The 72,089-nt window shown below is 39.4% G+C and overlaps 2 protein-coding genes across 5 annotated transcripts; one reads left to right on the top strand and one right to left on the bottom strand.

The window, feature by feature from the left end:
- Positions 1–12,484: 12,484 nt before the first annotated feature.
- Positions 12,485–37,429, bottom strand: si:dkeyp-97a10.3. Its single transcript, XM_041792574.1, has 9 exons — positions 37,338–37,429; positions 37,089–37,146; positions 24,620–24,967; positions 23,315–23,581; positions 18,751–19,038; positions 18,314–18,427; positions 18,041–18,096; positions 16,010–17,887; positions 12,485–15,623 (listed from the first exon to the last, which is right to left on the bottom strand). The coding sequence occupies exons 2-9, from the start codon at positions 37,126–37,128 to the stop codon at positions 15,600–15,602; spliced, it is 3,015 nt and encodes a 1,004-aa protein (XP_041648508.1). The 5' UTR covers positions 37,129–37,146; positions 37,338–37,429; the 3' UTR covers positions 12,485–15,599.
- Positions 37,430–43,759: 6,330 nt separating this feature from the next.
- Positions 43,760–58,533, top strand: si:dkeyp-97a10.2. Of its 4 annotated transcripts, XM_041793284.1 has the most exons (6): positions 43,760–44,042; positions 44,517–44,579; positions 46,610–46,975; positions 52,153–52,392; positions 55,778–55,874; positions 56,159–58,533. In XM_041793284.1, the coding sequence occupies exons 2-6, from the start codon at positions 44,528–44,530 to the stop codon at positions 56,217–56,219; spliced, it is 816 nt and encodes a 271-aa protein (XP_041649218.1). In that variant the 5' UTR covers positions 43,760–44,042; positions 44,517–44,527; the 3' UTR covers positions 56,220–58,533. The 4 variants fall into 4 exon arrangements, with proteins under 4 accessions (XP_041649218.1, XP_041649217.1, XP_041649216.1 ...); XM_041793283.1 differs by lacking the exon at positions 55,778–55,874 and having other exon boundaries at positions 44,520–44,579; XM_041793282.1 differs by lacking the exon at positions 55,778–55,874.
- Positions 58,534–72,089: the final 13,556 nt, after the last annotated feature.

Below are 72,089 nucleotides of genomic sequence, written 5' to 3'. Positions count from 1 at the left end.
CTCTTTAAATGGAAAACATTATTTTGTGCTTTTTTGTATAATAATTGGATCCTTGATAGTACTATTTAAGTTCTAAAACTAAACCTGTCTCAGTCAGCAAAGTCTTAAATGAAAACGTTTTTAGTGAGTTCTGAGCCAGTACAGAGAATTTAGCTTTCACTGTCAACCGCACATAAAGTGAGCTGATCTGACAGAAATTTTCACTGTTGTGACATTGCTGATCCTCAGACCATAAGCTCGGATCCTGGAGATAAAAAAATGTCTTGACAGATCAAAAAGCAAAGCACTTAAAATGCAACTCATTTAGGAGCAGAAGAGAGTTGAATCAATGCTTTTGTCAAACAGTGGGTGATTGTGAGATAAAAGAAGGCCCCGATTGGACCAGAATTACAAATGGTAGAGATTTCATTCTTGGAGGTCGATGAAACTTGAAAGTCAAACTCTTGATCGCAGGATAAAATTGCTTAATAAACACACAAATGACACAATTTTAACTTCATAGTTGCCAAATAGAAAGACAGCAGGGAATAAATTGATCTTTGATGTTCAGGTGAGATGATTTTTTAAAAATAATTTCTCAGAAATTCATTTAAGAGTGTTTTAAAGTCAGTTGCTTCTTGACTTTAGTCACATGACAGCCGTATTACTCTGATGTCAAAATTGGAAGCTTAAATGTTGCTAAAAATTTTGCTACTGGGGTCAACATCAAGTGAAAATTGCAAATTATAATCTTTTCGTACAATCACATTGATCAGCATCTGAATGGAACAATAAGGTACTGTCAGCTGATAATAACATTAACCATTCACTCACATTACCCTAGGAAAATAAAGCTCATGCTACAGCTAATGAGAAAAAAAGAGCAAAAACACACTAACATTTGTTGGTTGGTTGGTTGGTTGGTTGGTTGGTTAATTTGATACTTGGTTACTTGGCTGTTTGGTAGGCTGGTTGATTGGCTGCATGGTTTTGTTGTTTGGCTAGTTTCTTGGTTGGTTGTTTAATTGATTTGTTCAGTTGGCTGGTTGGCTGGTACTATGTTTGGTGGGTTGGTTGGTTCAGTTGCTTGGTGGCTGGTAATTCATTTGGTTGGTTGTTTGGTTGGTTGGTTGGTTGGTTCAGTTGCTTGGTGGCTGGTAATTCATTTGGTTGGTTGGTTGTTTGGTTGGTTGGTTGGTTGGTTGGTTGGTTGGTTCAGTTGCTTGGTGGCTGGTAATTCATTTGATTGGTTTTCCATTTGGTTGGTTGGTTGGTGGGTTGGTTGGTTCAGTTGCTTGGTGGCTGGTAATTCATTTGATTGGTTTTCCATTTGGTTGGTTGGTTGGTTGGTTGGTTGGATGGTTGGTTGGTTGGTTGGTTGGTTGGTTGGTGGGTTGGTTGGTTCAGTTGCTTGGTTGGCTGGTATTTCATTTGGTTAGTTTTCCATTTGGTTGGTTGGTTGGTTGGTTGGTTGGAAGGTTGGTTGGATGTTTAGTTAATTGATATTTCATTACTTGGCTGTTTTTAGGCTGGCTGATTGGCTGCATGGTTTTGATGTTTTGGCCAGTTGCTTGGTTGGTTTGTTCAGTTGGGTGGTTAGCTGTAACTCGTTTGGTTGGTTGTTTTTCGGTTTGTTGTTGTCGGTTGGTTGGTCAGTCATTTCTTTTGTTTGTCCGGTCCGTTGGTTGGTTAGTTTATGAAATAGTACCCCCAAAAATATGAGTCAAATCTGTTTTTCTCCACCATTGCTGTTGACAAAGCTGGGATCAGAAGTTGTGCTTCTTCCTGATTTTGATTGGTCAGTTAGTATTTTTTGTTTTTACAAGCAAGGCACTGATAAGAAGTTGATCTATTTCTATCCAACTAAGAGTGCAGTGAACTCAACAAAACAAAAACAGCTGAAAGGGTGTGTGCACTGAAGACACTAAGTGCTATAAATTCTGATTACATTGATTTGTGTAGAAAATTAGCACTTTCAGTTTAAAAGAAAAAAAACAGTAGCTGGACACAGGACCTTACTGTTCTAACAGACTTTTTCTGTTGGTTTTTCAAATTCTTTACCTTCCACAAGTTGCCCTTACTGCAAGTCTTACATATTCATTACACCTACACAACATGAAAAGCTATAAGTCTTATAGTGAACTGAACAAAACCAAGATATTCCTTTAAAGTTTCCTCTGTCAAATGTTTACTTCATAAGAAGTTTCTGAATGTGTACTTTAGGACTTTGCCTCATCCTCTGTAACAGTTTGGGCTGTTTGCCTTCATCTGAATGTCAAATGTCTTTGTTTCTTTGGATTTGCACTTGTATTTATCATCTGTGGTCGCCTGTCTTCCCTTTGTTTGTTGGCCATACTGTAGTCTGTTTACTCACAAACTTAGCAACAACCAAAAGTAAACTGAACATTGCTTCAGCTCACTTTCAATGGTTGGCCAACCACTATGATGCATTCAACCTGTGGCAACAACAAGGCCAAAGAAAAGTACAAAAATAAGGACTTTTCATCAGCTGGTGACACAAACAATGTTGTGATAAGTTTTTAGGTTAAAAAAGAGAATTATCCATCATTTTTTTGTAAAAATCTACACAGCAATAACTCTGTAGCCTCATGAAACTCTCAAATCTTATACATTTACTTTTTGCTTGAAACATAATGGAAAGGCTTTCACTGATACTTCATTTTCTTTCAATTCTGATTGATTCATTGAATGTTATTCAGTCCATTTCAATGAGCTCTTCAGGCTCATAAGAGTAGGAAGAGCACCAGTGCAAACACTAATAACAGTATGCTGCTTATTCATGCGGCATCCCTATGCTCAAATCAGCTGATTGAGAGAATGTGTTTAACATTTATCAGAGGATAAGTGCAGCTTTAAATCAATGATGAATCTAAAATGAAAAGTATTCGCATGGAAACATTAGTCCTGACAGTAAGAAAAAATGATCTGTGCTATAAATTTTACACTCAAGTGCCCAAAGATTCGGACAATTAATGAACTTAAATATACTGGAAATCTTTTCCACAGCAGAATATTGAAGCGCTGCTTACTGAGCTTTTTCCTGTAAACAGCTCCTTCTTATGTCAGCGAAAATGCCATTTCTTAAGGACCTTCAATGTCCCACAGTAAATATTTTGCTTATCAAAGCTGTTAGAAATAAATGGTGGTGTGCAATTGGATAAGGGAACCCTGCTTTAAAAAAAGAGTTGTAAATGTCACCCTTTACATCCCCTGAGGCAAGCTTAATGTTAGGTCACGATATACTGCAGTCATTCTCTTTAAGGCAGAAGTTTGTGAGGCTCTCTGGGACATTTTTTAGATAAGCTGGAACATGTTGGTGCACTAGACCGTAAACTGTACAATGAGATGGGCGGCACATGTGACATCAAAATATTTAGAGCTGCCCTACTGGTTGGGTGCAATACATGTCCTCCATGTTAAGAAGAGACACTAGTTGAACTGCATAACTGAGGCCTAGTCCACACATAGCTAGGTAAATTTGAGGTTTTCCTCCCATGATTTTTAAACAGTCCTCTCCACACATGTTACATCCTCAAATATCATTGTCTATATGAAAAACTAACCGCCTGTGGCATGTCTTTCCTTCATTGTGCAGGTGAAGCAGCTCACTCACAGACAAAAGCAATGTCCCTGCAATTACCTTTTTATTTTCAAAGTTGAACTGCCAACCTAACATTGCAAAGCACATCGATTGGTCCGATTCATGTCTGTCATCAGGGAAATCAATGTTACAAAGCTTGTGAGCATGACAATGTGAGATGGGAAATTAAAATCTTTTTTGTAAAAGTTTAACACAAATAATACTGGTTTGAATCAAATTTGTCTATTCTATACAATCATGTTCTGAATTTTGGAAATGATTACATCTATCTTATGTAAATAAACTTTTCACTCTGAAACTCATCGGCTCAGTAGGCATTCCTGTCTCCACCATCAGCTGTGCAGGTAAGTAGGGAACACTGCAATATAGAAGCTAATATATGAAAAATTCAAATATGAAGAAGCTGTGACAAAGATGGAGAGAGACTTACACGAGAGTATAATAATCAAATGGAACTAGTGATTAAATGCTCTTATGCACATACAGCCCTGTACATTGTACATACATTTTTAGAAGTGGGTATACTCTATGGCAGTGTTCCCAACCACTTTACTTGGAGCCTCCCCTCTATGTACCTTACAAAAGTGGACGTCCCCACCCCCACCCCCACCAGGACCCAAGAGAGAAGAAAACGTGACACACTGCCATCAAAAATCGAACTTAAATTTTAGTTATTTCACTGATAAAAACCTCATCAAAACACCTTTGTTTAAACTACTTAATGACTGCTTTATCGTGGTTTTAGTGAATATTTGCTAATCTAATTCTGGCACCTTCAGAGTAGACAAAGCCCCCCCCCCCCCCACACACACACACACACAATCTTGGGAACCAATGCTCTATGGTGCCAAAAAATTAAGTGGGGTACATGTTGCTCTGCACCACTGATACAGCTTAATCTTACACACAATTATCAAAGATACAAAGAAACACAAACTGAATGACAGATTGATAGTAACTGAAAAAAAGCACCCCAAAGTGAGTCACTCTGAGCGTTATGCTACAGAAACAGTACATCATCTCCTCCTGTTGTAGCAGCCTTAAATGACGAGTGTTGTAGAGCGACCCATGTCAGGTATTCCCAAGACTTTTCTTCTAACTTCCCTAGTTTGTCTGAGCTGGGCTTAACACAAGAGTCACATCAGCGTATAACTTAAATGTCACTCAAATCTGATCTTCTGTGGACGGAACCAACCTGAGAATAGGTCAGATAAATGCGGGTTCATGTAGTTAAAGTAAAGGGTGGAACATCAGTGCTGTAGTTCTATCAGTCAGCAACCTTTGATACATTATCTCTAGTCCAAATGAAGTCCTCACTTCAAAATGTCAGTGACTCTAGTGAGGCTATTTTGGCTTCTCTTTTGTACAAGGGAATCAGAGACAGAGACCAAGACATGCATCTCTGATATTATTCTGCAGTCTTTGCTTGATACTCAAGTAGATGTTTGTTTTCATCATCAACTGATTACAAGTTAGCAGAGCCTAAAGTTATGCTAATTTATGACCAAGGCTGGAAGTAAACCAAATGTAAATCAGCAAAGGCCTGGTAGTTTATATTCATGATTAAAAACTGAATATGTTTCCAAACTTAAGTGATAAACAAATTCTTTTTGGCAAAGATACACTCCACGCACCTCTCTCTCCTTTAACCAAAACTGCCTGTTTGATATTTTTGTGGCGATTTCAAAAGTAGCATGGGCCATCAAAGGTTTCTTTTATGAAATATTCTAGCTTTAATTTTTTTTATCTAGAATCTTATCTTCAGTAAAACTCCTTCTATTGCTTTTTGTAAGGGTTGGGTCATGTGGCAGACATCTTTCTCTGTACAGTGTGTCCTCAGCATATCCAAGGTGTGAGCTGAAGTATAAAGATGAAGCTGCACTTTCATAGAGAGGCTGATAATTAGCATTACATTCCATTTTAAAACTGATAGCATTTTGTTAAGAATAAAAAAAAGAGATCTTAAGAGACAACTTTGATATTTCACCTCTTCTGTAGGAGTGAAAATGTGACAGTTGGTGTCGTGACAGAAATGGCCAGACACAAGTGATGAAGGAAGGAAGTTTCTTAAGCCATTTGACGATCTTACAGATGTTACATAAAAGGAAGACTGGGAGGATCCGTCCCCCCCAATTATGAAACTGTAGAGAAGCAGTGTGAAGAATGTGAAGATTAAACTAGTAAACAATCTGAAGTAGATATACCTTACTGTAGCCACTACAAATAAGCAGCACAAGCATGCATGAGATGCAGCAACACAAAGGCAGCTTGCAGTTCTGAATTTCTCTGGTTTTGAAACATTTGAAAATAAAAGGCAGTTTACACCCCTAATTTGAAAAGTTAAGTTGATGCATAAAGTGTGAATGAAGACCGAATGCAATGTTCTGCACATCTCATAAACCCATATTTCAATTACAATATAACATAAACATATCAGATGTTAAAACAGGCATTTTACCATTTCATGAAAACCCCCCAAAAAAACACATCTCAAAAAAGTAGGGACAGGGCCATAAGTATCATTGTGTAGCAACCCCCACTTTCAAAGGGGACATATGCAAAAATCACTTTTTCAGGCTTTTCTAACAAAAAATATGTGTCCCTGGCCTGTCCGCAATCCCCTTAAGTACCAGAAAAATCCATTCCCTCCACCCCTCTCTTTCTCCACCATTCAGAAAATGTGTGCTAAAACAGGCCGTTCTCAGATTTCCCCCTCCTGATGTCATGTGGGGAGTTAGCACCGCCCCCAGGTTCAGTTTGCCCTCCCCGCTAAGTCCTCCCCTCCTCTCCTGATCTGGCAGCTGAAAGAGGGATCAGGGGAGCCATATCCATTAAGCCACATCCATTTCCTGAGAGAGGCGGAGTCACACAGTTCAGTAACATTTAAAGCCACAGACACAGAAACAGCTCGTTCTGAGCAGGGCAGAAACAGAGTTTTTAGGACATAAAAAAATCCAATACTGGAGTGTTTTTTCAGCAACAGATTTCACGGGCATGTTTTGGGGACCTCTGAGACCAATATTAACGTGTCTTTAAAGGGGAAAATATATGTCCCCTTTAACAATAGTCTGTTTTTAATTTTACACAGTTCCTCAACTTTTCTGGAATTAGGCTTGTAAGTGAAGTAAAGCATTTAAGACATAGGAGTGGTAATTTTTTAAGTAAATATAGACCTTTAAGTTCAAATTTTCTACATATTGTAGCTTTAGGGGTTCATGGGTTAAAATAACATGATGTTTTATGTACATATTACCAGAGATGTCTAATTCTTTAAACCCCTAAAGTCTTTTTATAGCAGATCTGTGACAATGCAGATAAATTTGACTTGACATCATTGTGCAACCACAAATATTTAACAAGTTTCTCCTGTTGACAAAACTGTCAATCAAATTCCCAATTCCTCCCGCGAGGTGTGAAAGATATATTTAGAATCTAAAAGTTTTCAGGCTGAGCTGCAGAGCCCCGAAAGTAGGGCAACACACTAATGTCAAATAACACGTACACAGGGCCATATATTGTAATAAGGATGTAAACAAAAGCCTGACCCTACAATCAGCTGATAACGGGTCACTGATATCTGAAATGTATACAACACATGGTGGAAAACGGACACGTGAGGTAGTTAAGAAACTGACTTCATTACTGGCAGGGTTTATAGGACTCTGCAGCATGTGAGCCAGCAGCTGTGTGGTTCCACAGTAGCTGTAAAACACCCGACACGCTCACCTTATCTATATCATATCTGTTTGATAACATTCAGTTATTGATCAGCTGGTTAGGCTTTAAAAACACCTAAAGAGAGGAAGTTTTTTCACATATAGTTTGAATCTAGCTCTGCTATTCATACAAAGAACCATTTTTAACGACTTTAAAGTCACAAAAATCTGTACAGGGGGATCAAATCAGCCAAGAAGTGAATGCTATCTCTATAATTGTGTCAAATATCAGGCTAGCTATTTGGAGACTTTAGTCTAGCAGGGCATTTAAAGTAACACTGACTGGCTTTGATGAAAGGTATGTGGGTCTTCTCTGCAGGCGCAGCATCCAGGACAGTAAAGCAGACGGCTCCTTTAATCATTGTCTTAATGCTGCATACAGCCACAGACCTCACACTGACACTGTCAAAGGAGAGCACACAGGCTGGACCAGACTCTTTTATTTCCTCCTGTAATCATCTGCACAACATATATCTTGTTTTTCATTTATATATAGCACTCATTTAAACCTTTTCCTGCACCTGCTGCTTGTTGCTACTGCACCTGCAGTCTCATCTGATCTCTGCCACCTCTGGTGTGTTCATATGGTGGACTTTTTGAATCTCTTGTCTACATTAAAGGCATATGAACCTTTGCATGGAGTGTGGATGTATAGGTTTTGAGGGAAGAAAAACCATTTGTCTTTTAACAAGTGAAAAGTTGTATTTTTAAGCAGCACAACGCAGGGGTTCCTCCACTGCAGCCTTTTTAAGTCTGCTGAAAGTACTAACTTATGGTAGAAAACTTAGTTCTGATCATGGACCATATATGGAGTTTATATAGCCTCTATGTCAGCTACTGGTTTGTTTGCAATGATTTCAAAGTCTGTGGTTTAACATTTCTGACTTTCAGTGTTGGCTTTTTAGTATATAGTGATCATGGTTGGGTGAGAGGGTGGAGCAAAAGAAGGGAGAGGGTCGACAAAAGCATGTAATCACAAATGTACTCCTTTTCACCAAAGACCAAATCAGAGCTGGTGTCTAAACCCTCTATTTGTTTTGGACTAAATGTAAGCTGTAAACCTTTTTGGAGCTTAATTGTATAAACTTAGGCTTTATATGTATAGTGCCTACAAAAAGTAGTCAAAGTGAAAACAGATTTCCTAAAAGTAATGTCAGTTGAATAGAAGTATGTAATGTGTAGTGATTGCATAAATATTCACCCCCTTCTTGGGGGAATTGTGGACAGGCCAGGGGCACATATTTTTGCTAGAAAAGTCTCAGAAGGTGTATGCTGCATAAAATGTAACCTTTAAGGGGGGAAAAGTGGAGGGATCATCCTCAATATACTGATAGATTTCTGATAGTAATTGCAGCGTGCTGGTCCTTTAAGAGGTTTAACATGTTTTTCACTTTGCATGTCATCACATGACTGCAATCTGTCCATGTATGCACAAACATCCTGAAAATGTCCTGAATTATCCTGAATGTGCTGCATGTTTGGACACAAACATCATCAGAGTTTACATCCTAACCCTCCCCTGAAATTCCCCTGCTAGCCCTCCGCAACCCCTCCACTGACTGACAGGCAAACTGTGGGAAGACTTCCTGCCGTGAGGGACAGGTGTGAACAAGCAAGTCAGGAAATTTCCAGATTATTTTAGGGATGCATGTGTGAAACAGCTTACTAGGGGTGCCCTCAGTTAAAATTCAGGGTGAAAAACTCTGTCATTTGCATTCACCTATGCAGCTCACCCATGTTAATTTAGTAAACTTTCATCATTTTTGTGCCAGTGCGAGAACGGCCAAAGAAAAAAGAAAAGAACTTAAGGGGCATGTACTTTACAACAAACAGAGAGCTTGTAAAACAAACCCATTTCTTCCACTTAACTTCTGTAGCGTCTAACTTTGATGTTCTCTTCTCTGTTCTTGGCTCACATTCTCGCTACTTTTAATGACTCGTACATCTGCTCTGTTTTGCACAACCATCTTTCTTTTTTTTCTGCTGAGTGAGGATTTTTGCTGTAGCATAATGCTTAATTATGAGAAGAACTATAAGCGCTGCAGTTTGGAGAAACTATGCTATGCTTTCTTTGAAGATCTAACAGAAGAAGTATGGGCCTTCTGTCTGTGGTTATAGTTTAAGTAACACCTCTGTTTAAGGCACATTGTAGGTGTGAAGTTTAATGCCAGCATAGGCAGGTGTGATGACTATTTATAATGTGCAGTCCACTGTGTACCTACAAAACAGCACGTAAGACTGTGTTTTTTACCACTGCCAAGAAAACCACTGATCCTTTTAGACGCTTTACAATGCAACATTTCTACAAAAAAACCTGGATTGTTAGATTTATTTGACTGAGAAAAGCAGTGAAAGAGCCTGTCTGAAATGAAAGAGAAAGCACGGTAACGATATGAAACACTACATGATACGCTCCATTGAAACAACAAAAGATTACAATAAAAAATGCAAACTCTTTGAAGTGATTGTGTTTGATTTGTATCCCTGAAGGCAGCAGTTCACCTTTAAGCATCTACAAAACAAGCTTGTGACAGCCAAGTGTTTCCTTGTTGTTGCGTACGACCGTATGAATTATTTTCCCTGTGTTTTTTTTTGTATCTGCTGGACTGCAGACAAAGAATAATGTTGCCTATGGCTCGTTCTTTAAAAGCCAGCACTCGCCATCATAGCTGCACAGATGGTTTAAGCCTGGAGGAGAAAAAAATGGTGGAAAGTGATCAATAGATAACCTCAGAAGGCCTCTCACATGGCTCCCCCTTGTGGGATGAGGAGGACCGTGGCTTGGTATGATTTGCATTTTATACACTCACATGTAGAGAGATTTACTGTTAGTGAACTGCTGGGGATTCACTGTCCTGCTCAAGGACATTTTTGACTGCAGAAATGGCTGGCACAGACCAGAGCTATAAACTCAGGGTCATGCTGTCAAAGTCTAAAATGTTTCTCTTTTTGCATCAGCCCTGGTGTGCAGAGTTTAATCATGAATTTGTTGCATTCAGACTCCACTGAGACTCCTGTGACATCTCTACAAAGGAGGTCAGAGCGTGTAGGAAGAGGTTTGATGTCCTAGTCAAGGACACTTTGACAGCGATGGACACACGTGTCTCAGTGGACTTAGCAGTTCATTACAATGATGATATGGACTTAAGAGGACTATCATGCCTGACCTCTTTCTTTTCCCTAGTGCTGGGGAGAAATAGCCACCACTGCAGTGGACAAAAGAAAGGCAGCATCATGAATTTTTATTCACTTGGTTAAGCAGTACTGTCTGGAGCCTCCTATGTTATTTCTGAGTGCAGACAAAATTAGGAAATATGCGAGCTCGGCTGAATTTATATTAAAATTGGATTAGGATTACATTGGCCATCTTGTGGTATTAACTTTTCCTGTGAAATCTACTGCAGCCTCCAGAGTAAAATCAACATCGGCTCCCTGCACACTTGAGTCAGGAAAGCTTTCCACTGCACTTTGACAAAACAAGCATTCATCAATGAAAAAAAAAATGCCTTGTTTGCACACAGCACACTTGAGTTATGTTTGAGTTTAATTTATGCCTCCAAAGGGATGCGTAAACAATTACAATTACTTGCGGCAGTCACAGTAAATCACGTTAAATCAGTATACTAAAACAACACCAGCAGATTTACATGCAAATTGGCCCAGAGAAGGTGGCCACATCAGCGCTTGAGGTTTACGCCGTTTCAGAAGGTGTTGCAATTTAAATGGTTTAGGCCGTAAACAAAACACTTCACTCCAAAGACAGCAGGAACAGTAAAGACTAAAAAAAAAAATAGTGCTGCTTTTATAAAACTGCTCCAAACTTTTCATAAATCACAGCTTTCATGTAACTGTGAGGCAATGCCACAACCTTTCCTAGCACCAGCTACTCAAACGCACTCCATCTCCACTCATTACAGTGCTAGACGAGCGTGAAGTGTCTCCAATAGTGAGCAGCAGGACTGTTCATCAGAGGTGACGTACAAGTGGGAGCAGGGGATTGGGAGACTGATGAAGCTGTGATCCAAACACACGCCGCCGCACCTCCACAACAAGCCCAAGGAACAGATTCATCTGACGCGAATCAACAACAGCGCCCGGTGTACACAGGCTCCATGCATAATTAGCACTATAGACACAGTGTGCAGGAATATGCTCAGACTGCAAACAGCTCTCTGATTCAGGGGAGCGGCAGAATAAATAGGTGCTTCTGTGGGTTTATTGTCAACAGGCATGAAGAGGAATTTAAATCTGAAACTCAAAGGATCCTCATGTTTGGAGGAATGTGTTTACTTTGTAGGAGCCAAACTTAGTCTGGATTGTGCCATCAGCTGTGAATACTCTATACAAGTGACTCATTTCTAACTAGACAATGTGCCAAATGTGAGACTTTAAGAGGAATTTTCAGCGGTAGACTTCATCCAGGTTACACACAGACACGGATATTTATATAAAATATTTTTATTGGTGATACAAGGAAGCATTGCAAAAATTCATAAAACCCAAACAATGTATAAATCCTTCCTGAGGAGCAAAAATAAAACTCTGAGCTTATACCATCTCACATGAATATTCAACAGCTGTACAAACTATTTACAGGCATTTATTTTCTAAAAAACAGAAGTAAAACTGATGCTGCAGATGTTTGGTGGGAGCTTGAATCTGTCATTTGCATTTGTTTGTGTTTGATTTAAATTTAGATGATGAGTTTTTTTATTACAGGTTCAAAAAGTTAAGACTGTCATTACTAAATTTGTTTTTGTGTCTTCTTATCCGTAACAAGAGCACCTAAACATGTTTTCACTTCATACCTGCTTGTAGAAAAGTAGCCAGTTCATCTGTTTCCATTGTCGAAACAGTTCTTAAAAAACTTTGCAAATGCACAGTTTTGATTTCAAAAGCCAAGTAAGTTTCTGCAAAACAATGACTCCAGCTGTGTCCCAATTCAGGGCTGCATCCTTCAAAGGGCTCATTTGAAAACCAGGCACATCAAGGCTCTTTTAAATGACAAATCCATCCTTCTTTTCCCAGACCATAAAGGATCCATTCAGTGTAACCTTGGTGGCCCAAGATTCAGTAAAGGCCAAATTATCAACTCTAAACCTGCGGTTCCAAACTGGTTCTTCAGGACCCCCTACCCCTACTTCCCCTTCCCAACCCCAGTGTGGCTTCAGCACGATGGCTGTCAACATGAGTCTGGATCTGCTCAAGAGTCCTGCCCCCTTAAAAGGCAGGTTTTACTCACCACTGTAACAGGGCTAAATACTGCTGGTGCTGGGCTCATGGTGATTAGCGCTGGTCTTTTAAATAATAGACCACAAAAGAGAATACAGTCTAGACCAGTGATTATCAGCTGGTGGGTCAGAACCCAAAAGTGGGTTGTGGAGCTGTTTACATTCGGTCGTGAATTTGTCTGAGAGTCTTTTAAGTGCTTTTGTTTCATTTATGTTTTTGACATGGTTTCATAAGAGATTTTCTCATTGATTTGTTTCAAGAAACATAAGGCAATTTTCCCAAAACTGTTAAGGATCATTATTATGTGGTTCCATCCGTTGTCACAGAGCTAAACAGTTACCACCCACTTTTTCCATTAACGTCAACTTCACCCATAGCAGCCAGCAGGCTCCACCAATCAGAGATATCCCTGTGACACTCTAGGGTTATGGGTAAATTAGCATACAAACTTCTACATCAGCGACCCCAAACCACTGAACCATGGACTGGTACCGGTCCACGGGTCATTGGTACTGGGCTACACAGAAAAAAATACGTTTTTAAATAAATTTCCATTTTCTTGACCATCAAGCGTCTGATGGATGTTTTATTTTTAAAAATGACCAGAATCTCTTCTGTTATGTCAACTATCTGTGCCTTTTGACCTCTTAACACATGTCCAGACACTTGTCTCTGTGACAATACCCAAAGTTTAAGCCCCCACTGATTCAACACTATGTTTTATCTGCACTTTGTTTTAATGTCATTTGTGCCATTATATTTCACTGTATTTATTCCCACACATTGATGTCTGTTCAAGGAAAAATTTGTCTTTCATTAAACGAGTCTGTGGTGCAAATAAGGTCAGGGACTGCTGTTCTACATGACTATGTATCATCGTTTCACACTCAGGTAGCTCATAGTAGGTCTGCCTTGAATGGTTATGTGGCAAAGAGGACAGCCCTCTCCATGACGTTTTAAAGGCATTTTGTGAAATTTCAGGGTAGATGCACCTCAGCTGAAACTCCGGGGTTTAGATACTCTCCAAGTTCTGTTAGCTAGTCGCAGTGCAGATGTTCACATGAGGCACATATTCAGGAAGAGTAAGGATTGGATAAGTCTAAGAAGCTAAGAGGAAATCCTCTACATACCAGACTCTCATACAATAATTAGGTCTTCCCAGGCTATGAAGCCCTCCTAAGGATGCTTCCCCTGGGTTGGGACATTAATCAAGAATCTCTAAAGAAATGCTACTTACAGAGCAGTAAAAAGTGCTTTTGTTGGGAACTATTTTTAGTGGCAGATGAAAATACATTTCGTGCTCTTGTAAAAATTTAAACAGTATAAAAAGCCTTTGTGCATTAGCCTCCATTGAGCTACAGTGACCATGCTGATGATAATTATTGCAGGCATTGGGTCAAAATCTCCAATCTCCAAATCACTACTTTTCAGGGAAAACTCTGCATTTTCCAAATAATTAATTAATAGTTACGACAATTTTTGTCGCTTTAAAATTAGTTAAAACCCACTGACAAATGTTACAGGTGACCAACAGCACTGATTTATGAATAAATCAGCACAGCGTTGTGTAAAATGTCACCTTGTGTAAGTTCCTGGTGCAGCATGTTTATGGACAATGCACAAAGCAGACTGAGTTTTGACCTGTTAGTATGATCAATGCATTAGCATTCGTCGTGTCAGGATTTGTTTAAAAGTTGCTAAAAAAACGGGCTGCTGTTGGTAGAGCAAGAGGCTGCAGCACTGATAGCAGCTGGTCCTGGTTCTGACTGGTGTTTGGAGCATGTCTTCTAACTCTCTCTCTCTCTGTGTTTCCTATCTCTCTTCAGCTGTCCTGTCTATTAAAGGCAAAATGCCAGAGAAATATTCATTATGGAAAAAAATGTTTGGAAATCATTAGCCTTAGTCTTGATATTCTTCATGAATTTGATAAAACTAGTCAGTAAATTATAATATAAATATCAACTGATGCAACTCAAATGACCGATGCAAACCTCCCCTGAGTGATAAAAGGAACAGAAACATTATAAATCACTTTAACATAATCTGTAAAATTAATAATAACATTCCTTCATATTTGACTGTGTGACACTGTGCAAATTGTTCCTCTCTGCTTTTTCAGCAGAAAGCGTGGCCGTTCAGGTCTTTGTGCTGACCTCATTCATGCGCGGGTGTGATTATTTTCCAAGTCGTTTAAGTCACATAAAAGCATTTAATTAATAAGCGCCCATCCATTCGTGGATCCTCTTCATAGTTAGCTGAGCATTACTTCTCAGCGCCACTGAGGCGAATCCCCTTAATTGAGTGGTGTCATGAGAGGCATCTGTAAACAGCAGGCACAAAATAAATAGTTTCATGTACATGAGGACCACCCCTACAGCTAATTTTCTTCCTTCATAATTGTCAGTGTTCCCGGGGGGGAGAGCTCTGTCTTGTGCACAATGAGTCCCTTCTCATTTATTCTCTGTCATTATTATTATTTCCTAGATACACAGATATATTCACGTGAGCATCTCAAGTGCATTTTGTCAAGGTGGTGTTGTTTAGTTTTTATGATGAATGGTGGAGCGGATGTGAGCTTGGTCAAGAGCTATGGATCACTGAGCTTGTCTTCTCTGAACAGCCTCCTGGCAAAGTTTGATGCATGACCTGAGCTGTGCAAGTCAAAACAGAACAATACATGTGGGTCTCAGTGGCGGTGTGTGTGTTTAGGGAGAGAGGATGCAGCCTGGGGAGTACTCTATATAAATATCCTTCAGCTTCAAACATTTAATTTAGTAAATCTACGTCCTTTAAGATAATTTGTCCTTTCTTTTTAGGGCCTATATAACAGAAAAAAGTCTTTCTTTTATCCCCATGGGAGACATTTTCATTCCTTTTATAAAAAAATATCTGACTTCAGTGCTTAGATACCAATCTATGACAGCTATTTTGAGTGCAGAACCTTGTGCAGTCAGTCTTGCTTGGTGGTATATTGGATCATGTCTGTCAGCTGTTTGTTTGTGTCAGAGGATGTGGGACAGTCGTGGAGTGTAGTCTGCTGACATCTGTCATCATCTCGGTCTCCCTCTGTGAGCCTGTTGCAGGAAAGACACAACAAGCCCTTCATTGCCAACATGTCATGCAGAAGAAGAGGCTGAACCTCTGACACACAATGCTGCTTTTAAAAAAAAGCTGCCACCATGTCACAAACACTCAAGTCTAAATAGATTTTTATGGCACAGAGATGACTGTCAATCGTGAAAATGCAGCATCCAAGAGCTGTCAAGCTTCTCTCAAGAAATGAAAACTACAGACAAAAGCACACAGTGGAGAGGAGACGGTGCAGGTGGAAACAGGACTATAACTGCAAACATACACAGGATGCACAGTGTGACATGACAGACTTTAAGTGCACATCTTAGACAGGAGAATGTGCACCATTTTGCTGCACTTCTAAACCTTCAAAATATGTCTCACTCACCTGTCGTGGCTGTGTGGGGTGTGCATGGTGCCCGTGGGTGTGTGCATGCCTGTGCCCTCCTGTGTGGTGATGATGGTTGCCGGGCATCGTGGCGTGATGGTGCTGCGTGTTGTGTCGCTGCTGTACATGCTGATGTCTTTGAGCCACAGGCATGTTTACAGGAGGTCTGGGAGGCTGAATTCCCCTTACTGGTGATCTGTGGTGCGATTTTGGGATTGTTTGAAACTGAGCAAGGGGGATCACAGGTGGAGGAGTTGGTGGCCGTTGAGCCACAGCAGCAGGAGCTTGCGCCTGTGGCCCAGGGTGAAGGAGGGCGGCCTGAGTTTGTTGTCTTCGATTCTGAAATGTCTGAGCCCTCTGAGTGTGGGCTGTAAGTGCAGCCTGGGTGAGGGCAGTGGGATTACTTTGAGCAGGAGGGTTCAGAGTTGGAGCAATGCCTGCTTGGCGAGGTGGATTGGCTGCTTGTATGACAGGCTGCGTGTGCGTGCCCAGACCTCGTGGTGTTTGTTGGACTGGTTCTGCTCTGTGCTGCGGGGCCATGTGTGTCTGTGGAAGGTGATTAGGATCGGCCAAAGCTCTTGTATCTGCAGTGTGCAGGGCTGTGAGTCCCTGTTGTGTCATCAGTCCTTGTGACAGAGCGGAGGGCTGCTGGCTCATGAGAGGGATAGCCTGGGGGTTATAGCTGCGGGTGGCTTCCTGCCTGGGGGCGGTCTGGCTTCCAGGAGATGCTCTGATGTCTCGCAGAGCAGCCTCTCTTTGTGTGTGGCGAGCCGTATCAAGCTGTGATACACTGCGAGAGTCTGGAACGCGACGATCAGCTGATCGGCCACGTGCCTGTCTGTCCACTGATTCGGCATCTCGTCTTCGCGGAGGGGTCCTGCCCCTAGGTCTGTTCTGTGCCCTTGCCTCTCGTATGGGAGGATGGGTGGTGTAGTCTGTTGTGTCAGATGTTTCTCCTCTTTGAGGTGTGTTTGGATACGCAGGCGTCCCTCTGAGGCGATCCCATGGCATCTGTTGCGGGGATGAGGAGCTGACAGAGGTATCATGGGTACCTGGGTCTCTGTTATAACTAGGGTAAGGCCCTGGGTCCTGCCTGTAAGTCTGCGTATTTGCATTTCTTAAAGTGTTATTACTGTTGAAATGTGTGAATCCAGTTGGTATAAGCGCAGGCTGATCTTGGCGACCTGTTTCTACATGACCACTCAGCTCAGGGTCGATATGAAAGGTCCGCCCACTTTGCATTCTGGGATTTACAAGCACCCTCTCTATTAAGCCTGGTTCCACTTGCGGAGCGATATTATTGGCTGCATTCGTTTGCGGAATAATATTATTGGCTGTATTTGTTTGCAAAGCGTTATTATTGGCTGTATTCGTAGCAGGAGCTGAGGTGTCCTGCTGAATCTGTTGGCTGTTGTTTGGATATGAGTTCAGATTGACGTGAATGGTGGGCATTTGCGCATTGTTATTGTTCTGCTGGCCGCTTTGTGGCAGCGTGTTGAGGTTGACATGGACCGCCGGCTGCTGGGCACCACCCTGTATGAGAACATTTGGGGCTTGCTGCTGTGTCTGCACTGGGAATGTGCTCACATTCTGAGCATCGGCACGCGTGAAGGCTGGGTTGTCAATCCCATTGTGCGGAAATGAACTGCTGTTGTGAAGAGAATTGTGAAGGAGTCTATTTGTGTCCGTGCGACCATTGTGTTGGTGCATGTCGGAGTTTTGCAGCCCATTCATCTGCAGCATCTGTGGGCTGCTGCGGTTTTCGTGTGGCACTGAGTTTAAGAGATCAGGCCGGCGTGCTCGTGTGTTTGTGTAGTAGAGAGGGGGTTGGGGACCTTGGCCCAAATCCCTCGCACCATTAGGTCGAGGATCTGGAGGCTTAATGGGACAAGATGAAGAATGAGGGAAGAGAAAGGAGAGACAGCAAAAGAGGGATGAAGGGAGAGGGTTAATTTGTGAAAAGCACCGACACATGGACGAGATAAACACAAAATCAATAGTGAATCATATGAAAAGTTTACAGCGGCTTACTATAGGCCTGGGATTTGGGTTGGACTTAGGCACAAGCACAGTTTCCCTTTGTTGTTCTGCAATAGAAATAGAAAAACTGTTTACAACTGTAGTGCAAGATAACATGCTTGAGCTCTTATGTAACATATGAAAGGACAATGGGATAATTAAAAAGCCAATCAAGCCCCCCTTGGGATAAATAAAGTTACATCTTATCTTTCAAAAGTGTTTGACTCCGCATTATATACAATAAATGGAAGAACAAAATGCCCATTACAGCCCACACAGACTTACCCCTCCTTCGTCGCACAAGGAAGACAATAAGCCAGATGAGGAGTGCAATGATTAAGATCAGCAGCAAACAGCCAATCACAATCCCCACCACTTCTCCAACATCGAGACATATGTCTGAAACAGAGAGGATGGTGTCAGAGGGGGAAAATTAATAAAGATAATGAGTCTGGAGTGGAGACAGACAAACGATAGAGGAGGGAGAGGATGATTTTTAAAAAGGATGATAGGGTAAACAGAGACAGAGAGGAGAAATAAAAATAAAGGAGAAGAGAGTATGTGTGAATGTCACTGAATGACTTTGCCCACATTCCCACTACATCAATCTCCCCAGATACTTTCTGTCCCTCTCCTGTCGTGAAGACGGATACAGGGAGGGAGTCTAAAACCAACCGTCATCATAATCACTCACAGCGAGGTCAGCATCCGCCATAACTCACCTACGATGGTCAGGACAGTGCTGTTCTCCGACGTCCCAGTGGTGATGCTGTTTCTGGCCGTGCACACAAATCGGCCGCTCTCGTCAGTGGAGAAAGTCTCGAGGCTGAGCACCCCGCTGTCCGGCTGACCAGACGCGACCGTCTGTCCGTCACGTTGCCACGTGAACAGGGCAGGGGGCAGCGAGTCGGACAAGCAGGTGAGACGCACCGTCTGTCCGACCAGCACATCTCCTGTCCCTACGCAGTCTTTAGGGCTCTCCTTGGTTAGCACGGGGGTGTCAGGGCCATCTGTTGTGGTGAGATCAGAGGACGTCAGCACTAAAAACATTTGGCTCACCAGCTTGACCAGTTCATCTGTATTCCAAATAATGCTGACTCTAAAGCTCAGATTATGAATTCTGCCAAAGGGTTTATCATTCTGTCAATAACCAGTTTAAATCATCTCACAAGGCTAAAACATTTTGATAAGCCTTCCCTGATCTCATCAGCATATTTCTCAGGTAATGAAGGAGCTCTGCTATATCAGGTAGGGCGTCAAAGCTAAATCACACCAGCTGCCACTTCTCTGAACATGTGTCTAAACAAATCATGTTTACAGTAGAACCTCAGGCTGTGTGATAAAAATCCTGAAACTCAGTTGGGCTTAAAAAGTACTGAATTAAAAAAAGATGCAGTCAGTAAAACAGTACTGCAGCCTGATCTGTATGCTTTTTTATGAATATAAAGTGCAACCATTCAATTAAATTCAACTACATAATTTGGTAGTTCTGTTATTTGTAGTGCTAATTTTGTCAGCTGTTTTTAGAAGTTTAGACAAACATATTTTCACATTTTGTTCTTTTCATTCTTCACAGGTTTAGTCTAGCTTTCATGGACAAACACTCAAAAATATTAGCCCAGTTCTAGTACAAAACAATCCTTACATCTTAGTCTTCACCTCTAATCATAACATTTTCCCTATAAAATAACTTAATCAGATAAAAAGTAAAATTTAAATATATACTCATAATGCACCATCAATACTTGTAATAATCTCAGAATAAAATTATGAAAACACAAACAGATTGAAAAACTGACTTTTGGGATAAAGATCATTGATTTGTATGATACTGGTACTATTGTACTCCTTAATAATCACACTATCAATAATAGTAATAATATCAATAGAACAACTTGTGAATTATTTGGTGGAAAGACCAGACAACATGTACTTAACTGAACTCATACTGTATATCTATTTATATTGTTACCTAAAACATTTCTCTTTGAACAACGGCATTAATTCAGATTTCTCACCAAAAACTGAGAATTTTTGTCTTCATGTTACATTTGAATAAATCATGATTGGGTTTTATTTTTCTCCCCACAAGCAGTCAATTTTTGGAGCCATCATTAAACACACCATAATTTAACCATATGCCACCTCATTTAGTTTGCTAATTAGCTTTATCTCGCCTATTTAACACAAATTTCAACTTTGAATCAATATTTTTAACTAATGGGACTTATTACAAGGTTTGGGAATTTTAAGACAGCTGTTGAGGAGGATTACTGTACAACACCAGCAGCAGCTAATATTACAAGTCTAACCCTCTCATCAGTTCAGAGGAAAGTCTACCACCATTTGGTTTGTTTTGATGTAAAGACTACCACTCAAATACAGACAAGAGATGTAGGTTCAAGCTACCTATCAGCTCCTCTCTCTGTCTCACTCAGGCATGACTACTCCTCCTGCTTTCTCTGGTTGTTTTGACAGACATAAGGTTATACGCACATTGGAGAAATTTGGCAGAATCTGAACATCCATCAGTCCAGCACAGACATTTTAGTCTCTTCTGGTGTTTGTAATGAAAACTTATCTTTCTTTTTGTCTGAGTTTTTATCATCAGCAACCTACTTTTAGCCTGTTCAAACACTTTTAATCATAGTTTTTAGCACTTGATTCCCTGTAAACCTGTTTGTGGGGGATTTTTATAAGAATGTGCTTTTCCATTTATAAGTAGATTGTTGTTGGGTTAATTTTATTTATGGGTCATACTGCGGAGGCAGTTACTGTGGAGAGAGGAGTAGAAGACAAATTTTCCCAGTGGTATGGTATGGTATGTAATGGAATGGTACGGTATCATGTGTTGTGGTATGGTATGGCATGGCATGGCATGGCATGGCATGGCAAGGCATGATGGAATGGTGTGGTGTGGTGTGGCGTGGCGTGGCGTGGCGTGGCGTGGCAGGGCGTGACGTGGCATGGTATGGTATTATTTTGTATTGTTTTGCATTCTGTTATGGTAGGGTGGCGTGTCTTACTGCACTGCATTCAAACATACAGTGTACCATATAATTACCCACGCCGATGAAATCGGCAGGGCGTTATGTAAAGGGTTCCGTATCTTTGTTTGTTTGTTTGTTTGTATGTGTACAAGATAACTCGAGAACGGAAAGACGGATCTTCACCAAACTTTCAGGGAATATTGGGATGGTGACAGGGAAGAATCGATTAGATTTTGGTGATGATCCGCGCACCCATTCAGTTTTTCTCGGACTTCGAAATTTTGAACACCATAGTAATCAATGGGAGCGTAACTGATGATGACTCTTAAGTAACTTATAAGATCCGTCGAGGACTTCTTTCTACTCTTTGCAACCTTTGCAGGGCAAATTCTACACACACGGTCATGTTATCCTTCTCGTAAATACTGAATAAAGCCACCGTGTTGTTAGTATTTTAGCACAGGGGTTGCTTCCTCTTCTTCTCTGGTGCTTAACAGCAGGTCGTGTACTGCGGTGCCACCTGCTGTTTCGGAATGTGTAGTCTCGTGAGAAAGAAGACAAACGCCAGCACTGCCGTGCTGACAAAAATATAAATGTTATCGAGGCTAGTCGTCATGATATCGGACTTATTGGAATGACGTAATAATTTCCTGTTATCGGCCCGTTAGTTTTCGTGCACCCCTATATTCTATCATATTGTATTGCATTGTCTTGTGTCGTAGCATATCGTATCATTTTGCATTCTATGGTTAAATGGTATCAAACTGCATACTTTCATTGTATTGTACCGTACTACATTGCGTCATTTTGTATGATTTCACATTCTACGGTACAGTAGGGTAAGTGCATTGCACTCCAACATGTTGTATCATATCGTATCACAACACATAATTTTGTATTCTATGGTATATCAATGAACACTTTATCGTATTGTACCAAATCACACCATATTGTATTGTACTTTATGGTATCACATTGAATTGCATTCTATATCATAATGTCTGTCAGTTCCATTCATTATATTTTAAGGATAAAACAAGCAAGATTAATAAACCTCATATGATATTTCTAAAGCTTCCAGTGGTAGAAAAGTATCAAAGAAAATTTACATGTGTACTGTACTTGCAGTAAGTACATTTTCTAAATATCTGTACTTCACTTGAGTATTTTTTGGGGGGAAAACTTTTTACTTTTAGCCCATGTTTGTATCACACGTTTAATTACACTGCATTTCTGTGCATGTTCTTGTTACTTGCTAACTTTAACCCAATGTTAGCTCAAGAATTTTTTTTCCATGGCCTACAAAAATGTGTCACAAACCTAAGAAGGCACATTAAGGCCTCTAATGAGTATTATCTTTCTGTTTCACAGTTCAGGTGCATGACAGAAGGAAAATTCACATGTGTTAATGCCAATTCTTGCCTGCACACATGCATTGTGAGACACGTTTTGAGGTTATTTTAAAATCATTTTGAATACTGAAGTATTTTTCAAAGCAAAAATTTTACTTCTTTTACTGAATTATTAATATGACTGAACAACTTCTGCTTTTTGGAGTAATATTTGACGGGGTGTATCTATACTATACTTTGACTCAGAAGCTGTGTACATGATAATGTTGGTTAAAAACAGAGGCAAAATTTAGTTAAACTTTTAAAAAAAAGTTAAACAGAACTTGCATGTCTAAATAAAAATGTAAGTCAACAGTTATTCTGATTGATTATTTTTGCTTTTTAATGAATTTGTTGTATTTTTCATTTAATTTTATGATATTATAATAGGAACATGTCTTTGATTTAAAAGTGCCTTCTGGAAAAAAGACGAAACTTTGAGATGACATTTTATGTTTTAAATTAATGAAAAAGTATCAGAGTCATAAATGAATTGCCATGGCCTTTAGTTCACCTCTAAATTTATGTGCATCAATCATACTGCAAGAATTCAACAGTCCCTTAAGTGAAGGTATCAGATTCAGGCTTTCAAAGGAATTAAATTACCTTTCTATGCATTATTTTAAAAAAAGATGTGTTTTATCCAGTCATAGAAATGTTTTCGTGAGTCTAATGATGTTGAACAATTTCACTGTCAAGTTGACTGGCTGTTTGGAGAGTTCTGTTTGACTTTTTCACATCAGAAATATGGACGTGATCGAGTCTAAGCTGGAGCAGCTCAATAAGCTTATAGTAAGATGTCCAGTCTTGTTCAGCACATTGTACAGTGGATAACTGATAAGCTAGTGCTATTTGTAGTGTCTGAGGCAGATTAGCTGCCACTTGTCCTCATCATGTTCACTCACAAAAGACGGTGAGGCTCTGTGTGGCCGTCTGGCCGCTGACAAGGTTGCTGACAGTGCACGTGTACTCTCCGGCATCACTCCGTCTGGCCGGGTTGATGACCAGAGAGCCGTCTGAGATGGTGATCCTGGAGTCAGCAGTGATGGTTGCGCCGTCTTTCCCCCATTGGACTGCAGTTTCTGTCCCTGAGGTCCACGTACACCTCAGAGACACGTTTCCTGCTTCCACTGCCACAGTGGGAATCTGCAGAGTCACCCCATTCACTGCATCTACAAGGAGAGAGAAGGAAGTTTTACCAAAAGGCTGAATTACAAATAAAAGGTCTCTAACGGCACTTTTCCTCTGGACAAAGAGACAAAAGTTAGAGTGACAAAACAATAGAGGACAGTTTTTATGATTCTGTTGAGGATAATTTGTTGTAATCAAAGCAAGTGAGTGCTGAGAAGGGACAGGATTCAGACAGAAGCACAGATGGTGAGTAAGGGGGCAGACGGTGTGAGTGGTAGCCGAGATGCCTCTTGGCGGAGAGCCGAAGTTAAATAATTGGAGAGGGAGAAGAGGACGGAGGAGGCTGTGACTAAGAGAGGACCTCGGTAGCAACCAAAACATCGAAGCAACAACAAAATAGCTCTAATTACTTGTGTTTTTGCACATTTTCCTCTTTCCTGTGAGTCAGCAGAAGTATTAGTATTTTAGGATTCAGCTGTAAGTTACAAACAAGTGGGAGGTTGAGAGTCGTGCTCAAGAGCAGGGATGTTTCATGATACAGACTTGCTGTTTTTGAGTTTGGAGGATTTGACCTTTTGAGAAATAATAGACTAGTGCTTCTGACAATTTGGTCACCCTTGAACGCCATTATTGTCGTTGTAAGAGGGATTGAAAAACACTGAGCATCATCCCTCCTGGAAATAAAAAGAGACCCTCAGATGTCCAGGCCCCATTACAGCTCTAAATATAAATAGATGCAGATACTGTATGTACTGTATGTGATGACATATTCAGACTACTTTAAAATCAAGCATCTAAGAGCATAAGAGCTGCATATCAAATGAGTTTTAATTAGCATAAAGCCCTGAGCCTGCAGCTCCATCCCCTCCTCCTTTTTCATTAATTTCTCTCGCCTACGACGGGTCACTAATTTCATTACACCTCCTAGTCTAACTCTCTTACTCCCCAAATCCTCCCTCTCCTCTCTACTACTTGTTGCTCCTCCTTAACATTATCTCCTCCCTTGAAACCTCCCTCTCCTGCACACTTCACCACCTCGCCTCCCCTCCCTCATCCTCCTCTTCCTCTTTGTCTCTTACCAAAAACCCTCAGCTGTATCGATCTGGAGTTAGCAACAAGGCCCGTTGTGTCAAGGGGGTCCACTTCCACCGTGTAGTTTCCAGCGTCCCGGAGCTGGGAGCTGCCGATCCTCATCTGGGTGGCGGTTATGGTTATCCGGCCCTGGAACTGGGGCACCGTGTTTATCTGAGAGGTTCCTCCTGTCCACAGACCCAGAGTGACCCCCTGGAACTTCCATGTTATAGACAGGACCTGAGACACCGTCAGCACCGTGAACACACTTTCAGTGCCAGTTTGAACTAGCACCGGGTCAGTCTGGAACTGGATCTGGACCTGGTCTTGAGCCTGCACATTGGCAGTGAGGAGTACTAAACAAGAAATACACAAGACAGAAATAGTGTTGAAGTTCATCAGACATAGACAAGATGAGTTTGATTTTAAGTTTCTAGTATTTTTTATTTATAAAACACTAATTCTGAAGTATTTGAGTTGGGCTGCAGTGATATCACTGCACAGTAAGATGGTTCCTGGTTCAAATCCTCATCGAACAAAGTCCTTCTAAGTTTTCATGTTCTCCCCTTGCATGTGACAGTTCTCTGGCTTCCTCCCACAGACCAAGCTCATTAGGCTATAAGTGACTCTGAATTGTGTGTAGAGGAAAGTGTGCCTGGTTGTTTATCTCTATATGTCAGCCCTGTATCTGATTGGTGACCAGTCCAGGTTGTACCCTGCCATTCACTCAGTGGTAGGTGGATCAGCTCCAGCCCCAATAACCCTTAATTGGATAAGTGGTAAAGATAACAAATGGATGGAAGAATTGTAGCTTTGACTTACAACCCCAGTTCCAAAAAAGTTGAGGCAATGTGTGAAACAATTTCAAAAAAATGTTCATCAACGTAAAATAAAGATTGTGAATATCCCACCATCTACAGTAAATATCAACATCACCAAAAGGTGCAGAGAATCTGGAGAAATCTCTGTACACAAGGGACGAGGCTGAAGGTCAATAATGGATGCTCATGATTTTTAAGCCCCAGTTGGCATTGCATTAAAATCAGGCCTGATCGTGTTCTGAAAATCACTGCATGGGCTCAGAAACACTTCCAGAAATCATTGTCTGCAAACACAGTTGGCCGTGCCATCCATAAATGCAAGTCAGAGCTGTATCATGCAAAGAAGAAGCCAAATGCGAACACAATCCAGAAACACTGCTGTCTTCTCTGGGCCAAAGTTCATTTAAAATGGACTGAGGCAAAATGGAAAACTATTTTGAAATTCCTAATAGTTGCATTCTGTTATTATTTACATTTTACTCAGCCACCCTATTTTTGGAGTTGGGGTTGTAGTAATACTTTCATGCCATGACTTTTCAGAGGCAAATGATAAATAGAATATGAACTTAAGCTTGAATGGGGCTTTTTTAGTTGTCTGACTTCTTTTATACTTTTACTCATCAGGTCACACTTAACATTCACACCCACTCACTCCACATTCACACACTGATGGTGGAGGCTACTATGTAGAGTGGCCATCAGTATTAGCTAAGTCCATCCATGCAGATCCCCACAGAAATGACACAGTATTGGGGTTTTACCCAAGGACAAATCAATATGTGACTGCAAGAGCTGGGGATCAAACCCCTGACCTTCCAGTTAAGAGATGACCAGATCTATCTACTGAGCAAAATAAATATATACATTATTCAGACTTATTTGACACATATTCATATTGTGTAAGGGTACAGAAAAAGTTTTTTTACATCACAAAATATTAAACGTAAGGAATGTAACAAAACACCCAACTCGTGATAGCATACTGTACATAACCACATTTTCTTATTTACAGAAAAAAATGCATGACCATATATCATTTGTTACATATTAAATATTTAACATATTGCACTTAAACAAAAAATTTTATTTTAAATAGGTACAAAATCACAAATTTATTTTTGACGGCTAAACCTGATTAGAATTATTTATATTTTAATAACAGTAAAAAAGATGAATTTAGTAACACAGAATTATATATTTGAATGATATGAATATACCTTTTTAATTTTTGCAAGATGAGGGTGATGGCTGAGATTTATATCTGTAAGAAAGCTGGATGGTAATGATAAATAAATGGGGCAGGGATTAATTGAATGTGTACCTCTGTGTCTCCTTTTTGGATGTACAGTGCTTAACAAATTTATTAGACCATCCTAACCCTAACCAAAGTAAGGTTTATGCCACAGCTGCCCTAAATTAACAGCATTGGTGTTGACCAAAATCATTTTTTATGTTTCTGCAATGGTTAATACACCGATATGTAGCAGCTCTTTAACCCAAATGATATTTTTAATGCTAAAATATAATTATTATTGTTAACCATGAATTTTCAAATTTACTGATTTACAAAAAAACTGAAAAAATAGTAAAGCACATTATTATTTCTTGATTAATATGTCAAATTATAGTTATTGACTTGCATTCCTGAACAGAAAAACGAGTTTTAGTGGTTGAATGTTATGCTTGATTAATTTCTGACTTCTCAGAGAAGCCCAGTGAGCCGGCTCAAATTTTGGTGAATTCAGTTTGAAATTCCTCATTCCTGTTCAAAAAAGAGTCCCCATTAAAGCACTTCATGATGCTGGATGGTCTTTGAGAAAAATATGATAGGTGGTCTAATAAATTTGTTAAGCACTGTATAAACCAAATCTTTGTCTGACATTCTTGTATTGCATGGTGTTGTCTACTTTGGGTAATTGTTATTATAATTTCATATGACTATTTTGCTCTCTCTTAACATATTAATATATATGTTGATTATTTCATCACATTTCTCTAAAAATAAAAATTCAAAACAACAATTCTACTCATCTTTTAAAATAGTAATTTTTTTTTTTTACATTTGAGTTTGGTTAGTTGACAATAAATACATTATTCTTTCATGAAATGTCACTTTTAATATCCTACAAAGAAGCCAAAAACATACTTTGTAAGATCAGTTTATTGTTTATACTTGTAACAACTATGGATGGATGGATGGCTGGAATCCTTAACTGTATTGTAAGGTATCATTACATTCTTTATCATGAGCTCACAGATAATGATGTTTAGTTAAAAATCCCATGTTCTCTTCTATAATATTTGGCTTACCCCTACTAAAAAAGTAGCACTGTTCAAATTCAGATTATTCCTCTTAAATTACATTTTAGGTCCCAAAAAGTTCAAACTTAGAGGTCGTCACAACAGTCGGAAACAGACTAGCTGTGCAAGTCAAGCTCTGTAGCTCTGTATGTCAATATCTATTAAGGTGATGTTTGTAATTTGATAAAGAGAACAAAAAACTGATAAAGCAGAATGAAATGTTAATTATGTTTTGCAGGTATTTTGTTAGAAAACTTCAGACTCTGTGAGAATGTGGCACCAGCGTGATTAAAATGAGATTACCAAAGTGATTTTTATCAACCCTGAAGGGAACATGAATGTTTGTACCAAATTAAAGGGCAAACAATCCAATAGATTTTCCAAATCTCAGTTTGGTGGAGGAAGCAAAACACCCACAAAGTAATGTTCCAAACACAAATACTTTCAAAAATGTTTAAGATTAACAGGTGTAAAACTTTATGACTCATTTTCTTATACAAAACAAGCAATATTAGGTTTTATAATTTCACTTTCTGAGTTATGTGCAGCTCCATGGAGATGATTTCCCTCTAAGCTTTTATCATGGTTTGATTTAAATAAGTGTTTGAGGGCATACGAAGAAAATGAGAAAATGTTATCACACAGAAACCAAAGCCAGGAAGGAAAGAAATGGTGACTGGTGAGATTACTTTTAGTTGTTTCTTTATATGTTTTGTACCCATTGATCATCTCAGCACCAAGATACCAGTAATCACAAGGCCTAAGATTCAGTTTGTGGCCCAATGCTAGGTTGGAAAGCACCGGACTAAACTCTGGTATTCAAAGATGTCAAAACTAGATTCAGTTTGCGCAACTTCTACAAAAAGTGCAGTGTCATAGTGATTTCACAATATCTGATACTAATAATAAAAATGGGCTGTTTTCAGTTAAACTAGTGCTGTGATTTTTGATATTCAGAATCATTACTTTAAGGTAACTTGTGACAGGACTCATGCTTCAGTTAATTACCATATCACTTAAAATAAAAGCCTATCTCAATTAAAAGCCCCAACTCTTTAACTTTGTTGCTAAACTACATATAGGTCTCGATCAGAGGCCCCTAGCACTTAGAGCTGAAATGGTTTTCAGATCATGTGGTTTGCATATGCACCTTTTTTTGTTTGTTTGTGAGATGAATACGGCCCTGAAAAAAGTCTACGATCAAAAATAAAGAGAAAATGCAGCAAGATACAACAAATTAAGATGAAGTTAAAAATCCATCCAAGACAGAAAAATACTAGAACAGCATGGCACCAGTGGGAGAAAGAAGGTTGAACATCAGATGGAGACTCATACATGTGTGAGCATCCACAGAATGTGAGCACAACCTCGCAGACTCTCCTGCTTGGATAAAAACTGCAGAAATAAAAACTCCAGTGAGTGACAGGAAGGTCAGGGACAACTCTACTGCTTGCACAGGCTTCAACGCTGGAAATAAATGCTGAAAGTATGAAAAAATATATATTTCTCCATCTCTTACATGAGAATTTGATGCTAAAATATCTGCTTTTAACAGTTAAAAAAAGTCTGATGTGTCTATGATTACTGAATATATTAACGGGGTCTCTTCCACTCACCCCCACAGTGCAGCAGGACAACAGAGATGAGCCATCCTACACAGAGAAATTAAATCAGTCTTTTGTATTTTCATTTGTTTATCAATATATTAATTAAACATTCTTTCTGTGGTAAATTTCCAATTTTGTTTTTCAGTTTTTATCTTTTTAATATAATTAAATGCACAATATGTAAATTACGCCACCAGGGGGCACTTAATCCAACAAAAACACCAAAAAAGGTGTTTTTTTACTAAACAATATATCACCATTTAGGTTTCATGGATGAGTTTCTCATAATGAAAGAGAAAAGCTGTTAAAAGTAGGCTTCCTGGTGAACGTTGCAAGTGATCCTTTGTGAGCTGCTTGCATTGCAAACAAGAAAGGGCACTTTTAACAGCTTTTCTTCCCAAGTATGTGAGACTCATCCATAAATCTAAAGTGAGTCAACACTCCTTATGCCAGTTATTTATAATCAAACAGAGTCCCTATTTCAAAACAAGAAGCAAGAAACAGAGGTGGTACTTCTACTCGACCAGCAAATGTCATGTGGGGGCACAAGGTTGCAGGGAATGCTTGGACAACAAAGGCATAGCCAGTGGTAGAAAATAATGGTTGTCCATCGCAAGCAAGCAAGAGATGACATGAATGAAATAGAGCAACAGAACAACGGCTTCAGGGTGCAGCTAATGCTCCTTTGACATAACATCCAGCTTTTCCACAGAAATGATAAATACACTATGTAGACAAAAGTATTTGGCCAACCCTGGTAATTATTGAATTCTGGTGTTTAAATCAGTCCCAAGTGTATAAAATCAACACCTAGCCATGCAGTCTCCATGTGCAAACATTTGTGACACAAAATGTGTCATTGTGATGGATGCCACCTTTGCAAAAGGGAGGTCCATGAAATTTTAGCCCTGCTGGATATTCCAGTGAACTTTAAGTGATATCATTAAAAGTTTAAGCATTTAGGAACAACAGCAAGTCAGCCACAAAGCGTAAGACCACATAAAATCCCAGAGCAGGGTCAATGACTGCTATGGCGCATGGTGAGTAAAAGTCGCAAACGCTCTTCTGATTTTATAGCTGAAGACCACCAGCATTAATGTAAGCACAAAAACTGTGCAGTGGGAGCTTCCTGGGTTGGGTTTCCATGGCCGAACAGCTGCATGCATGCTTCACACCACCAAGTCCAATGCCAAGCATTGGATGGAGTGGAGTAAAGCACACTAACACTGGATGGTGGAGCAGAGGAAATGTGTTCTGTGTAGGGCAATCAATCGCAAATTAGATTAAATCACAATATGGCCTGCTGCAATTTTCAAATCGCAGAAGTTGCAATATTTCTTTAACTTGAAATGTTTTGAAATACCAGTTTAATAAATAAATTTTTTGCAGCGGCAGAGATTTCAAGCACATTATGCAAACATTCAAGTGTCAGTTTTTCATATAATGGTTTAGAAAAATCCTCCTATTTGTGTTTTATGTATGTTTTTCTTAATCAAAATGAGGGACATAATGATAATGCCCTTAAACAAAGCAAATAACATCACATTTGCAATATGAGCAAAATTAGTTAGCTTATTCTGTCTGAAACTGATGAAGCCTAGCGTTACTTCACGAAAGTCAGGCTCCAGCTGTGATGGGCTGGTAGCCAGCCTCACCTCCCCGATCCCAGCTGCCTCCTTTATAGCTTAAAGCTTGCTGCACCCCCATACTCAGATTCATGCTATGATGTATTAATTGCTCCAGAAATAATTTCATTGTTTTCAATACACATGGTCTTATTTATAGAATTATTCATTTCTTGAATTCGTCAAAAAGTACATGATCAACCCAAGAATAATCACATATTAAATTGAAATCACAATATTTGGGAAAAAAAATTAGATTACTTTTGTAAATTGTCCAGCCCTAGTTCTGTGGAGTGACGAATCGCGCTGCTCTTTTTGGCAGTCAGATGGGTGAGTCTGGGTTTGGCAGACAGCAGGAGAACATTATCTGCCTGACTGTATTGTGTCAATGCCAACTGTGAAGTTTGGTGTAGCACAGATTATGTTTTAGGGCTGTTTTTTAGGGTTTGGGTTAGGCCCCTTATTTCCAGTGAACAGCAGTCTTAATGCTTCAGTATACCAGGACATTTCAGACAATGCTATGCTTCGAACTTGTGGCGACAATTTGGGGAAGACCCTTTTCTATACCAACATGACTGTGCTCCAGGGCACAAAGCAAGGACTATAAAGACATGGTTTGATGAGTTTGGTATGGAAGAACTTGACTGGCCTGCAGAGAGCCTTGACCCCAAACCTGTTGAACACCTTTGGGATGAACAGGAACGGAGTTCGCAAGCCAGGCCTTCTTGCCCAACATCAGTGCCCGACCTCAAAAATGCTCTACAGAATGAATGGGCACACATTCCCACAGAAACTCTCCAAAACCTTGGGGGCCAGCTCCATTTTAAAGTACATGTATTTGAATACAATATTATTATATGGGTAACTGGCAGATGGCTGAATACTTTTGTCCATATAGTGTATGCTACATCTGTCACAATAGCCACCTTGTTAAGGCAGTTAGGTTTTACTCAATAGACATTTCAGTGTGGAAATTATACATATTTTGGCTTTAAAAGCCTTTTAACCTAGGTGTGGTAATTTCATAGAAAGAAGTAAACAAAAGCCAGAGCAACTAATAGAAGTTTTACGGTACTTTCAATTAATGTATCAGAGCGTAAGCAAAGGATATAAGGGCTTCTTTGAGCAGAGCAGAGGACTAAATCTATAGATAAACACAGAGTGGGCTCTGGGGGTAAAAAGCCATTAGTAAGGTACACACTCTTTCCTCCCTCCTAGACTTCACTCCATGTTTTCTGGACTGTAAATGATCCCAAGCTAAACATCTATTTTGTGTTTTTGTTAGCCTGACTTAAGTTGAGCCAAGTTGAATTACACTGGCTGTCTCGTCTGAAGATTAAGTGGTGTATGGGCAATTTTCAGAGGCATTCTTGTAAAGATGCATTGATTTTCAGAGATTTTACTGCTGTGTGCAGTTTGTCTATTTGTATTCTGTATGTGAAGAAAACAGAAAAATATTCTGTTTTTGTATTTGGCTGCCAGTCCTCTCTCTTGTTTGTGTTTGTGTTGCATTACAGATTCAAACCGAGAAACCCTGGCTGAATTTTTCAATATTCTTTTACAGGCACATAAAGCAACCACACAAGAACTCTCTGGCCAATAAATTACAGTGAATCAAATCAATATGGTCCTGATCAGTCTCGCTGGACTGCTTTTACACGGTTTTCACCGGGGGAGCAGAGGATAAAATGACAAGAGCCGACAGTGAGATGGATTACATTCGGGCTCCCAGGACAAGTGTTTCAATGCCTGATTAAAAATATCAATAGCTGTTTTCTTTTTTAGCAGAGGCAGAAAGAGTCATGACTCAGAGTGAGTAACACCCACGAGTGACGCAGCGAGTATCGATGCCTTCAGGTGCTGTTTACCTGCAATACAAGAGCTCCAAAAACACAACATGATATGTGAGGTGGACTTACTAGGCTTGATCTTTATACCCGCCCACTCAAGATTGTTATTGAGCCTCTCTAGTAGCCTTCTTGTACAAGGTACTGTTGTGGTCACCAGTGTCATGTCATCCATGTAAGCCCTGGAATGTGGGAAGCCCATCCCACCCTGCTGTCTCTTCCCACCTATCACCCATTCAGAAGCACTAACAATGACTTCCTTCACCATTGTAAATGCCAGTGGGGAACCCTGCCATTATGCATGTTTCCAGTCCCTGCAAACCTGTACGTTCTATTACACACCCTAATATGTCGGAAATATGCCTTCACTAAGTAAACCACCACCCCTGGTACAGATGCCCTCCAAATAGGACTGATATGTTGCTATTTTGTATATTGCTATATTGTTTAATCTGTCTGGGAATTAAACACAAGGATGTCTGCAAGAGGCCTCCTCTGCACAGGTGTAGAACATAAACCTCAAACAGCTTTAAGAACAGTTGGATCAATATTTTTTATGTCAATTGGAAACAGAAGGCAAATAAATATTAAATTATATGGAAGAGTGCTGGATAAGCAGATCTTTCATGCATGAGCAACAACAATAAATAACGCTTATGTAAAGGACAAATTAAACATTTTCTTCACTCCTGAGATTTATTTCCCCGACTCATCTTGCTAAAGTAGATCTTTACTGCTGGATCTTTTCCATTTTATGCATCCAACAATCTGTTATGCCAGGTAAGAGAGAGAAACCGTGATGTTGGATGCGAAAATTGATTTCAAAAGTAATGGATACACTAAATGTTTAGAACCAAACATAATGTAAGCAGAGATACAATAAATCTTAAAATCAGAGGTACTAGGGATACCAATTCTTCATGTTTGTTTTCATAATGAGCTATGAGCCTTTTTGTATTTAAACTGTTTGTAATCCTTCTCTGAATGTCTGCATGTTGCTGATCTTTCTGAAGAGAGTGTAAAGCCTATTGTCCAACATAGTTCATCAGCACCCTACGCTCTGGAGCGACACGCTCTCTTTCCAGTCAGTCTTTGGGTTTTCATAGTAAGTGATGCGGTCACATAGCTGGGTCAGTGCTCTGTGCATCTGCACAGATTGACCCGAACAGAAGGACAGACATGGAAACACACAGAGCATCTAGTCACTTTCAAAATAAAACACCAGGTTCAGACTGATGACAGTTTATCTAATTACTAAATCAACAGTTTTTCAAAACAGGAAGCAAATAAACAGCAAATCAACCCCTAAAAGGATTATGTTCTTTGTATTATTTTCTATTTATTACCACGTGAATTTTGAATCTTGCGACCTATCTACTCTATGCTAAACTAAGCCGAGCTCTATTCCACAAACAGACCCAGTGGATGAGAGCAAAACTGTGGTGCACACTGAATGCTGCTTATATCAGCTATGTGGAATTTGAAGGTAAGTCTTGCACATTTTTACATTTGTCTCCACATTTTTCCATGAGTAAAGTAGGCTGGACAGTTGTTTTTCTCTAAGTTATATTAAATTGCATTATATCCTACTGCAATATTTTTAACATTTGATTCAAAATTCTAGTTTAATATATTCATTGAGGCAGGGATTTTACACTCCATATATCATGCAAACATTTAAGAGTCTTACTCTAAAAAAATTTGCAAGAAAAAAACTACTTCCTGTTTTTGTAAATGTTTGTCTTATTAAAAATGAAAAAGACATTCCATTCATTCCCTTCAGTACAACACTTCCTATAGAATTTGCAAAGAGTCAAAATAATTCCAGTTAGATATTTCAAAATCGTCCGGCTTTAGCTTGATCTACTCCATATGGTGTTTGTTATGAGACAGAAATATTTGTTGCTTGTTTGTAAAGAAACAAATAAGATGAGGAACTTGAAAAATAATTGAATATTAAATCACAATATTGCAGAAAAAATAGTTTTACCAAAAATTTTCACCCTTAAATAAGAGCAAACCAATCTGTCCAGTGGGTGACTTCTGCTGCATCTTCTCTGAATCAGCAACTATGTACACTGACTTGCACCCTCTAAATTAATGTAACATGCCAAACACATCTGTAACTAACATCTGTATGAGTCACATTTATTTGCATATGTTCCGCTATCTCTAAACAGGACATATCAGCTCACACTACTGCTGAACTGATGCATCGGTGTCTCCCTAAATAGATTTTATGCAAATAATTCATATGTGCATGCTTTACTGACTGGAAGTCCTTCAAGTATTACGGTGAACCAGGGTGCATATAGAGTCTGGTTTGGATTTAAAAGAAGAATTATTATTATTATTAAAGCTAGCAAGTATTTCTAATCAACTTTTCATCACCCATAAGATCTGATGCACTCTTACAATGGGATGCCATTTTCACCCCAGTAGAATAATGAAGTTACTTGTTTGTAAAAGATGAAGAGTTTAAAACCAAAGTTTGAATAGCCTGAAGTCTTTCCAAGAAATCGATATTGAATGCTAATTTAAAATTACTGGAAATAGTTTTAAGCAAATTTGTCTGCATTTTATATCTGCAGAATAATACAAGTTGTTTAAATTTTCTTTGGAGTGTTTACAGCAGAATGACTTTCAGTGAAATGGAAGTATCCACATTGTGGCTTTTTATGTTTGCTCATGCCGAAGATATTTTGAATGATGGATGTCTGCAGCACAGAGGAAAAATATAAATGAGGCCTGGCTTCCTCACAATACTTATGAGAAGAATAAAATCATAGAAGACCATCAGACTTATATTCAGACCGAGTGTTTTGTGCCAATTTCCATACTGTGGTGTATGTGTTATATAAATATATTATTGGAAGATTTCTCTAATCAACAATGGGGTTATTAACTACCCCATTCTATAACAGGGTAGTTAGTTATGCAAAGCAGACATACCCTGATTAAGTAATGCAACTGTTTAAAGCTATTTTTTCTGAGCCACTGCCAACCAATGCATACCTATTTTCAGGAGGCTTAAATAGAAGTTTAAGCAAATAACACCTTGGTGCAAGCTGTGTTGGCTGTGAGCTGTGAGTCATGCCAACATTGTCTTCATGTACCAAGATGGATTTTGTGTCATCTCTAGCTCATTAAAATAATAGTCTAAAAAAAAACAAGAGGGAGGGGGGTGGGTCACCAGCCAAATTTTTCAGTGATTCCAGATACAGTCGTTATTTTTACCCCTGTAGCCTAGTGTACAGTATTTTTGGAGTATTAATGTAACTTCATTAAAGAAAGGACGAGATAACGTTCAAATCACCTGGAGTAGAAAAAGGCTACAAATCACATGACGTTAGGTTATTTTTTAACGCCTATATATAAATATTTAGTGCCTATAAAATATATTAACCCCCATGGATGTTTTATCCTTTATTGATTTTCTTAATCAGTTAGGATCAATATAATTTGGCTTTCTTGACAAAACAATACAAAGTAATGTCAATTAGATAAAAAATATGTAATGTAAAATAAGTGACTGCATATATATTCATCCCCTTCAAAGTAACTGATCTAATTCAGCAGAGGTTCAGCTAATTGGTGCTAATACGTAAGGAAAAAAGAAGAAATTAGAATAAAGGTAATGTAATTTTTCTTTCTATTTTATATTTATTTGAACCATTTAAGTTTTAAAAGTTTAAACATCTACAGTAAGATTCTTTTGCTTACTTAGGTTATGCCATTTTTATTTTGTTGTATCAGATACACAAAGCGGGCTGACACTGCTAAATACTTACAACTATTGTGCTAAGTCATATTTTCATAACTATTAGCCAAGTATCGACTTCAATAATAAGCCTTTTGTAAATGCATGACTAACACCCTTTCCTAGCAATACTGCATTCAAATACCCATCCCCATAAGCTAAACACCAAATGGCAACCAGTCAAATAAAGACAATCAACAGCCGCTCCCCATCATTCTGCGTCAGCCGCAGAGCTCACTTGTCGGAGCCAGGGAGGAGTCCGTGAAGGCAGCACCTCACTCAGCAGTCAGAGCACAGACGGGAATGCAGCCTCGCAGGTTTTAGAGCCGCTAAGACGAGCTATCTGCTTGAAATGCAATTGTTTTATAAACGTGCTTGGCATACCGCGGCTCCTCTTCCCTGACCTGTTTTATTTCCCACAGTACAGACTCTACTGAAACTCTGCTTTTGTTTGAACTGTTTGAACGCAGCTGTCGAAACAGGAGGAAAGAAACTGACAGTGCAAATTGTTTTTACCTGCCAGAAAGAGGCTGATAAGGAGCAGAGGGTGTCTCATGTCGTCAGTCAGGCCAGTCTGGGGAGAAATTAAACCTTTTAGTGACGAGAAAGACTCTTGTAACATCGTTTAAAACCAGAATTTTCATTTTACTGGAGTTTGGCAAACAACGGCTTTACAGAGGCTAGCTATCAGCACACGACTGTGCTAACGAGATTATAGCAGACAAAACAGACGCATATAAGAGGCGTCAGCCGTATGAAACTCACCGAAATATTTTCCTCCAGCCCTCATGTTCATTTTGCGTTGAAATATTCCTCCATCTGGGTTCGTGTTTGTTGACTAATGGATCAACTTCCTGTTTCTCCACTATTACCTGTGAAGGACACACCTGTTTCTTAAAGAGCCCGCATCCTTTTATCCGCAACACTGAAATTGAGAGAGGCTGAAACGACCAGGTGGTGGGACGTGATGACGTAGATTTGTTTATATATCAGATAGATTTTGAGAGCTAGATATTATTTTTTTGTATTTTTTTTTTTTTGTATTTTTTTATTATTATTGCTGTACATTATTGCCTATATTATTATTTGAGCTGAGACTACAGCTATTCAGATTGAGATTTAGCATGCAAAATGGCTTACTTTTGAGGGACTTGTAATATATTATGTTATTAACCTACTTTACAATTTATCTAGCTCCATCTAGACCAGCTACAACACATATACATATATTATAACATATATATTGAGTATACTTTATCACCCCTGGTGAAACATGCGCCCCCAATACCTACTGTATGTTTCATAATTTACACATTTTTCAAATAAGACTGCATTTATTTTTGCAGGTTTTAAATTCAGGTTCTCCACTCATAATATCTTGGGACAGGTGGAGGGTGATCACCTCAGGTGCCCCAATGTACAATAGGGGGCATTCTCATGTGACTGTTTTGGTTGTCCCCCATGGAATGAAAACATAAGAAAGTGTCCTCTGGGGTGCCCTATCCAAAGGTGTCACACTGATAAAGCGCCCTCCCTGTGGGCAATACTTGATTTGGTACCCTTCCAGTGAACAAAACATGATGAAGTGCCCTCTAGGGTGCCGTTCTTGTAAAAGAAATGTTTAAAGTGTTGTCTTGGGTTCCATCTCAGTTCTATCTCCCTCCATGTGGGGAATACACCAAAGTACCCTCTTGGATGCCCTGTCATTGAAGAAAACATGATGAAGTGCCTTCCAGGATATCCTCCCAGTGAACAGAGACATGATAAAGTGCCCTCCATGGTGCTCTCCCAGTGGGTAACACACATTTAAGTGTGTCCTTGTTAACATTTTAGAAGAGAAAGTGTAATAAAGTGCTCTTTTGGGTACCTCCCAGTGAATAAAGTATGATAAAGTGCCCTACAAGTGGTTATTACACAATAAAGTGTATCCAAGGTAACATTTCAGTGTAGAAAATGTAGTAAAATGCCCTTTTGGGTGCCTTGCCAGTGGACAACATAATGAATTTCCCACTAGGGTGCCCCCCAGTTGAACAAAACATGATACAGGGCCCTCCTTGTGGATAATACACAATGGAGTGTGTTTGAATTAACATTTCAGTGGACAAAATGCTCATCTTGGATGACCTTTTATAGAAGAAAACATGAAAAAGTGCCCTCAAAGAAGCCATCTTAGGGTGCAGTACTGGATAAAGTGCCTCTTAGGTAACCTCCCAGTTCACAAAATGTAAGTAAGAAAAGTTTATTTGTAAAGCACTTCTCACAGACAGCAGTCTCAAAGAGCTTTACACAGACGAACAGTACAGAGAATAAAAGTGATGATTATGAAATCATCATATGTCTGCAATAGTCATAACAACAATAGTGCAGTATGAAAAGATGAGTAACATCATTAGAAACACACAATATAAACCCTCGACATTAAAGAAAAATTAATTGACCAAAGGCCTGTTAATAGGTGAGACTTTAACTGACTTTTAAAGTCATTTACAGATTTTGCAGATTTTTGGGGCAATGGCTTGAAAAGCTCTATCAACCCGAGTCTGTAGGTGAGTGGGACAGAGAGATACAGTGTGTTAGATCTAAGAGGGGGGCGGGTGTCTGGTAGGGGTGGATGACTTCTGACAAATAACCCCTCCAAGATGCCCTTTTAGTTAACAAAACATAATAAAGTGCTCTGAGTGACCCCTTCCCAGTGGGCAATCCACAAGAAAAAAACTCCAAGATGGCCCTTTAGGAGACAAAAAAGCTGCAAAGTGGACTTCTGGGTGCCTTCCTGTTAGACAAAAAACTTGATGTCTCCTTGCAGTGGTCAAAATACTGTGATCATACAGTTCACAGATAAAGGACCCTCCATGGGACCCTCCCATCAGGTAATACATTATTAAGTTTTCTCTGGGTGTCATCCCCTGCCCCTCAGACATCCAGAATCCTAAACTGATGTGTGCAAAAATATCAGTAATTTACATTCATTTTAGTGTACTTTAACTTTGATACCACGCTACTTTGTTTATCATAAGCTATTTCTACTTTTTATTAATGTTTCAAATGCTGTAGCATCATTTGTTATGAAATATCTTTTCTATAATGCTAGGACATCTTTACCTTAAGTAAAAGCTTTAAGTACTTTTAACATCACTTTAAGATAAGACTTCTTAACATTGTATTTTGGTAGAGGGATTATCTTTAAATAACCTAGCTACAAAAATAACATATGGCAATAGCAATGTCAATGAAATGGTAAAGTATGGTAGGTTATAGGATGGAAAACAACACTTTGCTTGGATAAAAGTGTCTTTCTGATTGGAACTTTTAGAAGTTAATAGTAAATACTAAAGAAAGGTTTTACTAGATATTCAACATTGCACATGGTACAAAGACATGCTAAAAGAGCATCAGAAACCACTTCTGAGATTGATTTACACTTGTTTTCGCTTTATTTTATATATGAAAGAGATTTTAGATCAATGACATTTATATTGATGTGACACTGAGCTTCAATGCCATGCTGATAGAAACCAGTTCAGTGAAGAATGCATCACATTTAAAAGAATAAGATGGTTTTAATTTACTGGCATGGGGATTTTCTTGTTTTGACATTCGTGTCTGAAGGTCATTTTATTCCTCCAGTCAGTGAAACAGTGCAAACATGGTCTGTTTGTATGGATGGTTGAGGTCTAACTCCATAATACATTGTATTTCTCTTCAAGATTTGCTCTCTTATGCACTGACGTGGATTAAAATAAACTAAAACCCAGCATAAATGATGTTTCAAATGAACAGAAGCTTGTTATGCTGTCTGCTGAGCCTTAAGTGAGAGCTAAATGTTGACACTATTCAGCTGATGTATTAGTGCCACCCACTGGCTAATTCCCGCTAACAGCACTTGTCTGTAGACAAAGAGCACAGTGGGAGCCACAGCTGTGTTTCCCATGATTATTCATAAACACTCTGCAAATACAAATGGATTTATAATCAGTTTAAAATCACTCGTCACATCTGTGCCCCAGGATGTGTTTCATATAGTACGAAGCTGCAGAGCTAAACCCTGAATAAGAGATGTCATTATCTTACACTGCGCTAAAAGAGGCGTTCAGTTGACAAAACAATCTCACCTTAAGGTCTTTTTAGAGGCTTTTCTGGAGCTTTCTATCATATTATAGAATCATGTTTGTTTGAAGGCTTTTTCCTAGAGATTGTACAGTCATCTAAGGTTCATATCTTTAATTTAAAAGTGACAGAAATGCCAGAAAATGAAATCTACATTAAAGGGCTGTGATGATAATTTTGAGGCCCCAGGCAAGGATTAATATGAGGGGGCCCTCACTATTTTAGTCAGAGAAATAACAGCCAATGAGCAAAATATTTGACGGATCTTCTTTCAGGTAACAATACTAGTGACCTACATTTAATACTTGATTCTCAATCATAATTATGGACACAAATACCCAGCAGTACTTGCTCTTCACCTCTTGTAAGAGAATCAAAACTCTCAAACTCACCACATCTAAGTACTTCAACTTGTCTCTCAGCTATGGGTGTAACTTATAAAAATCTAAACATATGCACTTATTGTTGATGCAGCATCCATTCTTCAGCAATAACTTATATTTTCACTTATTAAATGCAATTTTTCCCTTCCAATTCCTGTTTCAGTATGTCTGTAGGGAGCTACCTATTGATAAGGTGCTTGATATGAAGATGCATCATGCACATTCTCCTCCCCAAGGATACTCGAGGTCTATTTGTCTGCCAGTTCTTCCACTCTTAGCCCCTTAGTGCCATTCAAAAATACACATCTTAATCATTAAAGTTAAAATGCATATCTCTTATCTGACACCCACCTGACTGACTGATTCTCCAACTGACTTTCAGGTTGGTGCTTCTCCATGTCAGCTGGCCGTCAGTCTTCTACTCTGTCCTTTGGTGTACCTCAAAATCCTGTCCTGGGTCCTCTTACATTCTTTCTAAATGCATTCCTTAGGCCATGTTATTAGCAGATTTCAGGGTATTTCATATAAATTTTACACTGATGAAATTCAGCTGTAGATTTCTTTTAAGCTTGATGAAACAAATTTGTGATCATTTCCTTCAGATTCACTCACAAACGAAAGTCCTTATTATTGTCTCGGACAGTATTGCCTCCAAGGTTGCCAAGCATATTGGGTCCTTTTCTTCTTCTGTGGAAATAAATCTGAAAAAAAGCTTGGAGTGGATGCTGACCAGGCTGATCATCATATTAAGTCATTAATCTGCTCACATTTTTATCACTTAAAAAAACATTGCTGAATTTGATCATGCATTTGAGGTTGTGGCACTATGGAGTCCTCTCCTTTTATCGTATGCTCTGCAGTTTCATCTGGAGCTTTTAACACAAGAAAAACCAGATCAGTCATTTTAAATTTTTTTAATTTATATTACATATAAATTTGCTGAAATTAAAGTTACAATGCTGCTGATCCCTGACTTTCCAAGAAGTATCTGTATTTATTTTAAAAAATCTTATTCTATTTTGCAAACTGACCCGCAATCCCTGATAACAGAACATTTGATAAAGTCATGGAAACAGTCTGCTGACAGAAGAAAAGTTCATCATCAATGAAAACACTAACACAGCAAATGTGGCCTACATAGCTCTGTCAGCTGCATGAGCTATATAGTTAACATAGCTACATAGCTAATGTAGCTAATGTGGCCAAAGCTAGACTCACAAAGCAGCTACATGAACTACATAGCTACATTTTCTATGTACCTACGCTAGCAAACATAACCTACGAAGCTCTGTCAGCTTCATGAGTTGAGTAGATAACGTAGCTACATAGCTAATGTAGCTATGTAGCTAATGTGGCTAAAGCCAGGCTCACAAAGCAGCTACATATACTACATAGCTACATTTTCTATGTACCTACGTCAGCAAACATAACCTACGAAGCTCTGTTAGCTGCATGAGCTACGTAGATGACGTAGCTACATAGATAGCTAATGTAGCTGTGTACTGTGGCTAAAGGTAGGCTCACAAAGCTGCTATATAAACTACATAGCTATGTTTTCTGGAATTTGGAATTTCCCCTTGTGGGATTAATAAAGGAATATCTTGTCTTGTCTTATCTATGTAGCTATGCAAGCTTAGCCATGTGTGCTAAAACTCACATTGCTAAACTACAACTTAGCTACACTTGTGTCTTTAATAACATACCTAGCATAGTTATGTTTGCTTTAACTGAAGCTAATGACGCTAAAACGAGCCACCATTCACATGCGTACATCTCAAACAGGATGATACATAATTTAATCCCGGATTAGACCTCTGATATTTTTCTCTTTTTCGTTTATGAAATAGCACCTCCATTCGGACACAGATGGCGTCTCTCGTCCAGCAGTCAAAATGACCTTTCATGGTCTCTCACAGATGTTGTTATTACTGTTTTGTTTTTTCGTAAAGGACTCAGTGACTTGTCGTGTAAAAGGTGCTATATCACATAAACTTAACTTCCACTTAATCACTAAAATGACTATATCTTGAGGCCCCTTTGAGAATAAGGCCCCAGGTACATACACACCTTTCCAAATGGTAAAACCACTAATGTTTGTGTCAGTCACAAAACTAAATGAGAAGCCTATTTTCTGTCTTTTAATATTAGTTTTTTCTGCAGAACTTTGCCAGAGACAAAAAAAAGATGAATTTGTATGAATTCCCCTTGAAGGTATCGCTCAGTTGCATGCAAGACAATTATTGAAAACAAAAATAAGAATAGAGTAATTCATGTATTACCCCCTCTTTTACAATCCAAAGCGAAGACAGAGTGTATTATTGTGTCTGCAGGGCAAACAGTGTACGTGCTGGATAAGAAGCCCGCAGTACAAAGCTTATTTCATAAGACTGAGTTTCAACATTGTCACTGGCTTCCCTTCTGAAGAATACTGCTGCATTTATCTCTGTTTACAAACAGCAACAACAGTGGTGCGAAAAACCCATATTGAACATGTTGCATTGTGGGATTGAAGTGTAAGGCACAGGTCAGGAAATGCTGGGAATGAGGAGGGGAAGGTTGTACAATGGAAAGTACACTCATTTTAAAAACACAAAAGCAGACAGAAGCATTTACTGTACAGGAAAGCAGGGGTGGGGGAGTCAAAGGGGGGGAGGAAGCTGCATGAACACAAGGTGACGCCTACAGTGCTAACTCACACTGACTGGACCTGACAGGCAGAGAAAAAGGCCGGAGAGAGGCGAGGAAAGTCCTGAAACATTTTGCTTTACTCGCTGTTTGATGTTGTTAGCACTGACAGCTGTAGATCGAGGAACTGTCATCTGTAACTGGATTATTCTTGCAATGCAATGGCAACCGCTTTGAAGAAACTGTTTTATTTTGGGCCATAAATCTAGATCACACTGCACCCAAAACCTTTAAAGAACATTAAGAGTGCTAGAGCGCTGGCTTTGACTGTTTTTCTTCTTCCAACTTTGGAGAGGTAAGTGAACCTCACTCTTTCTTTTTTGTAACTTCAAGGTAAACATTGCAGGGAGTTCTGGGTTATATATTGAATGCATGCAGGCTGGGTAGGGTTGTGTTCCTGCACGCCTATCAGAGCTTCCTCTCTGTGTGTTTTTTGTTGTAGCAGCTGTGCTTCAGGGGGTTCATTTTAGTTTTTGGCACTGAACTCGTCCCCTACCTTGTTCCAAGTTCGCTGCAGTGCCAGTGCTGCTGTTCTTTGGCTACTTCACAAACAAATTAAGAAAGAAGGGAGAATACCCTAAACATTTGGATTGCATTTTTAATAGAGCGGACATGCTTCTTTAATTGTTTTTTACTCTCGTTTCAATTTCCCTTCCTCTCCGGAGGTGGTATGATTATTCCTGTACCCATGCTGAAGAAGAACAGGGGAGTAATGGTGTACAGTTGTTGAGGTCATGGACAAACCCGTCTCTCTGTTTTTTGTCTGCAGCAGCAGGTGTTATGGATCTACAGCATTTCCTGAGCTGCAGAGTTGCCCTGCTGCTTCTCTTGAGTAAGGCTCTTTTTTTGTTGTTGTTGTATCCCAGCATCCTAATGATTTCTGTTTAAAGCCCTGCATGAAACTGCAAGAGAAAAACAAAATATTTTCCTGTTTGCAAGACAGAGCAAGCAGCCTCCTTTTATTTTCTGAGAAGACAAAGAAAGCTCAAGGCTGCGATTACATGATGCACAACAATTTGCATCCAGACGATCTTCTCTAAAACAGAATTTTGTCAAATTTCTTGCATTATTTACGTCGCTTCTATCTTTTGCTTGTGAATTTAGTTATGATTAATACTCCATGCGGTATTATGCAAAAAGACTTAGCAGGTCCACTGGAGTTTTGACACAGATTTTAGGGGTTTTGATGCGGTTTGATGGATATCGCATTAGGCATGGCTGTCATGCGCTATAAATCATCGCTTGACATTGTTTGACAAGAAGCAGCCATACATATTCATAAGGTACCTCCTGAGGCATCCTAAGTGTTCACTTCTGACCCAGCAGTGCAGACCATACAAAGGCCAAAAGGTCCAAATTAATGACTGTGGCTCCTGCTTGGCATCTGAATAGAAATACAGTGCCTATAAGAACATACCCCTTGGATGTTTTACTCTTCTATTGATTTTAAAGATCAATAAGAGTCGTTTAACTTGGCTTTGTGCCAGAAAAAATAAATAAATAAATAAACAAAAAATAATTTTAAACCTCTGTGATGTCAAAGTGAAAACAGATTTCTCCAAGGTAATGTTATTAAAACTAAAATATTGAATGTAAAATCAAATGCAATTGCATTAATACTCACCCCCTCAAGTTAGTATCTAGTAGAGTCACCTTTGGCTGCAATCACAGCACTGAGTCTGTGTGGATAGGTTTCAACCATGCTTGCACATCTGGACACTGTAATTTTATTCCATTCTTCTTTGCAAAACTGCTCAAGCTCTGCACAGGGATCGGGCGTGAACAGCCCTTTTCAAGTCCAGCTACAAATTCTCTATTGGGCTTTGAGTCGGCCACTCAAGAACATTCACCTTGTTGTCTTTAAACTATTTTTGTGTAGCTTTCACCATATGCTTCGTGTCAAAAATAAATCTTCTCCCGAGCTGTAGCTCTATTGTAGCAGACTAAATAAGATTTCCATCCAGGAGTTTCCTATATTTTGCTGCATTCATTTTACCCTCTAGCTTTACAAGCCTTCCTTGATGCTGCTGAGAAGCATCCCACAGCATGATGCTTCCATCACTGAGCTTCACAGTGAGGATGGTGTATTTTTTTTAAGTTTTCTTGAAGAACCTGGGCAACAGTTGTTGTATGCAGAGTCTCTCCCATCTCAGCTGCTTAAGCTTGTAACATCGGTGTCTTGGTGGGCTCTCTCACTAGTCTCCTTCTTGCACGGTCACTTAGTTTGTGAGGGCGGCCTGATCCAGGCATTATTTACACATGTGCCAAATTACTTCCATTTTCTGTGATGGATTAAAGTGAACTCCAGTGGATGTTCCCTTGGAAATTTTTCTGTACCAATCCCTTGACTTATACTTTTCAATAACCTTTTTGTTGAGTTGTTTGGGTTCTTTTGTATCCATGGTGTAATGGTAGCCATGAATACTGATCAACCAGTGACTGGACCTCCCAGACAGATGTATTTATACTACAGTCAGTTCAGACACATTCACTGCATTCAGGTTAATCCCCGTTTCACTATTTGTGAGAGTTCTAGCATCACTTAGCTGGACCTCAGTTGAATTAGGTCGCTCACTTAAAAGAGGATAAATATTTATGCAGTCACTGATTTTACAGTACAAATTTTTTTCATTTGAAACTACTTTGAAGAAATCTGTTTTCATTTTGGCATTATGGAGGGGGTTTTCAGAAATGTTTTGGGTACAAAGAGCCAAATTATATTGACCATGATTGATTTATAAATCTAATAAAAGGGTAAAAAATCCAAGAGGGTTAATATTGTTTTTAGGCACTGTAAAAAATGCATAAGGTTTAAGAGATTAAAAGAAAAAAAAAATCAAATGATCAATTTTCTGTTCTCAGTGCCATGTGGGCTCCACTGTATGTCAGTGCACATCCTCAATGAGGCGCCCACATATGCCATCCCCGGTTCCAAGCTGGTCCTGAAAGCCCGCATAGAGCCTGGCCCCCTGGAGGAGATCTCTGCAGTGACCTGGGAACGGGAGCCTGAATCTGGAGTCCCTCTTATCAAAGAGGTTCTGGCCTTGTGCCAGGGCAAAAGCTCCAAGTGTGCTGGTACAAGGCCAAACATCCATGGAAGTATGCAGCAGCAGGAGACGACACTCCAGATTAATGAATACAGCAGCACAGACAGCGGCGTGTACACTTTGACGGTGATGGATCACAGAAACGTCAACACCACGGCACACTGCATCGTCAGGATGTATGGTACAGTATGACACCAGCTAGGGAAGGAAGTCATTGTTGAATGTGGAGTTAACATTGTGTGTGTTTGAAAAAAAAAAGGAGATTAATTGATTCCTCTGTTTGTCTTGTAGTCTAAAAAACAAAACCAGTGCTGGGGTGCCTAAAACATGCATTCTAAATAAAGGTCAGCAAGGGTTGACTGAAATTGTTGTAAAAAGTAGCCACTAATATTAAATTCAGCCTTCTTTTTGCTCTTGATGGAAAAATATGCCCTAGAAATTCAGATTCAGACAACTTTATTTATCCAAAAGGGCAGTTCAGTGTAGACTGCTGCAGGTCGCACACTGTGAAGCGCCCAGAAGCAGAACTGTGCACGGACCAGATAAAAAACACAACATCCAGACTTATTTGCAACCTTGCAAAGCCAGTGGATTAAAGTAGATAATTCTCACACAACTTCACCAACTTCCAAGGTGCATGCAGGATAAAAAAAGTCTTGAAGGAAACAGTAACATCCAGCAACGTGTTAGTTAATAAAGCCACTGGCTCAGCCTGATTCCATGGCTGATAGGGCAGATCCATCTTGCAAAGCTTTATGCAAAAACTTCTTTCCAGGAGAGAATGACCAGACCAGTCAGCGTCACAAGGCAGTTGCTACAGGCGGAGTTTAATCATACTGCAAGCCTGTAAACAATGACTCCTGTTGAAGGAATTAGCTGGCATGTAGCTACAGCGGCAGTATTATCTGAGCTAAACAATATTTCTTTACAAAAGAAGAGCAGAGAACGATGCCAAAAAGTTTTTGTCTTTTTCTTGATCAGCTTTGGAGAGTCTGCTTTGCCAACAGGCTCCACTAATGGTGAACAATGAAAACAGCTGCCTTTCAAGCTCATGTATAGTGTATTCCCTGAGGTGGCACACGCCTACTATGTCACGTGTTCTTACTCTGTTGATAATGAATATAACAGACAGAACATCATCAAAGCATATGGATGTGAAATAAACTTAGCACCATAAGGAAATTTGTGTTTGGTAGATTATTTCTTTGTTGTAACAAGGCTAATGATGATAAAGGCTGCATTTGCGATACAGGCCAAAGTGACTTAATCTGATTCTTTTACTGTTGTCTGTTTTTCAACAAATTTTTGGCAACAAATGTTACATTGAAATCCAACCTTTCCCCTCAGATTTGGGCCACTTTGGTGGTCTGAGCATTGAAGCTTGCAGGGCAAAGACCCTTTCACCTTAAATGTCTTCATTAGTGCCATTTTTGCTTGATTCTTTAAAAAAAGGGCAAATTTGTATTTAATACAAAACTACAACTGGTAATAAATAAAATAAACATTAATAAATAAGTTTGAAAAAAAAATCTGAAGATGTGTTGTACCTGGTTTAATTTTCCATTGTGAAACATGCAAGTGGCGACTGCCACTTCATCTATTCACTGTAATTTGCTTTTATGACCACAGGATTGCACACATTTTGTGAATGAATGGGGTCAACAGTTCTAAGTTTAGCAGAAGTATTATGATACAGTAAGGCCTAACACTAATGTTTCTATGAATAGATGCATGGTCTCTGGGGGTTGAAGGGGTGGCTGTGATTCAATAGGTGGAGTTGGTCATCCCTCAACTGGACCATCATGGGTCCAGACCACAGCACTTGTAGTCAATGATGATGTGTCTTTGGGCAAGACAGTTCACCCCTCAGTGTTCCCACTGCTTGTACATAGATGCATATGAATGGGATTAATTAATACTGTTGGCCGTTCTAAATAATCAGTGTGGATGAAAGGATGAAACCACCACAGCAGCCACAAATTGAGCATATAGCATTAGTACAGGCAGGCCACGAAGTCAAGCCCTGCCATATAATCGAGATCAGCTAATCTCATGCAAGCCCGCTTCAGCTGACGGCCAGCTGATTTGCACTTATGCTACCATATTTAAACTGCTCTAGCCTGGCTACACTTCCCTGCTCCCTCTGCAAGCTGTTTTTGTGACCCTCCTCCACCCTAGCATCTCCTTTATCTTACATCTGACTTAATCAATGTAATTCTGCTGTCATTGATGCCTGCTCTGCTCTGGATTATTTGCTGCTTCTCTCCCTGCCTCAAGCTTTCCTTTTCTGCACAGAAAGAGCAAGAAGTTGTGCTGTTCTTGCTTGGTATTTTCCACGTAGGCTTGTGGAAGTGCAGGGGGTTCCCAGAGCAGCCACGCTGCTATTAAAACCAGCAATAAGAGCAAATTAAACTGCCAATACAGTGGGGACAAAACGAAAGTCATGTGTGTTTCCTGACAGAGTGGTCCTGGCTGAATTCATGCAGACAAATATTAATATGAGTGACACAGCTCACCAATAGAAGTTCCTGTATTCCATCAAAAGCAGTACTGCTGCATCAGACAGAGTCCCCACAACCTAAGTCAGTCAAATTTTGTTCCAAAAACAGGATTACATCCATAGAGATCCATGGACTGGTCTTGCATAATTTAAAACTTACCGTTGTTATTCTCAGTAGTGACAATGCCTTTTTTTAAAGCAGATATCAGCAATGCTACATAGAAAAATGTCAGCGATCCTAGATCCTTTTTGGAGTCTCCAGTTTGAAACAGCCTGGTCTTGTCCTCATCATCAGGTGTGAAATACTCATTTCCTTTTTTATTGTTCTGTCTTTGAACCTTAACCAGCTAAGCCTTCATGCTTTGGTCCAGCTGAGCTTCTAGATAATACCTTCTGGCTAGAGTTATCTACAGATCTCTGTTTCACTTTACAAATTCAGACAGACTTTATAAAGACACCATGTTTGTGCTTATATCTTAAATGGTTCAGAAACAGCATTTTAAAAATGATTGTTATTTTTGTGGAATATAGATGATGAAGCAAAATATGCTTAGTATGCAAATGAAAAGTCCCTTCCATGGCAGCCGGCCAATCAGGGCTGAGCCATTTGAGATTCCACATTTCTTTTACTTCTGGCTTCTGAAAAACTATGGCAATGGACAAAACACCAAAACAGAATTACAGAATGGTCGTCTACCTACCATTTTTTCAATTAAAGAACATAACATGAAGGTAATTAATAATAGTTGATTAAACAATGAAAGCATGCTCTTAGACATTTTTAAGAAACACCACCTATATTCTCATATTTACTTTAGTATGAGACTGAGATTGAACATTTTTCATGTAATGGTAGATTTTTCTAAACTTCTATTTGAGCAGTTCTCATCCTGAGGTTAACTGTAGGAGTTTTACAAGTTATTTTACAACATTGGAACAAAACTCGAAGACAAAAAAAGTTTTTTCCAGTTGGGGCTTGTCTCTACTTATGTTAGAATTTTATAAACATTGCAAAGGCACAAACATTATGCTGCAGACTTATATATAATGGAAATTGTCATATATCACAGCCTTTACTATACATGACTGTGCCCTCTAAAACTTTTTAAGTCCATGATCCCCAGATAAAGGTACTAGAGACCGGGGACTCCCACTGTACCTGAAGGTGGTTGAACATAGTTATGCCCAATCAAGAATAGTCATGTGCTGACAAGGCTGCCCATACGGGGGGATAAACGGGAGAGCTTTCTGGGGCCCAGCCAAACTGGGGGCCCATGAAGGTCAGCAAAATCATGGTCCATTATAATGATTAGATGTGGTATCCATATTTTATAGTTAGCCTGAATAATAACCACTCTTATTAAAGAAACAAATTTCTTTTTTTATACATTTGAGTAGTAAATGGGTTAAAAATAGCTAAAATTGTTTAACGATGGAAAAAAATGGTGGAAAAATTGGTGAAATTGGATTTTAAAAGTAGCAGAAAAGGGCTAGAAGTGGCAAAAGATAGCCAAAAAATGGCAAAAATGGGTTTAAGTGGTGAAAACAGGCATAAAAAGTGGTAAGGCAGATTAAAAAGTGCCTGAAATGGCTTTGAGGTGGCAAAATGGGTAGAAATTTAGTGTAATGGGATGAAAGTTTGAATATAAACTGGCAAAAATGGGTATACTGAGGTGGAACAATAGGCAGAGATGGGCAGAAATGGGTTAAACGGTGATTAAATGGGCATATTAAATAGTGAAATGTGGTTAAAGTGGGTAAAAATGGGTGTAAAAGATTGGTTTGTTGGTTAATAGTTGCAATACTTTGTTGACAGAGGCAACAATAGATGAAAATGGGAAGAAATGGTTGAGAAGGGGCAAAAACAGGCAGAAAAAAGTAGTGGAAATGGTTTTAAGTGGCAAAAATGTGTTAAAACTGGCAAAACTGGCGGGAAAAAGTGATGAAAACAGGTTAAAATTTGGCAACATTGGTGTTAAGTAGCAACAGTGTAATTTAAAAGATATTCTTAGTTTTTTAAAGCATCTCGAGACCCCCTCTTATTGTCTCATGACCTCCAAGAGGGTCCTGACCCCAACATTGAGAACCACTGCTCTAAAACAGAGCATCGACTAGCAGATCAGGACCTAAAAGCTGGTTGCAGAGTTTGTTTCAGTCGGTCACAAAAGTGTGCCTGAAAATAACTTCATGCAGGAACACTCAGGGTCAGGGTATGTGGAAATAGTCTTATATAGATATCATCATAAGGTTGTGATATAAAAGCAGAAATACTTCAAATACTCATCAGCCTAGGCCCTTTTTCTGTGCTGAATCAAGCTATTACTAACAGTATAGTGGTAAATGTGTTTTAAATCTGGCCAGCCTGCATTGTTTCTGTCTGATAGTGGATTTCCTTAGTTAGAATTAAAACACTTGAAATTAAATTTGTCTTTAGGCTTCACTCCCACAATCCGTCTTTTGTTTCCGTGCTTCTTGACTATTCTGCCCTCGTTGTAGCGTTTTTTCCTTTTCTGTCAAAGCGTCTATGCTCTCTCCCTCATCCGTCTGCTCTAACAGTATCAATTCATCAGCTCCTCTCTCTCCTCTACATCTGCTCTCTCAGCTTCCAGGGTTTTCCATCATCTCGTTCTCCGACATTATGCCTCACTCTGCGGTCTCATTATTGTCTCTGAAACGGAGCCAGTTTCTCCTGACAGCGTTAAACGTCTCCCATGATTCTTTGAGCTGGACCCTCTCAGACAGCCATACGCCATTATTCTTATTTTATGACAGACAAGAACACCTCACATCTCCTTGTTTCTGAGTTTTAACCTCCATCCAGATCACTTTCCCTCATATTTCTCCGTCTGTCCGTACAGAAGCGGTGCACCATGTCTCCGTCAGCATCAACGTGTCTCACTCCTCACTGGTTTGTGGCGAGGCCTGGGGGACGGAGCCACACTTCAGCTGGCTACATGAGAGAGTTGCCATCACTCAGACTGTGGGGACGGTCTCTAAAGATGGAACGACGCTGTTTGTGACCATGAAGCCTTTCTGTGGACACTTCACCTGCATGGTCAGCAACAAGCTGGGCCACAGTACTGCCACCTACACTGCAGGTATATGACCCAGCAGTAAAAAGATTGAAGAATATTGCCCAGAGCATTCGTAAGATATCAGGCTCATACAAAAGGAATGAACATAAGGCCAAGTTACTTTAGACTTTGAGCTGCAACCTCTGAAATCTTAAAAGTCAAACGGTGCAAAATTTAAAGACAGTCCCTTAAAGTTTTCTTGGGAAATTGCATTCAGAAGCAAGGACTGAACACAAGCCACACTGACCTTGACTTTTGTCCCAAAGTGTTTTTGAGATACTGCACTCACAATCAAGGGATAAAGATGAGGCCTACAAATTTGACCCTTGACCTTGTATATTCAAAATTCAATAAGTTCATACCTGAGTCAGGTTGGATGATTGTGCAAAGTTTAAGAAAAATCCCTTAAAGCATTCTTGAGATATTGTGTATAGAGCAAGAGAAGAACATGAGGCCTAATGATTGCCATATACTTGACTTTCACCAAGGACTCTAAAGTTTAACATGTTTAACCTTGAGCCAGAGCAGCATTCGTGCAAACTGTGAAGAAAATCACTTGAAGTATTGTCTGAAATCTTGTTCAAAGTAAGGGATGAAAATGAGGCCAAATGACCTTGAACTATGCCATTTTACCTCCAAAATGAGGTTAGGCCCCAAGTCAGAGTGGACATTTCCACCAAGTCTACAGTCAAAAGCAAGAGATGAACATTAGGCCCACATATCTTGGCCTTTGATCTACAATCACCAAAATCTAAAAATTACTTTAAAGCATCCTTCAGATATACGGCATATGAGTAAGGAATAAACATGAGGCCCAATGACCTTTTTGGAAATTTTGACCAATAACCACTTGACCCAGAGATTCCAAAATTTGGCATGTTAAACCTTGAGTCAGATTGGACATTTTGTGCTAACTTTGAAGAAAATCCCTTAACTCATTGAGTGCCAGCCCTTTTATAAAATGGAAAGTGGCTTGTGCCAGCGTTTTTGGCCATTTTGAGTCATCTTTTAAGATCCACAGATTATTTTGTACTATGACTCTGAAAACACCGAATAGCTCAAATGAACGGAGAAACTTCTATTTCATCATGGAAAAAAAACGTTTGTTTGCAGCTTTTTCCATTCTTCATTTATCTTAAATTGAATAGAGGCTAGTTTCTTCAAAAGACCACTTTTTTTCTAGAAAGCTGAGAAAAATGCATTTTTGTGAAAGAGAGTCTGTCAAGCAAAACAATGATTTGAATGTTATAATTTTGCCTTCAATGACAGACAAGAAAATTGTATTACAAATGTGTTTTATTGTAAAATAAATAAATAGATATAAAAAAAATACATAATACAAATACACGGGACCCCTGATACACCCACGTCCTCTCCTGCTTGCGTGTCCCCTGTCACTGCCTGTAAATCATAGAAATAATGTAATATGGAATATGTTATATACGTTATATACAGTGCTTAACAAATTTATTAGACCACCTGTCTTAGAGACCATCCTGCATCATGAAGTGCTTTAATGGGGACTCTTTCATTTTCAGTGAGCTCTCCATGTTTTACTATTTTGAACAGGAATGAGGAATTTCAAACTGAATTCACCTTTTTAAACCCAAATTTGAGCCGGCTCACTGGGCTTCTCTGAGGGGTCAGAAATTAATCAAGCATAACATTCAACCACTGAAACTTATTTTTCTGTTCAGGTATGCAAGTCAATAACTATAATTTGACATATTAATCAAGAAGTATTAATGTGCTTTACTATTTTTTCAGGTTTTTTGTAAATCAGAAAATTTGAAAAGTCATGGATAACAATAATAATTATATTTTAGCATTAAAAATATCATTTCGGTTAAAGAGCTTCTACATATTGGTTTATTAACCATTGCAGAAACATAAAAAATGATTTTGGTTTTACCAATTTTTGCCAATGCTGTTAATTTAGGGCAGCGGTGGCATAAACCTTACTTTGGGTGGTGGTCTAATAAATTTGTTAAGCACTGTATATAATATTTAATCTATAATATAGAAATGTTTTTGTTCTTACCTCTTTTCTGCCAACAGACGGTGTTGCAGAACTTCATGGGGCTTGCTCTTCTCTCAAGTCTGCTTCTGAAATCACAGGAACGTATGAGTGATGGTTTCATTCGATTAATTTGGCTGAATAATTTGTGGGATCCTAACGTTAACTTACCTCCACTGCTCCGAGACGGAGAACAAGATCCACTCCGCTCACTCGGCAGCCATTCCTCAGAGTCTGGCTCAAAAAAGTCTGTCTCTGAAGTGTCATCACTGTATGCATCAGCTGGCCAGCGGATGCCTTTTTTCTCCGACGCACGGGGGGAGACCTCACGGCATTCTTTAGCCTCTTGGCCAGCCGAGGCAGATGAATGACACCGCTGATTCCTGGATTCGCTGTAGCTCAGTTCAGTCGGTTTCAGTGAGCAACCGATTTCTCACTCAGAAGTTTAAAGTTTGCATTTTGTTCCGATACTGAATATTATATAAGTTTTAGCTTAGATTTCCTCCGTTCTGATCGCTCTGATCTCAGTGGCTTTGATCTACCGTCTCTTCCATGTTCCGACCACGTACCCTAGAAGCCCCAAAATTACTCACAGGGAGCGTGAGAGCACCCCCTTGTGCCAGCCGCCGAAAAAACACTGACGTATATATAAGTCAATGGCACTCAGTGAGTTCAAGTGTCCTTCTTATGTTAGGTTTATATGCAAGGGCTGAGCATGATGCCCAATGAAAATGACCTTTGACCTCATACTTCAGAAAATTGGTAAGTTCAGCCATCAATCTGAGTGGAGATTCGTGCAAAGTTAAGAAACTGACAGATGGGTGGATCAAAGAGATGGATGGATAACTCACAAACATAGACAGTTTTTGTTTATTGTCATTGAGTTCCCTTGACTCTATGTTTTTTATTGCTTTTCCAGCTGATTGTGGTACATAAATCATCATTATTTGTCTCAACAACTTTTTTGGATTAAAGAAGCGTAAGGGTGTCTACAACATACTTTAAGCCAGCTGACTTTTTTGTCACAGACCTAAAGAAATCATTCTCTGCTATCCCGCCCTTCATGTCTATCATGAGCCATGTCCTGGTTGCACTTTGTTCTGTGTATTATATCACTGCTGGTGTTACAGTGATAAAGGATTTTCTTGGGTATGATCAATAAATCACTACTACCAGTACTACTACACCTGTTATCACTGCTGCTAAACAGGCGAGACAAATGCATTCTCGTGTCTAACAAAAGGTGTGATGATCCTTAAAGGGTGTTTCAGGAAACCTCTTGTTAGCTCATGGTGTTTCACTCAGCTTTGCTGGCATACTGCAGAGAACCTTTTTAGCATGACTTGTGATTTTTTTTTTTGTCATCATTGGTGTCTAATTTCTGTTTGACAGCACCTTGTGAGACAGAGGGCAGAGGGACGGTGGCGGTCGTGGTGTGTCTCGTGCTCCTGCTGCTGGTCGCAGGAGTGCTGGCATTTCTGCTGTGGAGGTACCGTAGTGGCAGAAGCAGACACAAATCTCATTTCAGACAAGATGATAAAGCCATATAGAGGGAGAAAATAAGCCTCTGGTAGTCAATGCTTTGGAAAGAACATAAAAAAAGTAAGGGTAAAAAATGAAAACAGAAAAATGCAGCTCGTGTAATCCTTGGAATAAGTGACACACATGAGGCATGACAGCTCGAGCTGTGTTTGCTGACATAACAAACGTCATGCCAATTTGAACCACTGTCTCTGCTTCTTGATCTAAATGGGACGTTCGCTTTCTTTTCAGGAAGCACAGGCACAATAACAGGGGGGAGAGGCTGCAGGAACATTTGGATGACGACATCTGAAAGACGACCAAAGACGCACGTCTGCTACTCAAAGGCCTCAGGGAGGAGACCAGGAAATGGACAAAGCTGTGAGGGAGGAACTTCCTGGCCTGTGAGCAGTATGACCTTACACTGAAACAATGTGAAGAGTGAACTGCTTACAGGCAAATATGATCAGATAACTTTAAATGGTTGTTTAGCTTGATGAGCAAGCGTTATCTTTGCACTGCCTCCTGCTGGACTGCACCTGTTGCTGTGTGATGAATTAAAGCCTCTGGAAATCTGTGAAAAAGTATTCGCCCTCTTCCTAATTTCTTATTTTCTTGCATATTTGTCTCGCTTAAATGTTTCAGACCCTGAAACACATTTTAGTATTAGACAAAGGTAACTCAAGTAAATACAAAATGCAGTTTTTAAATAATGATTTCCCTTATTATGGGAAAAAGCCATTCAAACCTCCCTGTCCCTATGTGTAAAAGTAACATCCCCTTAAACCTAATAACTGGTTGTGCCACCCTTGGCGGCAACAACTGCAAGCAAGCTTGTGACAACCGAGTCTTTAACATCACTGTGGAGGAATTTTGGCCTACTCATCTTGGCAGAATTTTTTTAAATTCAGCCTTGTTAGGGGTTTTTGAGCATGAATGGGCTGTTTAAGGTCATGGCACAACAGCTCAACTGAATTTAAGTCCAGTCTTTGACTAGGCCACTCCAAAACCTTCCTTTATTCTTCAATCCACTCCGATCATTGTCCTGCTGCATAACCCAAGTGTTCCTAAGTATGAGGTCATGAATCAATGGCCAGACATTCTCCTTCAAGATTTTCTGGTCTAGAGCAGAATTCATGGTTCCATCAATTATGGCAAGAAGCCCAGGACCTGAAGCAGCAAAGTAGCCCCATACTATCACTCTACCACCACCATGTTTGACTGTTGGTATGATGTTCTTTCATTGAAACTCTGTGTTAGTTTTACTCCAGATGTAGATGCACACCTTCCAGAAAGTTCAGCTTCTGTTCTCGTCAGTCCAGAACATTTTCCTAAAAATCTTGGGGATCATCAGGGTGGTTTTTTTTGGGAAATGTGAGATGAGCCTTTGCACTCTTTTTGGTCAGTAGTGCTTTAGGCCTTGGAAATCTTCCATTTTTACCCAGTCTCTTTCTTATTGTTGAATCATGAACCTAAACTGAGTCAAGTGAGGCCTGCAGGTCTCCTGGATGAGTCGTCAATACGCTCTTGGAGTAATTTTGGTGGGCAGGCCACTCCTGGGAAGGTTCAAGTTTTCTCCAGCGAACCATTGTGGATAATGGCTCTCACAATGGTTCGCTTTCATTTGAGTCCCAAAGCCATAGAAATAGTTTTGTAATGCTTTTGAGACTGCTAGATGTCAACAACTTTGTTTCTCATCTTTTTCTAGATTTTGGCATGATGCATTGTTTTTTGAGAGCTTTTTTAACCTACTTCACTTTGTCAGACACATTCTATTAAAGCGATTTTTATTCAGCAGGTCTAACAGTAACTGGTCTGTATGAGGCTGGCGAAATTGAACTTTCCTGAAAAAATGTGGTTAATCACTGTGGATTCATGATTTATAAGTACATTTTGATGGATTTTTTCCCTAAAAAAATAATTTAAAAAATATCTTGTATTTACTCAGGCTATTTAAATTTGTTTGATGATCTGAAACATTTCTGTGTGACAAGTATACAAATAAAGAAATCAGGAAGGGGGCAAATATTTTATCATGGGACTGTATAATCTGCAACTTTCTGAGTAGATTTCTGGTCAGTGTTGCACTTAAGTACCAGTGTCTCAGACCAAAACAAAGCTGTCCCTCAGAGTACTACTTCCACCCCTCCCTCAGTCAGTACATTTACATGCACGGTAAAAACAAGTTGGTTAAAATTTAGTCAGGCGGTGGTTTCAGTATTCATGCACAGTGGAAGAACTGATTTAATGACTGGAGTATGTCTGACTCTGCAACTGGAGGTAGTGATGTGCACCTTTTCAGTTACCATGGACCTTCTGATTGACCCTGCTAACCATTCTCTCAAAACTGTGTAGGATCAGTCGAGTTAACATTTTAACTTTGCTTAGAAGAGCATGTGGGAGAGGGGTAATGTTGCATTTAACTGCTGGTGTCAATGTGAAAACATTCATTTGTCTCTTATATGCTCACTCTTTTATACAAAAACACATATTACAGAGAACAGGAATACTCCAATGATTTTTATTTCCAGAGGCTTTAAGAAAACATTTTGTATATACTGCACTTTGCATCTAAACCTACTTTATTTGCTGTATTGCATTAATAATAAAATCCCTTCAAAAATGTGGCTAAAGAGTTATTTTGTTAATCAAAAGATGTGGTTTAAAAGACACTTTTAGTTTGAGCACAGACTGGGCTGGCTTTAGTACGGACATGGGCGCTGCATTGTGAAGAGAAGTTAGGATGATTCAAAGGGCCCATAAATGAGTGAGAGCCAAAGAATATTGGTTAATTTTCTTAAATATATAGCCTAGTTTTAAAATGTCCATGAGGCCCCAAATTCTTAGGCGCAGCCCTGAATGACTCATAATAGAGAGAAAAAGACACAGAGAGGCTGTAATTTGTTCCTCTGAGTCACTTCACTTGAAATAATTACTCCAATTCCCAAAAGCACAAGGACTTTTTAAAAAAAAATGTGAATATTTTGGAGACTTTTTGTCACATAATGATTTTTTTTTATTCTTTAGTCCCAACAAGATGGGAGAACAGATTTGTACAAAAAAAACCTTAGTTACTTTGTTCTTTGTAGTCCCAAAACTTGATTTTTAAATGAAGAGACATTGCTGCAACATGCATATTCTTATTGCCCAGTTGTCCTGAACAAAAGGATGTTGAGAGCTTGACTGTGTTTTTTTTTTTAAGACAAAAGATCCAGACGAGACACAATGATTAGAAAAATACCTTACTGGCCAGAGAGTTAAAGGGCCAATGCACATAGAAATCCCTGGAGGCTAATGCCACTTACTGTTGCCCGGTGCCTAATACGACCCAACCTCAAAAACATTGAAATATCCCTTTAAGTTCAAATTTCCAAGGTTGTTATATACTGGCTTGAATTGAATATCAATCCTGACACAAGAACTCATCAGAGCAAAGAAATGTGTGTACCTTTAGTCAGCTGCTGGGTTGGGATTTATTATATTTTTCATTGGAAAAGTAATGGGAGTTATCACACTTTTCATTTCCCAGACACTGTTGAGAAAAATGACACCTCCAACATGTTTTTGTATTATTTTGCTTCTTCTGGGACATAAGTGGACTGTAACACCTAGTTATGTGACACATGAAAGAAAACAAACCACCAGATAAAATTATGTATAAAAAATGTAATAGAGTATTTTACTGAAGAGAATTTCTCGTTTGGAGGTCCTTATTATGTGTTTGATGAATGCAGGTTATATTTTGTTGTTCCAAAGCTTCATCTCTTTTGGTTTCAGCTACCTATAGTCCTAACCCACACTAATTTTAACTTTATGGATTTTTCAGGCTGATTTATCTCATCAGATCTCTTAAAAAACATTTCTTTATTTTTTCTCTTGTTAAAGTATTCAGGGTTATAACAAAAAACTGCAAATGGTGTGTGAAGATAACAGCCAGGTTATTATCCACAGTGTCAACATTAACTTTTATAGCTCTCCCATCGCACCACGTTAGAAATAAACCCTCTAACCCCCCACCAGTGTTATGGTTTCTCTGCAGAGCTATCCTGGACCACATGGAGGAAGTGAGACCAAAGGAGCCAAAGGCCAAATGCAAGACAAATCGGATCACGTGTGTGGGAGGAAAAAGCAATTGAACATCTGCCATGAAAGTTAAGGTGTGCCACAGGGAGTTTCAGCCAAAGACATCTTTCTATGCCAATAATTTGAAATATATCAAAGAAAAGACGCTTCATTTGCAGCTACAAAAGTCTTCAATATCACCAGAGAAGTAGATACAGCTTAAAGCTCCCTGAGGTTTTCTCCCGAGGTGGAAAAGACAATGATGAAATATTATGAAAATGGGATGAGAAATGAAGAGTGATATGTGTTGAATACAGATCAGTCACTACTAAATTCAGACCATTGCCAGGTTTCTGTAAAATTGCACCAGAACTGTATTGAACAATTTTCAGCTTAGCAAATGTGAAAAATACAAAAAGAACCCTCTGAAGACGATAATGTGAGCGTGAGAGGAGGAGGGATCATTTCTCAAATGGCTCCCTCACCCAGACTTGTGCCAAAATCCCCCCGTCGTTAGCCCATTAGCACCGCTCCCATTGTACCTTGGTGCTCCGTTGCATTCATGTGTGTCCCGTCAGACTGCAGAGTAGGTGGAGGTGCGGGAGAGGCACATCCATCATGTGGAGCAAAGCTGCAAGCCGCAGGGCTTTCACCAAGGCTAGATGTTCCATGAGGTAAACGAATGTCAGGAAAATCTTACAGGTGCTTTGAAGGAAGAAGACATCATCCCATAAGACAAGTCTGATAATACTGTATGACTTTTCAAGCATGAAAACTCTACAGTCAGTTAAAAAGATGGACATATGACATCACCCACTGGTTTCTGAAGAGGCATTTTGAAGCCAAACTACGACACTGCCATATATGAAATGCTTAATTTGTTTGTAGACATTTTTCTTTTGTACTTACATATATTTTCTTCATTATTATGGTGAAAATTAAAGTCAACGAAGTGACGATGCATGGTTCCATGCCCATTTATTATGAAAAAAAATAAAAATCCATAAAGTGTATGCATATCAAAATGTAAATAACAGAAGAATGAACGTGTATAACGTCAATTGAGTGTGTACTTACACATTAAAGGTTTATTTAGATACAAAATATTCTTACATACACTTTATTATTTTGAAGGTATAAAATTAAACTTGGAATCAACATGCTGCTTCTCAAAATTCTTAGTACATGAGGTGGGAAACATGGTCAGGCCAAACCTTACAGTCATTTAAGATGGCTGCACTCTCCTGACAGGATCTGGGACATCTGAGTCTGTGAGGTTGTCTAGATCCTGACCTCTTTTAGAGGCAAGATATGACTAGCCTCGGGGTACAGTATAACTAATGGAATACCACCAGTTTTACCTTATAGTTCCAACAGGAAACCTAGAAAATCAAAATTATCTAATTGCTAAGTAAATTCTAGCAGTGATGACACTCACAATAAAAATACACCTAAATTGTGTTAAGTATAATGAATATGTAATAATGCTGTAAAACTGACTAAAAATCACATATATATCACTATTTAAACTATTTATTTTTCCTCATAATTCCAACTGAAAACCTGAAAAAATCACAAATATGAAATTTCTAAATCAATTAAAGCAGAAATAAGGCTCACAGTAAAAATGAAAACTATACTAACTACATTAGTATAATACAACTGTTATAAATTATAAAACTGACCCAAACCACGTAATATTCATACCTTAAAAATGTCTATAACTTAGTAAAATTTTCCATTGGATCACTCTTTAATTGTTTACAAACCTGTGGCAACATCTAATTACACCACACAATATAATCATTAGAAATTTGTAAAGAAAATACCCCTAGTATGGCTAACTGGAGAAAATAGCCAAATGTTTTAATATCGACATTATTTAACACTCCTAAGCGAGTGTACATCCAATATAGTTCCTCCATCTTTTATGCTAAAATTGCAGTTACTGCTAGAAATCCTACTCAAACAAAATCTAATATGACATTTAGCACTACTATTCAACTATGTAACATGAGTTTCATCAACTTATCATGGTTAGTTATGATTTTAGGCATGTTTGTTCGGGACCAAAAGAGACGTAAAACTGCATTTCGGGAATTCTGGGAGAAACAGGAATTTGTAGATGCTCTGGGCAACTGCTGATTGGTCAGATGTTTTGATGTCACTTTCTTTGCAGTTGACTGATCTCCACTGATTGGCTGAGGAAAAACCTTACTAGTTCAACTGTAGCATTGAGGGTTGGGGGACTGAAGTGACCTTACGTGGTTCTCTGCCCCAGCTCTTCAAACTGGATAAGTTATAAAATAAGGATGCACTGAGGCATTGCATTTAACATCAGTTTTAGCCAGCATCAGGCCTTTTAACAAACATCTGCCATTAGTAATTAATGTTGGCATGAACTTGTGTCATTAGCAGATGTTAAGCTGCTCCGTTTAATCAAGTTCAAGCAGACAGAAGTTTATTATCGGGCAGAAGATGTGACCTGTTGCTATTAGTGTTATTAGCCGGGGCACTCAGAAATGTTTTTGCACATCTTCCATTTGACACCAGAGGTTGTGGTTTGGACAAATCCTTGTCTAAAAAGAGCAAAACCAAACTTGTGCTGTAGGTTTGTCAATGTTTTCAATAGTCTAGAGCAATAAAAAGGAACAGCACATGTCCCTTCCCTTCTTGCGCCTACAAGGAATGCCTGAGGCAGAGGGAAGCCAAGCAGCAAAAACCCAGTGCAAAGCAGCTATCAGTGACAAAGGAATGACATTGATTAAGTCAGAAGCAGAATCAAGGAGAAGCTGAGATGGATGAGGGTTGCAAAAAAGTGGCCATTAGTGGGAGCAGCAGGGAGAAGCCAGTCTAAAGCGGTTTAAATATGGCAGCATGAGTGTGATTAGCCAATTGCATGCTTAGAGCGAATTAGCTGGGTGTCAGCTGATGAGGGCTTGCTTGAGATCAGCTGATCTTGATAATATGGCAGCGCTTCACTCTGTGGCCTGCCTGAACTAACGCTAAATACTCAGTGTTTGATTTTGTACCATCTTAAACTGATCTAATTGACTTCCCGTTTGGATGCAGACCTGCCTTTATTTTAAAAGACAATAAGGAACTTAACCATGGGACAAAGAACTTGATAGAGATCGAAAAGGAAAAGGTAACTGTTTGATATCACAAGTTGCACATGACTTTTGACTTGTCCACTGAGCGGCCTGTGAATTTTTGACACTTTAATGAAATATTTGCATCATTGTGGCTGAGGGGAGACATGGCAGTTGTTTGACCAAAAGTGTGTTGAAAGGGATAACAAAGCATGCAATTAATGTTCTAATTATGGATCTTAACTACATTGCATTAATGCATTAATGCTGATGGTGCCTGTTAAAGGAAGCTTGTAAAGCCACTTTAGAAGACAGTGCTTTAAATAAGTTATAGCCCCCAGAAAGATGCAATATAGTACAAGGACACTGCAACCTCACAATATCTAAGGCTGCATTGACCTTTGACCTTCAAAATCTAATCAGTTCTCCCTCCAGTTCAAGTGTATGTTTGGGCAAACTCTCTCCATGCGACCTTGAAATAGCATGCTTGCAAGATTTGAGGTCACGGTAACTTCTGTCTTGTACAACCATATTCAGTTTATTCTAGAGTCAGGGTGGGTATTCTTGCAAAGTTTGAAGAAAATCCATTAAAGTGGAGCAGCTATCACCACCACCAAGGCAAGAAAAGACTGTACAGCAAGAATGTCCAAAATCATTCTGTGTCCATACAAAAGCATTAAATCCAAGGATGTTAGTCAACAAATGCAGTGCTTTCTCTCATTGGTGTTTCCCCAATATTACCAGCTCTAAACTATAAGCCTGTCTTTGACAAAGAGACATTTTATTGTCACCAGTAAGACAAAAAAAGACCAGACAGAAACAAAAAGATGGGGAGGGAAAGGATATCCTAGTCCTCAGACAAAGATTCATTCATAAATATGGTCTTTTTATTGGGTGTGTTAAAAATGATGGAAGTTAGAATACTCGGCTTTGTCCTTTTTTCAGAAAAAGAAAATAAGGTAAAACATAGAGGTACTTTTGAACTGTTTCAATAGCACAGAAATACGTGAATTATGTTTTCAATCCCAGTTTTGGGTTTTGTGGCCCCGACCAGCTGTCTGTGGGGAAAAGGTCAAAAATATCAAACATCATTGTACTGTACGACCCACAAATTGCTCCCCCAAACAGATTTTTACAGCCCCATTACCACCTCTGTGAGACTGCTCTTCAGACACAGCAGTACTCATGCAACCTTCACAAGGTACTGGGTAATGTAAAATAGTAAATTCAAAGCAATAATGTTGTAAGAGAAAGGTGAAGGCTGCTGAGTATGTTCACATTCTTGTCGAGCATTTACAATAAAAAAATGCACATTAAAGGTCTAAATGTGCCGTTTATTAGACAGAAATCTATGTAAGTGTGCTAGCAGTTGTAAATCCATGCTTCTTTATTTTGTAATTATACACCTATATAACATACAAGAATCAGAAAGATATTCCTGTCTGATAAGAGGTGGATAAACATCACAATTACATCATCCACTGGGCTCATAAAAATATATAACAGATATTTGTTTGATTGTTTAGTCACAAAAAACACAAATGTCCATCCATCGAACAGCTAGTAATACTAAAAATGATTCTTTTCTGTTTTTAGCTAACTCTGTGTGGAAGAAAGGCCTGGTTTTGGTTCCCGTCTTTATTCTTTAGTCATAATATCCTCATTCTTTATAAAAATTTCCTGGACACACAGCGAGACTCAAAGGACCAAGAAGTGCACCATAACTGAAGAACAGCAGAGACAGGCTAACTGCTACAACGCTCAGTCATAATTCTTACAGTCCATAAAATAGGAGAGTTGATCTCTGACAGCTCAGAATTATCTAATCACCATCTCTGCTCACACACAAACACAATAGCTGATTCACTGATAGGCCGTTATTTATGCTGCTCATTGTATTCAGACTCACTAAAGAGCAGTGAAGTAATCCCTGACATATCCATGAGAAACATCAGCCACCAGTCTTCCCTCTGCTGACCTCCATTATTCGCCGTCTCTCTGCCTACATTCCAGCTGTGTTCCTCTTATCACAGCTCGATCTCCTCTCCAGAACTATAGCTTATTCATGCCTATAGAGAAAGGGACGGGAGAGCAGCTAACAAAAGGAGAACGAGCAGTCTGGTGTGATTAGAGAAAAAATACAATAAGCAATTTCAAGACAGTCTTTTTGAGACACAAACAACCATCTTTCTACCTCCACTTCTAAAGGGCTGCCCAGAGCATTTAAGAGGTCTGTGCTGATTAGGTTCAATGGATTTTAAAGAGACAGGACATGCTCCATGCTCAAGCACAGTCACATTTACGTCTCTAATAGATCATTCTTGAGTACACATAACACAAGCAAGGCCACCTTATAAAGTTGAGTTCAGTTCTGTTGGGATATAAATGAATAAAACCGATTAAGATTGATAAATAATCAGGACACCACTCTGAAGAGAGGGCACAACTACCAAAATGGAAGAAAAAGTCTGTCTCAGAATTAAGATTTGATTAATAGATACTGGTACGTTGTTAAATAGAAGGTGTGGGATCCTACGTAGACCCTCTCAGACAAGGTGTATGCACAATAATCACAGATGTCTCTTTAAATCTATAATAAATGTATTTGACAAAGCAGCGTCAATCAGAATCAATGACACTAAGTCAAACAAATAACTGCTATGAAAACGAAACAACAAGACAAACCACACAGTGTGGTGAATGCATGTATGTGAGAAAGAGAGAGATAAACAAATCAGGCAATATGGCCGAACCACATGTGGTTACACATGTGATTTTAAGATGCTGGACTTTAAAGGATCTAGCAGTGTGGCAAAGAAACTTTAGCTCTCAGCAACAAACTCAGTAGGGTGACTTCACCAGACACCCAGGCTGAACTTTAATACCATAGCAGTCACACTAGTGTTACATAGGTAAAGGCACTGTACTGGACATAAATGGACACAGCAAGGCAAGCCGATTACACATAAACAAATTCAGACGTCAGATGCAGCTTTCAACAAATGCACATGAAACACTTCCAACAATGATGGTTAAAAAGACCACTTACTTGTGATCCCCATGTGTGATTAGAAACTGATTACCACCTAAATCTAGGAATGAGCAGAGGTCAGTCCATACTTTTTTCTTCCAGGGTTTCTTCCAGTGGAGAGTCTTTGGCAGCAGGGATTAACTTTCTGATGAAGGCTCCATTGTCTTTCTGGGGGCAGCAGTTGAGTTCTTTCAACGTCCTTTCATTCTGGGGATTCTGTAGCTCTCCTTTCCAGATTTGTTCCTTGATGCTAACAAAAGGAATCAGGGAAGAAAACTCTTGGTGCTCAACCAGGCGGTTGTTGAGCTTTTCTAGTCTTGGACCAGCTGCAGTTTCTCCTCAGGTCTTCTCCTATCAGAGAGGAGAATTCGTCCTTTTCACAACATGGTGTGAAGTGTTGCAAAGGATCCTGGGACAATGAATCCATAGGTTTTTATTTCCTATTATCTGAAAAAATTCCCTCTGGACTACAAAAACAAGCTTCTAAAGTGCTTGTAAGGCCTGTGTCATTGTTCGTCGCGTTGGTCCCAAACAGTACACCTGTGTACGGATCTTGGCCCAGGTCTCTAATGTGAAACAACCCTTAGATCAGAGGAAAGAGCAAAGTCATGATGTTTTCATGCACAAAAACTCTTGACGATTTTGCAGTGTGCATGCAGATGAAATTTTTCAAGAAAATTCTTCATGAATGGCGGGATTTTGTCATCAAACCAGTGCAATCGTCATTCACATAGTGACCCTGCTTCATGCTCTTCCTGCTTGCAAGTTCACCTCTAGATTCTACTTTCATGTTATTTTGGAGGTGAGTCCACCAGAAGTCCTTTTATTCCTGTGGGAATCTCTGTGTTATCCAACTGGGAACAGAGAAACAGCTAACCTTTAGGGACAAACCATGGTCTGATACGACTGAAGAAAACACACAAGCCAGAAACAAACAGATTCTTAGACAGTCCTTCATAGATAAGCCTGTTGAATGTATTTCTCAGCTCAGCAATTCTTCAGCATTTTTGTAAATGTGCTTCCCATAATGACGAGGATTTAATTAAAGGATGTAGTCCCTTTACAGAAGCCTAACTGTGAATTTACAGTTGCCCTAAGCATTTGATTCACTGACTTTTCCCATTAAAATGAGCAATTTGGGGTTGTTTTTTTAGGATCTTGACTTGTTTACTCGTTAACTCAGCATAGTGAGGCTATTTCCCCACTACGACAGAATAATTTGTCATACTATCTGGAGAAAAACTAAGCTTGTTTTCTTGTGGTAATGGGAAAAGTTTCTGTTGATTCAAAACTCTGTGGTCTTTGAGATAGGCCAGATCAAGACATTGCCCATGGTTCATGCTTATAAACTGATACCATGTTTGTTATGTGCTCATATAACTCTGGTAATACAGTGCCTATAAAAAAATATCTACCCCTTTGGATGTTTTACTTTACCCAGATTAGTAGTAAAATCTAAGACACTGAACATCCCCTGGAGTTAAGTTAAATCCATCATCAAGAAATGGAAGGAACATGACACATGCGTAAATCTGCCTAGATCAGGCCGTCCTCACAAACTGAGTGACCATGCAAGGAGACTAGTGAGAGAGGCCACCAAGACACCTATGACTACTCTGAAGGAGTTACAAGCTTCAGCAGCTGAGATAGGAGGGACTCTGCAGACAACAACAGTTGATGGATTCTTCACCAGACAAAGATTTATGGGAGAATGGCAAAGAGAAAGTCACTGCTGAAGTCTCTACTAGAGGTCACCAAAAGGCATGTGGGTGACTCCATGGTCAAGTGGAAGAAAGTTCTTTGGTCTGATGAGACCAAAATGGTGCTTTTTGGCCATCAGACAAGACGCTATGTTTGGCAGACACCAAACACTGCACATCACCACAAACACACCATCCCCACTGTGAAGCAATGGGTTGGGATCACCTGAGTGCAGTGAATGTGTCTCAAGTAATTGTAGTATAAAGACACCTGTGTCTGGAAGCTCCATTTACTGGTTAACCAGTATTCCTGGCTACTATTACACCATGAAGACAAAAGAACACTTCAAGCAACTCAGAGAAAAGGTTATTGAAAAGCATAAGACATGCTCAGATCAGACAAGATGCTATGTTTGGCTGACAATGAACTCTGCACATCACTATAAGCATCCCGACTGTGAAGTACAGTGGTGGCAGCAACATGCTGTGGGGATGTTTCTCTGTAGCCAGCCCTTGAAGGCTTGTAAACGTAGAGGGTAAAATGAATGCAGAAAATATGTGAAAATCCTGGACGACGACCTTAATTAGTCTGCAAGAGAACAGCGTGGGAGATTTAGTTTCAAACAGGACAATGACCCGAAGCACACAGCGAAGGCTACACAGACATGGTTTAAGGACAACAAGGTGAACGTTCTGGAGTGGCCTTAGTCCACGATATATACCAATATGTGGCTGAGCCTGAAAAGGACTGCTCACACCTGATTATTTCATTGAAAAAGAAAAATTATCTTGGCCATAATTGATTTATAAAGCCAAGAAAAGGGTAAAAAATCAGAGATGGTGACTACTTTTTAAAGGCAGTGCATACTATCCGTATTTTCTTGACAATGTTGTCACAATTTTTCTTACAATTTGCAAAAAAAAAAAATTACTGTGTGTAACACCAGTGTAACTGGTTAGGAGTCTAAGATGGGATGGGGTCTTAAAATATACTGAGAGGGTCTTCAAAAAGGTCTTAAAAAGTAATGGATATAATATCATATTTTCTTTATACCACAGAAAAAGGCAAAATTGTGCCACACAAAGAGCAGTTTGGGGACTGAAAGATCACCTCTTTACTGAGCTGAGCCAAATGATCTGGATCTCTAAATAAAAACGTTATTCCCATCCCTCTGAGCAGAGCTGGACAGACATTAACTAAAGCCACACTTTTTGTTTACCAGCAGATCACTTCAGTGAATAGGTTGGTATTTAATGTGTGCCAATACTTGTTGAGTCACATTTGATCCAGTCCAGATGAAGGCATCCCAGACCACCTCTGTATGCATTCTGAGGAATCCAATATCAAACCGTTTTCAGCACGCATTGAAGTGCATCCACACAGAGCATTAAGGATTTCCACTTGGTATCTGAATGCCCAGAATGGATATAAATCCCTGTTTAAGCACTGTGTAGGGTCTCAGTCTGTCATAATTAGGATGCAGACTTTTTTTTACTTTCACAGGTAGTTTTTAGATTAAAACCATGCAATCTGTCCAACAGAAAAGGAAAACTTTTCCACAAAGTGTGCCCCAATGGATGGGGAAAAAATGTCTATTCTGGCAACTCTGCCAGCTGTTGGCTGCAGCAATACATAAATATATCTGAAGATGTAAGAGTGGTATAAATCTTCTGATATCACTCCCAGCACTAAAATGAAAAAGCACATTTCCCCAAACTATTCTATCAGTTATTGTCATATTGGATCAAATGTTCAATGTTTTTTTATGAATTTTTAATCAAGTGCATCAAAACAAACCTGGAATACTTCATCACTTTCCAGAAACCTTTAAAAAGAGCCAGATATTCAGTCAGCAGACAGTAAATCATAAAGTCTGCTTACATCCACAAAAGCCTGTGCTCTTATTAATTCAGTATTTGTTGCTGACTGTGCCCAGCAGACGCCAGCTCCTGTGCTGGGACTGGGAAGTTCTTCTGGAGCCGCTGGAACCTCTTTTGCAGGTTGACATAATTCTCTCTGCCTCCGAGTCATTTGTCATCGATGGGACAGGGGAGGCAGCGGTGGTGGTGGTGGTGGTGTGCAGCATGAGAGTCAAGTTGTTTTCCACTTTATATCATCATCCACCCACCTGACAAAAACAACGCTGGAGGTTAGAGGTAAAATAAAAACGTCACAGTCGAGATTCAGCTGTGAAATATAGATGTCAACATCCTGAGATGTTAAAAAAAAAGGACTTTGGGAATCGTTCCACGAAGCTTGATAGTGTCTGTACATCTCAATCGAACATGCTCGCACTTCCCTTTGTCCTCTGAGGGCTTTTTTGTTTTCGTTCAGCAGTCTACGTGACTCCTGTCTGTACCTGACCTCTAACTTCACCTCAAAACACCGACACACCCGGCATATCCTGTGCACAGTATCCTCACAAGCCCTGAAGGAGGACTGAGGGTCCCAGTCCTGCTCTTGTCTTGGTGAACTGCTCCTCCTGCTGGTGAGAGGAGGAACTGCAGGGTGTGATAATCCAAGATACTGATGGTGATTTTTACCAACAGATTGGGTGAATAATTCAACTTATTTCAACATCAGCAATGAAGGCAGAATCCCAGGTAAGGCTTGAATGTCATGTAGTCCTTGCACGTATCCTTTTGTTGATATTTCCATGAAAATTATGTTTGTGATTATTTTTTATTTAGATTTCTTTTGTGTGACTGACTCAACTTTGAAATGTAAATTGTTCTCAGTTCTTTCTTATGTAAAATCAGATTTTGTCCTAGAAATGTGTTTACTGGGTCTACAGAAAGTCCTTTCATAGCCTCCCTAATCATGACAGGCCACAGCCTGTCAGTCAAAAGTATGAGATTTGTCCTAACATAGGGGTTACATCCTTTAGAGGACACATTTGAAGGCTTCACAGGGGTGTGTTGTGGACTGTCCTTTTTTGAAGTCGTATATAAATGCAGCTGACACCCAGCCAACAAAGGATCTCTCTTTTATGAATCTCCATGTCTGGAGATTCTTTGCATACCAATTCAAATGAGATGATGGACTCTCAAGAAATACAATTTTACAAGAAAACAATCAGTTTCAGCTCCATAGAATAACTACCAATGCTAATGTAAATAAAAAGGACAGTATAATGTATGAGACAAAGTCTGAGTGATGTTTTGATATTTGTTCAGGCAGGACCCAAAAGTCATTGGCCCAGCTGCGATCAGATGACTGGCAGCTGATTTGATTATCATCTCTAACCACTTTCAACCAATCACAGCTAATTCTCTCCATTTAAATATGACGTCCTTCTCATTGATCCAAGGTACAACAATGCAAGAGCGGTCTGGCTGCAGACCTCAGATCTCAGACTTGCAAACCACTACTATGAGATGCCACCTCTGTCAGAACGAAGGGGCGTAATTTGCCAGTACAACATTTCAGAAGGTTTTTTTTTTAACTCAACTTTATTCATAACCAAAGTCTGGCATTGACATTCATAAAATAAACCAATTGCAAACCTTACAGACTAAGGTCGGCCACACACTAGACGATTTTTTAATCTGAAACGATTTTAAAACCATGAGAGACCACAGACATCAGGACAATTTCCAAAGATTTTTCATCTTTAATCCTCTGAACGCACACATTAGATGACTCAGCCAATCAGATCACTGGAGACCACACACCTGCCGACCTGCCTACGACCTCGCGTGATCACGAGACTTCAGAAAAAAAACAAAACACAGATGTCTGTCGATTCCGTCTTGCTGTCTCTCCCCAACAAGCTGTCCTGGTGTGTTACGGGTGCAGCAACAATCATAAAACAGGGGAAAGACTCAGGACGAAATCCTGTCTGGAATTAAGGTACAGTTGTGTTTATGGCTGGGAGCGATGAAAGTATGTATGATTCATCTGGTGACGCTACCCGGTCTGTTCAATCTCATTGGTTGTTGTGGGTACTCCGTCAGCAGCACTATGACCTAGAATCATAAATATCAAACATGTTTGGTATTTACGATTCAGAGTCTGGGAGGCTACGACGCAATTTGGAGCAGTAAATGAATTGTGTTGACACCACCCACTTGCAGACTACTCATATAAATAATAGACGAGGCTCCAGTCTGTATGCGCCCCACAATCGTCGGGGAAGTCAAATCTTGGCTAAAATCGGGCTTAAAATCCTGTAGTGTGTGGCCGGCCTAAGCAACATTCAATCAATAAGACAGAAAAAAGGCTGATGTGTAATCTGGGATTAAATCATGTATAGACCTTGCTTTACATAGTTAACGTTACTATGTAAGCCAAGTTC

This window comes from Cheilinus undulatus, linkage group 8, assembly GCF_018320785.1.
Source record: "Cheilinus undulatus linkage group 8, ASM1832078v1, whole genome shotgun sequence".
NCBI lineage: Eukaryota > Metazoa > Chordata > Actinopteri > Labriformes > Labridae > Cheilinus > Cheilinus undulatus.
Note: the sequence above shows the minus strand (reverse complement) of the source record. Positions and strands in the feature narration are given on the sequence as shown.

Bases quoted from the DNA above. Each gene is read 5' to 3' on its own strand.
- si:dkeyp-97a10.3 (XM_041792574.1), bottom strand. From the start codon at position 37,128: ATGAGACACCCTCTGCTCCTTATCAGCCTCTTTCTGGCAG. The intron at 23,582-24,619 runs GTAAGAGACAAA...CTCTCCTTGTAG, and splicing joins GATACAGCTGAGGGTTTTTG to ATGCAGTGAATGGGGTGACT. The intron at 17,888-18,040 runs GTAAGCCGCTGT...TGTCCCATTAAG, and splicing joins ACCCAAATCCCAGGCCTATA to CCTCCAGATCCTCGACCTAA.
- si:dkeyp-97a10.2 (XM_041793283.1), top strand. From the start codon at position 44,528: ATGGATCTACAGCATTTCCTGAGCTGCAGAGTTGCCCTGCTGCTTCTC. The intron at 44,580-46,609 runs GTAAGGCTCTTT...TTCTGTTCTCAG, and splicing joins TGCCCTGCTGCTTCTCTTGA to TGCCATGTGGGCTCCACTGT. The intron at 46,976-52,152 runs GTACAGTATGAC...CTGTCCGTACAG, and splicing joins CTGCATCGTCAGGATGTATG to AAGCGGTGCACCATGTCTCC.